Source organism: Mya arenaria, chromosome 6 (assembly GCF_026914265.1).
Source record: "Mya arenaria isolate MELC-2E11 chromosome 6, ASM2691426v1".
Lineage (NCBI taxonomy): Eukaryota > Metazoa > Mollusca > Bivalvia > Myida > Myidae > Mya > Mya arenaria.
In genome coordinates, this window is record NC_069127.1 from 69,534,041 (window position 1) to 69,597,597 (window position 63,557).

General features: G+C 37.1%; 3 protein-coding genes across 5 annotated transcripts; 2 read left to right on the forward strand and 1 right to left on the reverse strand.

The window, feature by feature from the left end:
- Nucleotides 1-5,193: 5,193 nt before the first annotated feature.
- On the reverse strand, nt 5,194-5,913 carry LOC128238005 (merozoite surface protein 9-like). The gene is made up of 2 exons (XM_052953577.1): nt 5,600-5,913; nt 5,194-5,494 (listed from the first exon to the last, which is right to left on the reverse strand). Exons 1-2 carry the CDS (start codon nt 5,911-5,913, stop codon nt 5,194-5,196), a joined length of 615 nt encoding a protein of 204 aa, XP_052809537.1.
- A 15,863-nt stretch (nt 5,914-21,776) lies between these two features.
- LOC128238941 (chemerin-like receptor 2) lies at nt 21,777-29,485 on the forward strand. Of its 3 annotated transcripts, none has more exons than XM_052955278.1 (2): nt 21,777-21,849; nt 27,876-29,485. In XM_052955278.1, the coding sequence occupies exon 2, from the start codon at nt 27,894-27,896 to the stop codon at nt 28,998-29,000; it is 1,107 nt and encodes a 368-aa protein (XP_052811238.1). In that variant the 5' UTR covers nt 21,777-21,849; nt 27,876-27,893; the 3' UTR covers nt 29,001-29,485. The 3 variants fall into 3 exon arrangements, with proteins under 3 accessions (XP_052811238.1, XP_052811239.1, XP_052811237.1); XM_052955279.1 differs by lacking the exon at nt 21,777-21,849 and adding an exon at nt 21,859-21,955; XM_052955277.1 differs by lacking the exon at nt 21,777-21,849 and adding an exon at nt 22,607-22,757.
- An 8,390-nt stretch (nt 29,486-37,875) lies between these two features.
- On the forward strand, nt 37,876-54,758 carry LOC128239251 (uncharacterized). The gene is made up of 3 exons (XM_052955813.1): nt 37,876-38,126; nt 41,470-41,632; nt 52,801-54,758. Exons 2-3 carry the CDS (start codon nt 41,480-41,482, stop codon nt 54,151-54,153), a joined length of 1,506 nt encoding a protein of 501 aa, XP_052811773.1. The 5' UTR covers nt 37,876-38,126; nt 41,470-41,479; the 3' UTR covers nt 54,154-54,758.
- Nucleotides 54,759-63,557: the final 8,799 nt, after the last annotated feature.

Genomic DNA, 63,557 nt, shown 5'->3' on the forward strand with positions numbered 1-63,557 from the left:
ACGTGCTGAATGTTGCCAAAGATTTTATGCATATAAGTAGCAAGGCGTAGATCTTTTGACTGAAATAATCGTTGAAGCTGATATGTTTTCAAAAAAAAAAGTTCAGGTATTGTGATGGACTGGATGTCATCATCCTCAGCATCACGCAAAAACTCTGAAATGAAAATGCTATTATTAGTGAAATAAAACATTTCAAATAAAACTGCACTGTGCTGTTTGTTATGTATTGTGCTGTTCTTCCATGTTTCTTGTTTGTGATTTTTTTGTTTTTGTGTTCTATGTCTTTGGCGTTTACCCAGTGCCATTAAACCGGTTTTATGTTGAAACGTTTTGTTACAGAGCTTGTTTCTGTAGTTTTTCACATAAGTATTGTTACAGATGTTGCCAGAGCAAATGTCCACATATATAACAAGGCCCATATTTCTTCATTTCTATAATTGTCCAGTTAAGCCCCGTGTTCGACAAAACAAATTAATTTGCAGTGCTTCTGTTCAAATTAATAAAAGCAAAGCATTTGGGCCTTCACTTAAGGTATATTCGTTTAGAAAAATCCTGTTTGCAATAACGAACTTAAAAAAAGGGCTGTGATTACTTGGTTGTGCTGTGAAAATGATCAAGCTAAAATTGAAACCAATCATTTCGGGGTAGTGATATAATTGTTTTTACAACAACACAAAACTCCACAAAAAACACAGTACATCTATATTATATAACACTAGAACCCCGCGAGTCGGATGTGTCGCCTGACGAATTATTTACTGTCGACATTATAGCTGTTAGATTGGCATTTTATTCATTTATAGACAATGATGTTGCCATTTAACTTCCATGCGTAGGTGGCATTTGAACTGAAGGTAACAACGTTAAGCCAGGAGCAAGCAATTGGTTATATAAGCAAAAATGAGTACAATAATTACTGAAGTCAATGACATTGAGAAATAATTTGGAGATAATGGATTAATACGTTTTCAGGTGTGAAATGAGCATCTCTGTCTTGCCTCTGTCTAAACTGCTATCCAGACCGGTTTATGATGGCTGAAGTAAGACTCCAATTCACCAACAGATTTGTAACTGTCAAAGTTCACAAATATCAAATCAATGGTTGTGTTATTGTTGGTAGTAACACGTTTTACGATTTGTGTGAACTGATATTTCATCATTATTGAACACAGCTGCTGGTAAGTTGTACTGTCTGTGTTGATGTCTCCTATGACAATTGACTTTGTGAACCACAGAATGATTTCAACTTTTGTTCAACAGCATGTTGAAATGGTTTCCATCTTTGATTTGGCGGTCGATATAGTCCCAAGATTGAGTGAGTGATTGGGTGAGGCTGCAAAACAGTTATAAAAGTCATTTCAATCACAGCAGCATTCATCCCTTCCACATGTACTTGGTGTTGTGGTTTGGTTATCACAATAGATCCATATGGTGTTCTCTGAACTGCAAAATCATTCCTATTTAGTGTGCGTCCAGGAATTTGAATGTTGTCTTTTGCACAGAGTTTGGACTCTGTGAGGATGAGAACATCAGCTCTTGAAAAGTTTTGTTCAGAAACAATATCTTCCAAATGAAGTTTTACAGACTGAGCATTGTGGAAACATATCACAATGTTGGCAAAGTATACAAAGGTGTGTAGCACAGTTGAATTTGACTGTTTGTTCGTAGTCGTTCCATTTCTAACTGTACATCTCCAGACACAGTTATCTTCGAAGGATCAAAGGGTAGGAGAATATGTAAGCGATTCATGGTAGTAACTCGACTCAAAGCTACATAGTGAACATGAGGACGTTTTTCTATAGGCAATTGCACTACTACATCTTGTAACGTGTCTCCTTGGCATTTGTGGATTGTCTTCGCACAAGTCAGATTTAGCGGGAATTGGTCACGCTGTATGCAAGCATTTTTGTACTTGCCTACTGGGAATTTTCTCTTAACTGGAGCAATTGATGTCCAATCCTTATGACTTTCTTTTCGGTAAAGGTGACCACTATTTCTTCTAAGTAGTAGGCCTGTTCTTGGGTCGTCAAAGTGAATCCAAACAAATTTTAGTCTCCCACTAATTGTTTTAGTAAAGTTACTGCAAAGTCCACCTGCCCCATTTACAAGACCATCCTCCACATCAAGATTTAAGGTCAGCTCATTGCGCAGGCCTACTGCTGACCTGTACATCATTGGCAGTCCCATTGAGTCTCCAGGTAGTATAGGTGCTTTTTCAAGGATTCTTGTCTGAACATCAGGAGGAATATCACCAATAACAATGTATATTGCTTTGTTGGTTACCTTTTCAGAAAGAGCCTGGTCAAATAATGCTGAGTTGTGGGACTGTACTGCCTTATTGTAGTAAAATATGTGAGTGGCACTGGTTGGGTAGTCATCAGTATGTGTTTCTGTAACAATTCTGGTGGAGAGAAGTTCAATATCTTGTTGTGTATGTAAGCCTTCTCTTATTTTGTTCAGCGTCTGAGCAAAGGACCTATCATTTGCTTGTCGCATAATTTCAGTTAGCTCAAATACTTTCATATTGTCTATCCATATGTTTGGAGCGTTATAGTCTGTTGGAGATAACTGAAAAATCCATCTGTCCATCACAGGATGAAGTTGAAATAAGTCACCAATACAGATTACACTGACCCCACCAAATGGTTTGGTTGTACGTTTCACTTCTTGAAGTCTGAGATTAATGAAGTTGAACATGTTTGCTCCACACATAGACACTTCATCAATAAATAATATCTTTATGTCACTCAACTTCATTCGCAGAGTATTAAGGCTACTGCTATTCAGAGGTTTGTGTTGGAGGTGTAGATTTGCAGGGATGCAGAATGTACTGTGTATGGTTGCACCACCAATAAGGTAGGCAGCTTTTCCTGTTGGAGCTGTGAGGACGACAGTTCTCCCTTCAGGATCTGACCCAATTCCAGTGTTGAAATGTCGTAGAAGACTTTGGTATAGATTCTTGGTGAGTTTTGTTTTTCCTACACCAGCACCACCAGTGATAAACAAAACGAATTGAAATTGGTATGTTTTGACTGTTTTAAGGACATGTAGAAACAGTTCATATTGCTTCTCATTTAGTGATCTGACATCTTGTCGGTATTCTTCATCTGTAACACGGTTTCTTATGGTATCTTCCATGGTTGTTGAAGATGAGATGCCTATGTCATTGCCAATGTCATAGTCAGTAAACAATTTTTCATTTGCATTCTCTGTTGCATTTACGTCATCATCTGCATCAATTTCCTTCTGATGCTGGGTAACTGGGGCAATGACTTGATCGCTGTCGTCATCTTGCAGTTGGAGCATTTCTTCTATATCATCTATTGCACTTAATAATGGGGCATATTCTTGAATTTTGTTTTCAATGGCTTCCATTGGTGATGTGTACTGCTGCGTCACTGGCTTGTACTTCATTCTCTGCACGCCACTATCACCAAAGAGAAGTCTGATCTGTGGTGTAACTTGTTTTAAGTGTTCTTGAGTCATCAAGGAGTCATATACATGTATTTCATTCAGGTGAGGGTGTTGGCAGGATGTCACCCAATGTCTGTTCAATGGATGGATATTAATTGAAAACTGGGCCATTGGTATCACAGGTTTAGCGACAAACTCATCCGGTAAGTTTTTCTGGAGCACTAACTCGGCCACAGTACAGTATTCAGTGTAGTCCTGATGAGCTGTTGGAGAGAATGTCTTCAGGAGGTTCATGGCCATTTGTATGACGTCATTCGGCAGGCTTGTACTGTCATCACCAATTAGAGCAGATACGCCATAGGGGTCCACTATTGTGCTTGAGACTGTTGCCTGAAAAAGACAATGAGAATACATTGTGGATGCATGAAATTTGTAAATGAGTGATAGTGAGCATAAAAGGGAATTTATTTGTATTTGCAATAATTGCGCATTCAAACAGACACTGAAATTTACTATGTATAAGTAAAAGTACAAGGTGTATGTATTGGTAAACAGCGTTCTATAATTATTAAACCAATAATCTAATAGTTTAAAACAGTTGAGATAAATATATGTGGAGAAATTCGCTTACATGTGGCTGATCTGTTTGTGGAATAGCCCTGGTTGATATGTCTGTTCTGTCAGGACAGTCTATCAGATTGTCTTCTGTTGACGGAGCAGACCTCATGTGTTGAACCTGAAGCAGAAATTAATGAAACTGTAAACAATAATGAAAGCTAATCAAGTTTGTAATGTAATGTAAAGATAATCTAATGATCAGGCCCATGTGAAATGGAACTATTAGATCTATAATGAGCAAAGGTAATTTATAGTAAGTTTTAACGTTTTAAAGTTTTTACGTTTGACTTCTGAGCTTGTCTCTGTATTTTTCATCGTATTATTAAGAATAACTAAGGTGCTTAGGGTTTAAATGAAAAGAATTTTAACTACCTTTAAATGTGCTATTTAATAACAGTTATAATTAGTAACCAACTTATGCTACCTTCACACTGGTTCCTTTGCATGGTGTAGATGTTGATAAAACTTCTTCAAGGTGTGTGTTAACAGGGCTTGAAGATGTTTGTGTGTGTAAAGATCTCTGCGCCTGCTTTCTTTTCCGCTCTTTCTGGCGATAATCTCAATTCATATTACCAACATCTGGCTACCTATTTTTTTATTTCAGTTAATAAACATAGATCAAACTAAGGGACTGTTTATAACTGGACAGTCTCCGAAAAGGCTGAAACAAGGCTCTAGAAAATATCAAATGTTATGGAAGTTATCAGCTTTTAGTATAGAATCTGGATTTTACAATGCAGAGCTATGTTCCACCTTTAACAAAAGCATATTAAACAAAGTGCAACATTCATTGATAAGAAAACAATCCAAAATTAATGGCAATCACAAGTACCACACAATGCACTGTAGTCATTAAAAACACTATCTTTCATAGTTATAAAGGGTCATTATTTCAACATTTACTTAATGTTAAATAAGCAAAATTATTAAACATAGAATAATTTTTAAATAACTAGTATGTGTTCAACATTTACATTATGTTAAAAAATTGAAATTATCTAAAACAATGGCATTCATATGCTTAAGTATAGTGTCTGAATATTCACTGATTGTAACATCAAAGTGAAAAACAGTTATAGGCACATATCATCTTTGGATAATTTATTTTATTCTGATGTGGTTCCTTGACCATGGTATGTGCCTTTCTTCTTTTCTTCTCTTCTATTCTTTCTTCTTTTCTTCCTTCTCTGTCTTCTTTTCTTCATTCTCTTTCTTCTTTTCTTCATTCTCTTTCTTTTTTTCTTCATTCTCTTTCTTCTTTCCTTCGTTCTCTTTCTTCTTTTCTTCCTTTTCTTCTTCAGTAGGTTTGTTGTCCTCAAAATCTTCATCGTTAAGCATGGCTAATTTAAATTCACAGCGCTCCAGTTTTATCCTGAGATCATTGTTCTCCTTATGGAGATGTTGGGTGTAAGCATTAAGTGTGCTATTTTTCTGAATGGTTGCCTTATAATTAAGGTCTTCTCTGTTTATAAGGGGAAGAGTTCCAACTATGAAAGATTTACTTTGCCCTTAAATGGTCTGTAGAATATGGGCAACAGATTTTGTGTCCCCAAGCGATAGGTCATACAGAGTGGCTTTGCATTTTGTCTGCAGTTGTTCATTGAAGTGGACAAAGTTCTCCTTGATCTCTCCATAGGAGGCTCTTCTTTTCGCTGGGCTTGGAGAGGACAGAACTTCAGATTTATCTAGCCACTGGCTCTTCTGGGGAGTGGAGGAAAACATAGTAAACCCTGTCCCAAAAGTTTCCTTAGACTGCATAAGTTGGGTAAATGTATCTTTGCTTTCTGTTTCTAAAACCCTCCTTGCTGCGCCTGATGATGCAAAACACTTCTGTGGATCTTGAGAGTCTTGAGATTTTTCTAGTCCCTGAGGACTGGACATGGTGAAATGTTATTAGATGCAGCTGCATGCATATGAATCAGCGAATGTAAAGAGGTAATTAGGACAAGAAAATAAGATATTTAGTCAAATTTGACTTGTGAGCATGATGAAATTTCTTAAGTTCTTTTATACCTTTTCTTGATGACTTTTATATATGGCCTATCATGACATCAGAGGATAAATATGCATGTTTTGATGCTTGAAAAACTATCATCAGGTCTTCATGATTAATATAACTGATGACTGAATTCTTACAGTTTAACAGGCTTTGTTATATTGATATAATACAGAATTATCTTTACAGCCCAATATATATGGTCCAAATTAATATAAACAGATTACTGTAAATTCAATATTTTATGATTTTGTCCAAATGTGATTGCGTTACATGTGTAATGGTTAATGGTGAAATAGATAGAAAACAACAAGTTTGGGTGATTTAGCCTACATGCGATATCCCTTTTTGTTAACTAGAAATGTGTCCGTAGGACACAGATGTCCTCGCATGGGCATTTTAAAATGCCTCAAGTACCTATATATATATCTTAAGCGAAAATATGCAAACTTCAAAAACTCTGGTGGTGACAAGAATTTTCCTTTTTATATTCAAAATAAGAAAAAAATAACTGTACTGTAAGTAAGTTTCATCAGTAACCATCCACCCGTATAGGTTGAGTTAACAATATTTTTTTCCTCTATAATCAATGTAAGGAAAAGTAACAAAGGGCCATAACTAATGCTGAAGGGGAGAAAACACAAAATTCAGCCTTTACACACAACTACATACTGAGGCAAATACTGTGAGTAAGTTTCTACAGTGAAATATACACACATAGAGGACTACAAAGCATGATGATAACCATTTTGGCAGGATCGAGGAGGTACACCCATGGTACAATGCAGTTGACTATATCTGTTCAAGATACCTATATTTTGTATTATTTTTTTTGAAAGGGCATATGTCTCCAAATCAAGGCACAATAGAACCCATTTTTGAGCTTTGACCTTGTAGCTAAGGACCTGGGTCTGATTCAGGACACATCATCCCATGATGGTCAACATGGTAAACATTGCAGTTTTCAAAAGGAAATATGCCGAAGGTAATGCTACTGAGCACTAAAAATATAAATAACTGTCAAACATATCAAACTTATCAGAAATTTATTAGGTTTCTCTTCCATTTCTGCAAAATTGATATATTTTCTTTTATTCAAAAAATGTAAATAAATGTCATTTCTGCTGCGCCCTTTCGTGTTAGTAGGAAACTTGAGTCATACAGATATACATGTAGCACATGCAAACTAACAGCTAAACTTAGACGTACCTACTTTTTCTTAAGTCAATAATCCAATACCGCTGAATATTCAGCTTCTTTTGAATCTGGAATAAATGTCTGACAAAAGTTTAGAAAACAAATCGAAATAAAGAAGCACTATGGGTTATTGTGATTTATTTTTATCTTCAAAAGCAGTGCTCTCTGCCTAATTTGTCATATTTAACACAAAAATTCTGGCATCAGGCAATACATCTGACTAGCAGAGTTCTAGTTATGCTCATATTTTACATAAACTATCCTGTATCAGGCGACACATCTGATTTGCAGAACCCTAACTCCGCGGACAAAAAAACTGCCCTACTGAAATCAATCAAAGGGAAATAATAACAAGAGGGCCATGATGGCCCTAAAACTCTCACCTAAGCAAAGGGCCACAACTATGTGATAAAGCATTAATAAAAATGTTGCAATTTAAACATATCTTTACTAATGACGATGTCTTGTTTTATATTTGTAAAGGGTCATGCAATAAGATGTTTTTTTAAAGCAAAACAGGAAGTTGGCCATTTTGTTGTTGTTGTTGATTAATCGTGACCCCTTGTTGTATTTTTTGTAGAGGGTCACCCAAGGAAGCTTCCTGTAAGGTTTCATTGAATTTGGAGTGGTAGTTTCAGAGGAGATGGGGGTTTTAAGCAAAACAGGAAGTCAGCCATTTTGTTGTTGTTGATCAATCATGACACCTTGTTGTATTTTTGTAGAGGGTCACCCAAGAAAGCTTCCTGTAAAGTTTCATTGAATTTGGACTGATAGTTTCAGAGATGTTTTTTTAAAGCAAAACATGAAGTCAGCCATTTTGTTGTTGTTGTTGTTAATCAATCGTAACCCCCTGTTGTATTTTTGTAGAGGAACACCCAAGGAAGCTTCCTGTCAAGTTTCATTGAATTTGGCCAGGTAGTTTCAGAGAATATGTTCTTTAAGCGGTTGTTGACGACGGACGACGGACAAAGAACGAACACAATAGCTCACCTTGAGAACTTCGTGCTCTGGTGAGCTAAAAAAGTGTGCAAGGTAAAGTTAAACATGAAAATTAACAAAGGGCAATAACTCTAATATGAAAGCAAGAGATACAGTTTTTGTGCACTGCGATCCCCTTAAATAAGATATATCTATCTATAAAGTTTAAGTTGATAACTCTTATAGTTTTCGAGAAATGCCCCGGACAAAATTTGAGCTTAAAAATTAACAAAGGGGAATAACTCTAAAATATGGCAACAAGAGTTACGGTTCTTGTGCACTGCACTTGCCCTCAATGAGATCTATCTAGCTATGAAGTTTCAAGTTGATACCCCTTATATTCTTCAAGATATGCCCCGGACAAAACTTTAAGCATGAAAATTAACAAAGGGCAATAACTTAAAACATATAGATGCAAGAGTTACGGTTTTTGTGCACTGCACTTTCCCTCAATCAGATATACCTACGGAATAAGTTTCAGGTTGATACCTCCTATAGTTTACGAGATATGCCACGGACAAACCCTAAGCAAGAAAATTAACAAAGGGCAATAACTCTAAAAATATGGCAGCAAGAGTAACGGTTCGTGTGCACTGCACTTGCCCTCAATGAGATCTATCTAGCTGTGAAGTTTCAAGTTGATACCTCTTATATTCTTCAAGATATGCCCCGGACAAAACTTTAAGCATGAAAATTAACAAAGGGCAATAACTTTAAATCTAAGTAAGCAAAAGTTACTGTTATTGTGCACTGCACTTGCCCTCCATGAGATCTATCTACATATGAAGTTTCAAGTTGATAACTCTTATATTCTACAAGATATGCCCCGGACAAACCTTTAAGCATGAAAAATAACAAAGGGCAATAACTCTAAAAATATCGAAGCAAGAGTAACAGTTCTTTTGCACTGCACTTGCCCTCAATTATATCTATATACATATGAAATTTCAAGTTGATACCACTAATAGTTTAGGAGATATACCCCGGACAAGCGAAAATGGGACGCGGACTACGCCGCCGACGCCGCCGACGCCGCCGCCGACAAAAGTAACTCCTATATGTCGTCTTTTCAGGCGACACAAAAACTAGAGGTGTTTATCAAGGATCGTCAGGTACCGCCTTGGAACGGTCAGGGAATTGTTAATTTACTGGGGGTTTAAACAAGTTTGTGTGTACAACTTCACACTTATCCCAACAATCCCGAATAAAGTAAAATCTTTGATTATGGTAAACCTTATCAAAGTATGCATTAACTTGGGGAAACTTTATAATAAAAACAAATAATAATAAACTATAAGGTAAACCTCAAGAACTTCAATGATTAGGGATCTCGACTCTTATCTGCAGACGAAGAAATACAATTCTGAGAACCTAATGCAATTTTTTTTCAAAGATATGATGCGGTTATTGTTTAAAATAATAAAAATCCAACACAGTCTGCCTTAGCAAATAAACGGTTTGAAACTGTGTTATCATACAGTGTTCTAATGATAGCATCATTGTACTGTAAAATGTGAACATACAAAGAAAACTAATTAATAATACAATATGTATTTGCTTAAATCTTCTTCCAAATGATTACCCTAAGTAAAATTTTGAAAGAAAGTAGCATTATTCGTTGACACATTAATAGCGAGCCAAAAACGGTTTTAAAGATTTAAATCAAAGGACTGAAAGATTTTTTATGTAAGGACGTCATATTCAACTTTATATTTTTTATGAGGAATTCAGCATCAATAAACCAGAAAGCAAGCACTCTTCAAAGTATTGCAATTATATCCACGGCTTAAATTAGATCCAAGCAAATCATTTAGACTATCTGCCCAACTAGCTGGAAACATTTTAATTCTACGAATTTCTTTAAATAAATAACTTCAAACTTCACATTATAGATTTAGCAGCTTTCTAACCCCAGAACAATTCACCGAAACTAAGGCCACTCAACGGTAGACAATAAAACGTGCAACGGTTTATGTTATGCAACGGCAGAGATATGGATGTAAAGACATAGTGACCTTGTTTAATTCATTGATCGTTTTCAACAACAGTTGCGTGCTGATATTGCAAACAGTGCGTAACCTAGTATTAGAAACTTGCATGACTGAATATCTGAATAGTTTGTGTGATGAAAATACCTGATGTATCAACACATGGGCGACATATTGAAACTTCTTGGTACGGAAAAAGACATGACAGAATAATAATAACATACAACGCACATGAATTTGAAAATGAAATGTTATTTTCAGATGTAGTTATTTCGTTGACCTCCGATCAATGTGACAATTTGTGTTTTTATATTTAAACATGGTATTTGTTGTAACAAACCATCTGTTAGAAATTTGTTTAACAGGCAAACGGTAGAGTAGAGGAAACCTGCTATCAATGAAATTGTTTAATTGTAATTGTAATGATCATTAAGTACCCGCATTACCATAATGTGTATTTAACTATTTATACATACTATTGATACTTTTATGTCTTGTATTTTTTACATTATTACCATAATGTATCCTCTTTATTCCATTACTATACTAGAGTTGTTATTTAGTATGTCACGATGATCCCATGTATGAATATTTAGTTTATGTTGCATATATTTGTATGACGAGATCCTTTATTGATACGAAGTCAAAATAAACTTCTGTTATGTTCATGAATGTTTTTCTTATTCCTTTTGTATGTTGACATTATTATTTCTTTATTTATATCTCATAATCACCAGTTCGATAAACTGATTATGTCGTTTGATTCTTCCAGTAAAAGGATTATTGAATACACTGAACAATGACATCGGCATAATAATAGGATAGTATGGCAGTGTGAAATAACAAGGTGCAATCGAACACAGTGGCTCGAACCCCCTTGGCTCGATTTCATCGTTGGCTCGAACTGGATCAAAAGGACCGATTTCTTGATACTGATTGTGAAAAATCCCGCTTGACTCGGACTCCCCGAGGCGCGAGGTATTTTCGCCGGTCCCTTAGAGTTCGAGCCAACAGGGTTCGACTTTTGTAACATTTATTAACCTATTTTTCTAGATTTTGACATGCTGATATCATTGTTCTTTACATACCACTTTACCAAAATAAAAACTAGAAGCGCCGCAATGCGACGAAACCAGGTTGTTGTTATGGGCAATCAGAAATTATACCCAATTAATTTGTTGTATGAGGAAGTTCAATCTGCAGCTTTATATAAGCTATATTCACACTTAGATTCATCACTATCCATCAATTCTAACTAAGTTGTTGGGCAGAAAAACATTTTTCTATTTTTAGGAAAGTGACCTTGACCCAACCTCCCAAGCTAGCTCTTCACATAAGCTACCTTCGCTCTAAGTTTCATCAATATCTATCAATGCTAACTAAAGTTATTGGGCAGAAACCATTTTTCTATTTTTAGTAACAGTGACCTTGACCCCACCCCCTCAAAAGAAATTCCAAGCTTGCTCTTCACATAAGCTACTAGTACCTACACACAAAATTTCGTCAATATCTATCAATCCTAATTTAAGTTATTGGGCAGAAACCATTTTTCTATTTTTAGTAACAGTGATCTTGACCTTAGCTCCACCCCCCTCAAAAGCAATTCCAAGCTAGCTCTGTACATAAGCTACCTACACACCAAGTTTTATCAATATCTATCAATGCTAACTAAAGTTATTGGGCGGAAACCATTTTTAAATTTTTAGTAACAGTGACCTTGACCTTAGCCCCAACCCCCTCAAAAGCAATCCCAAGCTAGCTCTTTACATAAGCTGCCTACACACTAAGTTTAATCAATATCTATCAATGCTATCAAAAGTAATTTGGCAAAAACAATTCTATTTCAAGTAACAGTGACATTGACCGTAGCCCCTCCACACTCAAAAGCAATTCCAAGCTAGCTCTTCACATAAGCTACCTACACACTAAGTTTCATCAATAGCTATCAATGCTAACTTTTGTTATTGGGCAAAAACCATTTTTCTATTTTTAGTAACAGGCGACCTTGACCTTAGCCGCACCCCCACCCCCTCAAAAGCAATCCCAAGCTAGCTCTGTACATAAGCTACCTACACACCAAGTTTCATCAATATCGGTCAATGCTAACTAAAGTTATTGGGCAGAAACCATTTTTCTATTTTAAGTAATAGTGACCTTGACCATTTTTCTATTTTAAGTAATAGTGACATTGACCTTAGCCCCTCCCCACTCAAAAGCAATCCCAAGCTAGCTCTTCACATAAGCAACTTACACACCAAGTTTCATCAATATCGGTCAATGCTAACTAAAGTTATTGGGCAGAAACCATTTTTCTATTTTCAGTAACAGTGACCTTGACCTTAGCCCCTCCCCCCTCAATAGCAATCCCAAGCTAGCTCTTATGTTCACATAAGCTACCTACACACCAACTTTCGTCAATATAAGAACATTAAAAATCGTAAAACATAATATAATAACGGCAATATCAGCAATACATTTATACTTTTATCCAATTTCAATATCCATCGATGATATGACACAATGTTTCACTTTTCCTAAAAAAATCACAGAAAATTATTTTTTATATCGATTTTAAAATGCCGTATAATTTTTGGTCATTATTCCATTGTTTATTCAGAATTTACTTAAATAAACATATTTAAAGCCATTGTTGGTCTGGGTGACCAGTTCTCTGAAAACGGACCAGCTTCTGGGGGTCCTCACCTACCCACGGATCCAGGTTAGTTCCATATACTCAACAAAGTTGAGTACATGACCCCAAGCTTTCACAGCTACGATCTTCAGCCTGTCGGCGGCCGACACGTTCTGCTCAACAGGTAAACAGGGCAGAGACACAAGTTTCCTCAAGAACTCGTACTTGTCACTCCTGGACTAGTACGCAGTCACTATACCCTCAGAGACTGTATCTTCCGGTAGATACGCTGTGTGAAGTGGAACACACAGCCCGTCACTACCGAGCCAGGAGAAACCTCTCTAATGGCTTGCTAGGTTGCTGAATTTATTATAAATACTGACTTTATTAAAATGATTATCTGCATAAACTTTGAAATTAAGATTTGTTTTTCGAAATACTCTTTAAAGCTAGTTGACTTGATATTGAGTGAAGTTGATTACTAACCGGCCTCATAGTCGATCAGGAACCTCGACTTGTTGTTCCGGAGGCAGGTCAGCACCTTGAAGTAGTCCTGTTTTGCTCGTCTTGACATAAGTATATAAACCAATGGTACCAGTTTTTCCATCACCCCCCTTCTTCACTAAGACGCTGAATGTCTTAAGTTGGTAGAAGGGTTTCCGGACGATATTGAACGTGCCGTCCAGGAACCACCTCTTCGCCTGTCGAAGTAGAGCCAGCTGCTGCTCTGTCCGTCCCGAACATTATGTGGTGGGCTCCATACATCTGGATATCATCCATGATGGTTTTTTCCCGACGAATTCCCTGTCAAATTATAGAATAGAAATCAAATAATATATTTATAAACTTTACATTAATAATGATTGCTATATGATAATTAGTAAAATATTCAATACAGAATTGTTTGTTTGCTTATTCATATAACCAATAATGTTTTATTTCCTTAAATGTCAAGTCGTTGGGTTCATCAGGCCGGAGACGGCGATGGTAGTCTGCAGCTCTCGCCAGATTGTTTGGTTTCGGAAGTCTAATGTCATCGGGAGTCACCATATTCCTTATGACCCGCTCCACGATGGCGGCGGCCGACTAGAACAGGCGCTCCTTCGCCACCTCCTTAACCTGAAATAATACAATAAGAGTAATATCATCACTAGTATTATTATTATTATTATTATTATTATTATTATTATTATTATTATTATTATTATTATTAATATTTTCACTAGCATTATCAATATTTATCACTATCATTAATATACAAAAGTTATTTCATAAGCACCTTTTTCGTTATCTTAACTATATTAGCTGCCCCCGGATCTGCTGGATGAACAAATGAGACAGCAACATTATTCTTTTAATCATGTAAACTATGTGTTATCGGTCTTACACTAGCATTTACAAGCCTAGGTTTGTTTTGAGAAATACTGTATTTGCCGATAATTGAACCATCTGGTACCTTGTCACTTAAATATAATGGTATAATAATGCTGAGTTATCTTAACGCCATGCTTGTTTGTTCATTGTTTATGGCAATATATCACTTGAATATTGACTTTGTTGTCAAACTAATGAATCGATTTTAAAATCGTTCGCTTAGATACTCAATTTATCGAAAAAATCAATAATTCAATCGACAAATCACCGCATAATAGATAAATGCACTGGTGAAACCAATCAATCAATATTTCGATTAAATCAAATATCAAATAAAAATATATATTTTTACAGCATTTCAACTTAACTTTAGGAACGAAATGCATATTGTATCGATCGAATTTAAAAGCATTCGCTCAGATACTTATCTAAAATCAATAATTCAATCGACAAATCATCGCATAATAGACACATGCACTGGTGAAATCAATCAATCAATATTTTGATTAAATAAAATTTCAAATTATTATTTTTTTTATATTTTTATAGTATTTTAAGTTGTCTTCGATATGTGAAAAGTATGCACGAATTTCGATAGGAACGAAATGCACATTGTATCGATCTATTCAAAAGTATACAATCAAGCTATATGTCATAAAATTCTCCCTGTGACTTTCTCATTTATCAGAGGTAAGATAATCATAAATCTTAATGTGTACGATTATGCCGTCACAGAGGAGAATGTAATAGTAAAGTAATGAAAAACACTATAATTGTGTTGATGCATTTTTTTAACAGGTAAGCAACGAATTAAAAACTATTTTTACAACAATACATCTTACACTAAATATGGTTACTGCAAGCTTGGAAATAATGTAATTGAAACGGGGACATTTAAGATGGATATAATTCAAATTCGTAACTTCAAAGCGGTTGTTAAACTGCAATTGGATACCATGTATTTTGATTTTTATGGTCGCAGCAGGGAGTACTTATGTTATTGGACCCTCGTCGAAAATTATATTTAGAAAACATTACTTACTCATTTATTGTCTTCATAATATTTACAACACATAATATTTACAACACTATTGTGACCCCTTTACGAATGTAATCAAGCACAGATGAAATGTCAAATTTCTTTCCAACAACTGCCCTCAATAACACATTGTTTTTGTCGAGTTTCACGCCTACACTCCGCCCACACCTTTTTCTCCTCTGATGGAATGCATGGGAATGCTCGCATCACCGCTGTACGTGACGCATCAATCTTCTCACTGAGAATACTCCCTTCTGTAGTTCATGGCTGACTTTCCCACTCACATTTTTCATACAAAAGTCTTCCAACTGACACAAACAAGCAAGCTTTTTTGCAATATAACTCCTCGAGTCGAGAATGTTTTGCATGGCATCGTTTTCTTACTTTTGTGGCAGAGTCACTCGTTTTAGAATCGATGTTTCCTCTGCCGTTTTCAAAACATCGCCCTCATTTTTGCCGAAGATGTCCGTCGGCGTCAATATTCGAAAACCCACATCCCTTATGATCGTCTTCAGCGGCTGCATCCTGGTTGGTGTACATGGAGTTCTGGGGTTTCTCGGTGCTAGGAGAAATGTACTCAAAAGTAAATACGTCCCCCACTGGAGGCTCCCTCCTGACTTGATGTGCAGACAATATTTCCATGATTTGTTGGTCACGCTCTTGCAGCTTTGTCTCCAGTTGATCAATTAGTGCGAGGAGCAATGCAAACATTGCAGTGGTTTGCCCAGGATGACGTCTTGGTTAATAACCAGGAAAGGCTCTGGTGTCTGCGACTCCGCTTCACGCAGTCCTCACTGGGCCAGTCTGAATGATAATACCACCTCCTCATCTAGGTGATACGTAGGCGGCTTAAATGTTGGCATAGCCAATGACATTATCTTTACAAAATCAAAAAAAAAGACACGCACTCGACACACTGTGTATAAGGCATGAAAGAGATGCTGAAAGGAAAACAAAAACAGCCTTTTCAAGTCCATGTCTGGTTTGGAATCTCAAGACGATGGGCAACATTTATTCATATCTTTACAGGTAAAATGGATTCCATATATCAATCCATTACAAAGGCATTATTGCCCTTTGCGGAAGAAGTGTATGCAGATGGATATAGACTTATGCAAGACAATGACCCCAAACATGTCAGTATTTCTACTAGGGCATATCTGGCTCTGGCATCCCCCTGCCGAGTCTCCGGATATGAATCCAATTGAAAATATATCGGCCGGCTTAAAGGACTACATCAAAAAGACCAACAAGCCACTCAAACTGTATACTAGGGATGCAAACGAATGGCAAAACCGATATTCGAATATTCGGTAATTCTTTCGATCGAATATTCGATAAAAATTGAATCTTTAAAAAGTTATAGTTATCTATTAATTTTAGTTATAAACCACGAGACCCTTTTCTTTATCTGTCGAATGTTTCCAGTGTTATCGTAATACAAGAAATCATTGCAGCGTGTCGAATATTTTCAACGTTATCGGATTCTAGAAGGGCACAATTAATGCTTACTTATACTACTTAATATGATAATATATAATGCTGATGATGTTTGAGATTTGAAAATAAAACATAAATACGTATGATTGCAACTTATCTATTGTACAACAATACAGGATATACATTTAAAATGCTATGACATTCATTTAAAAGTTTGAAACACGAACATTACATCGACATATGAAATACATATCTAGCACATATCAAGCACATATAATTCAATGAAATCACTCATCAATATCATCATCACATATGATGGCCTTGTTCTTATTCAGAAATATTATCTTATCAACAAGATCACATGACAGTCTGTTTCTAAGTTTGTTAACAATGAGTCCGGCGCAGGAAAAAAATCTTTCTGATGGCACAGATGTCGCAGGGATCCCAAGCAGTTGGCGAGCAACATGTGCAACGCGAGGAAAGCGTCCCTCGTTCTTTTTTACCATGCAAGTGGAGTGGCCTCCTCGTCGTATACACACATTTACGCAAACCACTCGGACTACAATAGCACACGCACTTCACTAGTAATCACACAATTGACTTTTTTTATTGTTTCTTCGTGTATGAATAATTTGCATTTACGAAGCGTCTCTCCTTCTTGATGAATATCTTAGTATCCTCCTGTGGTAGTAGTCGTTCAAACAATTCAACTTGTTGAGCAGCAATTCCAGTGTTTCGGTGTGAAGCGAGCATCTTTGAGCTGGTTCGCTCAACCCCCGCTGTGGTTATTAGCAATCGCTAAAAGAAGCATAACCAATGAAAATGATGCAATCAGACCCTTTTGTCGATGCTGTGGATCATGAAGAAGTCCAAGTATGTGCGTAACCTTATGCCAGTCAGGTTCTGTTGCCGTGAGCCAATATGCTAGAAGCTCGACGATGTCCATGCCGTTCTTAGTTGCGATGATCTCCATCTCCGATATTCCGTAAATTGCTGATAACTCGGGCAAGGCAGAACAAAGACAGTGTTTCTTTGACGTCAGTGTCGACAGATCTCCTGACGATATTGTTGACAACTGCGTCTAAGAAACGTGCCCGTGCTGTCTCAAAGATTTCCAGGCCATACGTAGAGGCGTCGATGTTCATCACCGTCATCGATTTTAGTGCCATGGCCAACCACGTGCATTCTGTCGTCTTCCTTCTTTGTGCAGCGTTGCGATTATCTTCTCTACACGTACCGGTGCTGAGGCAAGAATTGCATCATTTCCTTGCAAGTGCATGCTCAATGCAGCAGGGTGCGGTACGATGGCTGCGAGAAACAAGAGAATGAGAAGACTCAGCTGATTTGAAATGCCGTTTCCAAAAGGGTCGGCAGCTATCGCTTGGGTCTCCATGTCCACCCCAGACTACAATAGGCCCACACAACCGTGCAAGACTTGGAATGGCTAAGGGGGTGCTTCTTTGAGACGTGTCCCTGTTGTGTAAATTTTATTGATAATCACAATTGATTGATGATCAGTTCAGTACAGCAGAGACACGAGTTTCCTCAGAAACTCGTACTTGTCATCCCTGATACGCAAGTATTAGTCCTTCAGATCAGTTCAGGTAGATACGTTGGGTAAAGTGGAAGACACAGCACTTCACTACAGATCCAGAGAAGATATCTCTAATGACTTGCAGGGTTGATGAAAAGACGTTATAAAATGAGAATCTGCATGACAACTAAAGTTAAGATTTATATGAACAATTGTGTATTGAAAAAGTTTTTAAAGATATTTTATTTGATATTAAAAGCTATCAGCCTCATAGTCGAGCATGGCATGAACCTATCGACTTGTGGTAAGCCAAGATGCTTCCAGGGGCTTGTCAGCATCTTGACGTAGTCGTGTTTTGCTCTTCTTGACATTAAAATGTACGTCAATGGAACTAGTTTCTCATGGCGGTCTCCATCCATCTTGATATTCTCCACAACTTTCACTGACGAATTCTCTGTCAAGATGTAGAATAGAATACAAAACATCGTAAACGGCGACAGGTGTTTGCGGCCTTTCGCCAGATTGTCTGGTTTCGGGATGTTGATGTCTTCGAGAGTCATCATATCCCGCATGACTCGCTCCACGTCGGCCACCGCGGCCAACTCGAACAGACGCTCCTTCGCCACCTCCTTAACCAGAAATAATACAATTAGAGATATAGTCAAAACCCATGTTAATTCAGTGTGTGTATTTTCAGGTACGTAGGCTAGTGAACTGTTCCATTCGTGTTGCCGTGTACATTTTCATATCGGTTCATAACATAAATGAAAAAAAATATTAGGGATGCAAACGAATATTCGAATATTCGATAAAACGTTTGGTATTCGAATGTCAAAATCGGTATTCGAATATTCGAAAAAAAAGAGTAATTATACTAATTCTCAATAAAGAGAATAAAGAACCTTTTTGCCTACAACACTGTTGTTGTTTATAAAGTTCGTTTGTTTTGTTTTTACAACGACTGGCCCCTAATGCCAGAGGTGTGAATGTGATGACAATACACTAAACACGTGTTATATGTCATTTAGGGACATATCGTCGGGTACTGTTAAAAGTCTCCCTACTGTTACAAGATCTGTAATGTCACTAATGTTTTGTCTTGGCTGGAAATTAAGCTGTGCAACATAGCTCAAATTGCCGTGATAATACGAATGCCATGTGCTACAATACTGTTGTTACATATATGTGCTTTAAACTGTTTTCCATGTTTCGATACAATGTTCGTGCTTTGAAATGTAAACATATAGTATAGCGTTTAATAGGATAATTTTTCTCTATTGTTGTTCAATAGATGAGTCAAATCCAGATATGTTTTCGTTTTATTATTTTACTACTTCCCGAGTTGGTTTGAGTTTTCCAAAGTTATATTTCGTCAATTTAGAGGTCAATCTCAGAACGAGGCCGCTTGTCCTACGGAAAGACCCTCCATTGGCGTAATACGCTATTTGACTAGGAATGCATCTTATTTCACATTGTTTACAAATATAAAGGCAGCGGAATTGAAATTATTTGATTTTGTTGTTTGTCTGTTTTTAATGTACTGTTTTTTATGGGGGGTTTTTTCCTGAAAATATCGAATTTCAAAGGCTCATTTAGGGGAAATCACGGTCCACCGCGCGACAAAGTAGGGTTAAATTGCCTGTGCTTTTACTTAAGCGAATAATAATAGTAGTTTACTACATCTTCCAAAATATGTTTTTCGGTGATCGAATATTCGTTCGAAAGAATTACCGAATATTCGAATATAAATTTTGCCATTCGTTTGCATCCCTATAAAATATAATAAATCATTAAATGAAATATAATATTTCCATCTAGACGCCCATCTTAACCAGTCTTATCAACACGTTGTAGTTGTAATCATTACGAAGATTATTTTTCTTTACAAATATGAAGAAAACGATGTTGGATGCCAAAACACTCTGAATCAGCCAAAAAACGTTTTAAAAATAGCATGTATTAGCAAAAGTTTCATAAAATCAAAGAACTTAACGCTTAGTTATGTAAGGACCTTCAATGAGTGTTTGCTTATTCTTTTAGAGAAGTTATGATGTATTTTCAAAGAAAACTTCATGAGTTCTTGAATCCATAGAGCTGATCACATATAACATTGAAAATGATTACTTCATGTCATTTTAACTTGTAATGTTTATATTAATATACTGATATCGTGGTACGTGAATATAATCGCTGGTTTTATAACTTGGCCTATTCTATCTATGTCAATAAGCATGTACATTGTTTTATCACAAGATAATGCTGAAGAGTGATTGTATCATTTTGAACGTGCTTTCTTAGTTCATTGTGTCTTGGATGTATGATTATGTGCCATGTAATCTTGAATCCATAGAGCTGATCAGATATATATATTAATTGAAACCGTTATTTCATGTAATTTTAATTGTTATGTTTCAATTAAAGATACACTATTACTCCCACGTAAGATGTACCACCATCAGTTACTTTATATGTGTGCCTTTTCGGCTATTAAATTCTCAGTAGCAATATTGTTATCAGTATTTAAAGATGCACTTTTACTCCCAAATAAGATTAATCATATCTAATACAATTCTTTTAATAAACCAAAAAGGATGTACAAATGTCGAAAACAATGCTGCTTATGAACGTCACCCAGTTTAATTGAAAGGAAATGTGCATAAAACACGGTATTGCTACCTAATGAGACCATAGTAGATCGCAGTAAATATTTTAGCAATCACCAATCATTTAATAGTTTTGCGTTTTAGCTGTTAAAAACACGGTTACAATATTGATTATAGTAATAAATATTTTCCATAACTGCATTATTTAGTTAGTAGCTGAGGGTGTATCACTCAAAAATTATGTTTGTTTTACATGTGTATGTATTGATTTTGAATAAGAGTGTTACTTTAATAGTTTCATAAATGCATTATTTAGTTAGTAGTTAAAGGAATAAGTTAAAGGTTTTACACCCAAAATGAAAACATATGTTTGTTATTCATGTTTATGTATTGATTTTAAATACGTGCTTCACATTAATAAACTGTGGAAGGTGCAGTTTCATTGTGAGACAAAATACGTGTATTTGATCGCTGGCTTAATAGCCTGTCCCATCATTGCCAGTCAATGAGCATGTACACTGTTTGCTGAAGAGTGAACGTGCTCACTTATTTCAATGTGCTTTCGATGTATGATGTGTTATTTTACTTATTTATTAACTTGGCTTTTTAGTAACATTTACCTAGCTTTAAATTTACATATTACATAATTTGTAACGAACAGTTCATAAAAACAATTATAAACAACATGTATAATTGTTAACAGGAATAACATGCCTTATTAATAAAGTAATTATAAAACGTTCATATGATGTTGCGCTTCAGATATTATGATTAGAAAATAACTCTCTTACTGAAGCTTTGCGTGAGTAATCATCGTCTAAGGTGGTTTAAGGATAGTGTGCCTGAATCATCGAATTCATTTGAAGATCATTCAGTGTATGTCCGGTATGAGATAACATTCTGGAAAACAATCTGAATTTGTTAAGACATTGCTCAAATGCACTTGATAAAATACCGAGAGGGCGGTTTGTTACGTGGTCTAGTGCTTAAAGTGAAGTCGCACTTCACTGAATTGGTAGTTTGTAACATAGTTAATGTGAGTATCTTACAACTTAAGCTATAAATGTTGATGAAATCTACATTTTTAATATTAATGAAGATTTAACAATTGTTTGCGTGGACATATATGTGACCTACTCCTTGTGAGAATATTTTTGGATTAAACACAATATATCAGATAATCAGCTATTTCAAAGGATTATTAATTAATGTTAAAACTATTCACCTTCAGGAAATTATATATGCTTTCACCTTTTTTGACAAAATATGACATCACAAACATGCTCGAAGAAAGTTCGTTTAAAATTTCTATATATATTTGAAACAAACGTGAATCACATTTCAGCAGTTAAAGATAAATTGAATACGTTGCTATGGTTTTAATAACCATCTATATATAAGTATAAATATTTAAATGTTTGTGACTTCAAATAAGAATATAAATGTATTTGACGTGTTTGCAATATGATTAAAATATCGGGTTTAAGTGCTCGTGCGGAAGGCACTAACGAGGATTACCTGAAAATTGTGTTTCGTCGTTGTAAATGAGTTTTTATATACTTCAACAAATATCGGTAATGAGACCTTGCACTTAAAAAGACACCCGAGTGTTCAAGGTGTTGAGTCGATGTTAATATCAGAAGTATGTACTATGTCAACTTAAGGTTACGTTTCGCGTGTTTTCTTCAGTGTGTGTATACCACGTGATAAATTACGCCATAAATGCTACGTCGGAAAGCAATATTTTGCTTCGAATGAAGACTTGAAACAAGAATAACTTCACTATTTCTTCACCATTTGCGATGAAACATAGCGCAGTCTACGCCTCTTAAGGAGCCCCGCCTTTGGCCGTTACCAGAGTTTAGTTTCTTCACACACTACGACAAACCTTTTCACAATACGGCCGTCTGACGGAGCACTGTCAAAACATTATTTTGAAAACAGGTTTGTCGAAGTGTTTGATTAAACTGTTTACCTTATCAAACTTCGGTAATAAAACGAAAGCGGGGCTCTTTAACCGGCATAGACTGCCCTTTATTTTATTTAAAATGGTGTAGTAAAAGAAAAGTTATCTTTGATTTAAGTCTTCATTTTAAGCAAAATATTGCCTTCCGACGTAGCAAATATGACGCATTCATGTGTACACAACGTAAACATTTTATTGTTAAAAATATCATGATAACATTTTTCAGCATTTAAGTTAAACAACAACGCAAACACGTGAAATGTACTTTAATTGTTAAACAATAACATGTATTATATGTTTTCACGTGATTTAAAATATCAATTTGATATATTTCCCTGTTTTGAAATTTAAGCCCGCTCTTGGTTACAAATCTAACGTCAGCACACAAAAGGCCGGGACACAATTTCATCGACGTCATTTCCGAGATGACGTTCCGTGCGCATACAATTTGAATTGGCACATTTTATTAAACAAATGTAATTAAATAACTGTTTATTCCAATTTTAGGCATATGATAAAAAAAATGTGTATATTTAGTGTGAGGTAGCGATATATTTCACCTTGTGAACACCAAAAGTGAATATTTCACCCGTGTCCACGTCACTCGTCAAATATACATTTTTGTGAAATTTATTACGATCTTACACTGAAACAAACAAGTATCCTCTATTCATACGTCAGTTTCTGATATACTATTAGTTTAAAACAACTACTTAATGACACTAAAACGGACTTGATGTCTCATGGTACGGGTCATTTTTACACATTTGATAACTCAGTTTAAAGTACAAACATACGCTTTGTAGGTAAAGAAATACTCTTTCTTAATTAAATATTTTCAGTTTAGTTTCGAGTTGTGGTGCATCATGTTATTGTCTTCTTTGAGCTGAAATGAACTTGGATTGAAGATAAAACTATAAATCAAGATACTAGCTCCTTACCGTATGAAAGGTCTATAGTTCAAGGAGTGTCGTATGCATCCACTATTTATTATGTCCCTCTTCGAAGAAGAGGGGTATATTGCTTTGCACATGTCGGTCGGTAGGTCGGTCGGTCGGTCCGTCGGTAGACCAAAGCTTGTCCGACTGATAACTCAACAATTCCTGGACATATGGTCATCAAACTTGACATGAAAGTTGGGCCTAACCAGTAGATGACCCCTATTGATTTTAGGCCTCATATGGTCAAAGGTCAAGGTCACAGTGACCTTTAATGGCATTTTTTTAAAGCTTGTCCGAGTGATAACTCAACAATGCCTAGACCTATGATCATCAAACTTAATATGGAAGTTGGGCCTGACCAGTAGATGACCCCTATTGTTTTGGGGATCATCGGGCCAAAGGTCAAGGTCACAGTGACCTTAAATGGTCAAAAGGTGGGTGCAGGCATTGTCCGAGTGATAACTTGACAATGCCTACACCCATGGCCCTCAAACCTGACTTGGAGATTGGGCCTGACTAGTAGATGGCCCCTGTTGATTTAAGGGATCATTGGTCCAAAGGTCAAGGTCACAGTGACCTTGAATGGTAAAAGGTTGTGCGAGTGATAACTCGAAATTGCCTGCACCCATGGCCCTCAAACTTGACTTGACTTAGAGGTTGGGCCTGACCAGTAGATGACCTCTATTGATATTAGGGGTCAAAGGTCAAGGTAACAATGATCTTGAAAGCAAACTCGACAATTCCTGGACCTATGGTCATCAAACTTGACATGAAGGTTGGGCATGACCAGTAGATGACCCCTCTTGAAATTGGGGTTCATCGGGCAAAGGTCAAGGTCACAGTAACCTTTAATGCAAAAAGTTAACAAATCTTCTCCCAGTGATATCTCAACAATGACTGAACATATGATTATCAAACTTGATATGTAAGTTTGGCCTGACCAGGAAATGACCATTCTTGATTTTAGGAGTCATTTGGTCTAAGGTCAAGTTCACAGTGACCTTAAACGCGAAAAGGTTTCGAGTGATAACTCGACAATGCCTGTACCCATTGCCCTCAAACCTGACTTGGAGTTGTGTCTTACCTGTAGATGACCCCTTTTGATTTTAGGGGTCATTGGATCACAGTGACCTTGAATGAATAAAGATTGTCTGTGTGATAACTTGTCAATGCCTGCACCCATGGGCCTCAAACTTGACATTTATATTTTTGGTGACCAGCTGATGACTCCTGTGGATTTTGAGGTCATAGAGTCAAAGGTTATGGTCATAACACACTCTATCCTCACACTTTGAATGGTCATAATTGTTTAACAAACATCTCTTGTTGCTCTTATGTCACCATATGTTCGGCTAATGGCCAATTGGGGCTGTTAGGCTGACACTTAACAAATACCATAGACTCACCTTTATACATTCATGAAAGGAATGAAATACATATAGAATGAAAAACATGCATTATTCTGTATAAACATACACTATAAAAGTTTTTAGATACTATTTAAATTGGAAATATTATACAAAAAATAAACAAAAAAACATACTAGGATGAAATATTAAACATTTGCATATATAACAAAAACATGATAGTATGCATGTTAAACATCGTTTGAACAGATGTTTGTTACAAGAAGATTAAAAGAGTTCTCACTTATTATACCGGCGAACACGGCATTTATTTGATACAGATTTTAAAGATGCACTCATAATCTCAAATACGATTTATCACAATTGAATGCAATTAATATACTAAAAAAGATAAATAAAGGTCGGAAAAAATGGTTCTAATGAAGGATACCGAGTTAAATTTGAAAAAAAAGATGCGGAAAACATGGTATTTCTACCTTATGAGACTAAAGTAGATCACAGTAAATCGTTTAGCACTTTAACATTTAAACAAATATACATGTGTACCGATGCCAAAAGGAAAAAACCGTTGTTCCCTTTTTAGCTTACCTAAACCGTAGGCTGAGGGTGAGCTATGAGGATCGATGATTGTCCGTCGTCTGTCGTCTGTCGCCTGCCCACACTTAGTTTGCTAACATTCCAGTGGTCACATATTTGCCTCAGTTGTCACAAAACTTGGTCAGGATGTTTGTCTCAGTACAAAGTCGGACGAGTTCGAATATGGATAATCTGGAGTCAAAAACTAGGTCACAAAGTCCAAATATGGAAAAACCTTGTAAATACTCTAGAGGTAACATTTTCAGCCCAAATATCCTGGAAAATTGTCGGAAGGGTTATTTGCGTGATTTCTAGCTCAAGTTCGAATATGGGTCATCTGGGGTCAAAAACAAGGTCACAGATCTCAAATATGTAAAAAAAAACTTGTTAACACTCTAGAGGTAACAGTTTCAGCCCAAATATCCTGTAAATTTGTCAGAAAGATTGTTTCGATGATTTTTAGCTCAAGTTTGATTATGGATCATCTGGGGTCAAGAACAAGATCACAAAACCCAAACATAGAAAAACCTTGCTAACACTCTTGAGGTAACATTTTCAACCCAAATATCTTTTGAAATTTGTCAGAAACGTTGTTTCGATAATTTCACGAATATGGATCATCTTAACTTAAAAACTAGGTCACAGGGCCCAAATACGGAAAAACCTTTTAACACTATAGAGGTAACATTTTTGCCCAAATATTCTTTGAAATTTGTCAGAAAGGTTATTTCGATGAATTCAAGCTCAAGTTTGAATATGGGTCATCTGGGGTCAAAAACTAGGTCACAGGGTCCAAATATGGAAAAAACTTGTTAACACTCCAGAGGTAACATTTTCAGCCCTAATATTCTGGATATATGTCAGAAAAGTGTTTTGATGATATTTAGCTCAAGTTCGAATATGGATCATCTTGGGTCAAAAACTAGGACACAAAGCACAAATATGGAAACACCTTGTTAACACTCTAGGGATACATTTTCAGCCAAAATATCCCGGAAATTTGTCAGAAAGGTTGTTTTGATAAATTTTAAGTAAAGTTCGAATATGGGTCAATGTATTTTTATTGGTTTTTTATTGCTTTAAAATCATTGAAGGTACCAACTTCAAACTTCATGAACTTGTTCACAGTAAATTGTGATTTTTTGTGACGAATTATTTAAATCCAACCTAAAATTGTAAGAGTTATTGCCCTTTGTATTTTTTCAAACAAATACATATTTGTCATGTGTTTAAAACACTAGACATATAATAGTTCCACCGTGGTGTATAGAAGGTCAGACGGGCACCATCCAGTATGTAGTCCGATCAATTACTTTTGAACCCTTGGTCATGACCAAATTTTGTCAGAATGTGTATAAATGTGTTTAATAATTAGCAAAATTGCTGTAGTTACCCGAGGGTTATTGCGCTTTAATCATAGAAATTACCTAAAATTGCTCCTATAATTAACTTTTAAAGCATTTGTCATCACAAAATTTGGTGAGGATGTGAATGGGCAAAAACATCAGAGAAGCCAAATCTCTGTAATTGCCCTTTAATTATTAACAAGTCTATAGCACAAAGTTTTACTGAGGTGAGCGATATCGGACCATCTTGGCCTTCTTGTTTAAAGGTACTTGAGCCTTTGGCTCACCCGATATATTCCTCCGTCTTGCCAAATAATCTTCCTCTATCCACGGCATTAACCTAATATTCTCTATTCATCTGTCATTTCATTTGTCGGATAAAAATAGAATGGCAGTGGATGCATACTCTATAAAAGCACCGATATTTTCTTAATATACATCGTTATCTTGTAGTAAGTGTTGCACCCATACATATAGATACAATGCATATGGATGCATATGATAATATACGGTTGCACATATAAATAATGGGCACAAAGCAAATGCATTCATGGCTCCAAGGATATATTAAGGGCACTACGTTAATCAATTTATGGTTGCATCAATGAATGATGAGCGCACAGTACATTTGGGATTTTTAGACCCGTTCGTTCACTATATTTAACATTTCACATTGGATAAAGGTACAATTAGAGTCCGCCGGTTTGTGGTACGAATACTTTAGACTAGAGCATGCGTAGCGTGTATTAAAAATAACATCGTCAGCACAGACGATGCTTTTATATCCATGAAGAAATACCATTTCAGTCCAAACGATATTGTTCCAATAAATATCTATGCAATCATAATACTGTCTTGATTTTCAGCATCACACATTTTGAAGAATGGACGACACACGTGACTTACCAGCTGTCTGGTGGCTAGAGATGGTGTGCACGCCCATCATCACTGTGGTTGGTATAACAGGAAACATCCTGACGCTCCTTGTGTTGGCGCGGCGTTCAGCTCCCACAGACCTTCCACCAGCATCCATGCGCTTCTTCCTTATGGCCCTCACAATCACGGACTCTCTCATACTGTTGTTGCCTTGCTTCACATCATGGATAATTTACGCCATTTCCGGTTTAGTTGTATACAACATGTCTGAAACATCGTGCAGGCTGGGGATTTTCATGGTTTACTTTCTTCTTCAATTGTCACCATGGATACTAAGTTTTATAACTATAGAACGTGTTTTAGTGATTGTGTTTCCAGTGTATTTTTTTAGAAATCCATTTACATTGAAACGTGCAATCTTATTATTCTCTTTTACTGTTTTATTGTTAACGATGTTGAATGCTCACTTATTGTTTGGTATGCACCTGAAATCGGTTAACTTGATACCGATAAATGTAACAAATGAAAGTTGGCCTAATATTACGGTGCAAGTCATATGCGATTCCAATGAAAAACATTTTGTTTTCATGTACAAAGTTTGGAGCTGGATTGACTTTGCCTTTGCATTTGGCCTGCCGTTTCTTACGCTAGTCATTGGAAATAGCCTTATTATTAAAACATTGATTAGTCATGAGAGTTTTAGGCGTACCCGCTCTCGTCGTACCGAGGAGACGGGCCGTCGGACGAGCCAAAGTAAACAATGGACAAAGGTCAGTGTGTTTCTTGGTCTGGCCTTTGTCATACTGGCAATGCCTATTGGGGTGTACCAGATTGGCGTACCATTTTGGTTTCCAAAACAGCCAGACATGGCCACACGAAACATCCTGAAGTTGATCCGGGCCATCTTACATCTACTACTGTACACAAACAGTGCCATTAACTTCGCCTTGTATCTGCTGTGTGGATCTTCAAAACTTCGGAAGGAGTTTATGAAACCTATTCGAAAGTGTGTATTTACGTTTTGCAAATGTGCACGAAATGACATTCACAAAAGTCTAGATATGGCAGAAACTCATGACACCCTAATCCAAGAACCTCGAACAGAACTTCAATAAGTTGTTTCCTAGACATTGCATAATTTATTAGTTGTTCTAGATTTTATCAAAATATATTGTTCTCGTGAAGCCATTGTTTTTTTCCTCTTCCAATTTGTGTTACAGTTTAGCAGTTTTGTAATGACAACATTCAGCAGCCACGTGGATTTCACGTTGATTTCACCTCAACTTCCATTCCGAAAATGAACGGCGAATATTTTCCGATGAACGTATTTTCGGATATAATGGGTGAGAAAGAATAACTTGTAACGTTAGTTTATCAATAAATGAAAATAAGTATTTTTTAACAAATCTGGAATAAGTATTGAACTATTGGTGTTGAAATAAGAACTGCAGTGCGTGATTGATGTCATTTTCGGAGTATGAACGCAGTTGGGCTGGTTAAAGTGGGGGGAGTCCGAATATTTTGCATATGTTTACTCATGTGTCTTTATTGATCAAATTATTGATCAAAACAAAATATTCATATCATTTGTAAAAAGATAAAAAAGAACTATGTTGGCGCCTTTTAACTGGTGAATGAGAGCAATGCAATAAAATTAAAAACAAATGTATGGCATCAACCTATATAACCCAAACCATAACAACGTTGATGGTGTAGATAGACTAAAAAATGAAAACTATAGCTGTAAAAAGCTACATAGAGTCAATGGAAGAGTTTTGCATCCTGTCCTTATCTGGTCGCACCCAACTGCCCTCATGGACACCAGCATGGGTACCCTTCTGCCTTTACAAATTTAGATTCGTTTGACTGTGAGCTTCAATCTTTTAGCAGGCACGTTTGACGCGCTTGGGCTAATCGTGTCCTATTGGGTGTTCTGTTAGGAGTTTAAGAGGAGTCTCTTTTTCTTCACTGAGAATCTAACTTCTTTGAGATTTGTCAGCACGCCAGCGCGTTTTTTTCATCGGCGACAGGCTCCCGTTTTCTGTTCTTGTATAGACTGATATCGTTGTCACTGCGGCCTTGTGTGATTTTCTGTGTAACGTGAGGCTCGTTTGCCTTCTATATAGGGCACTGGTGAAGTTCATGTCCGTTCCTGAAGTGAAAAAGTCGTTGACTTCAAATTATGATACACATCCCATACTAATTTGAAAGACTCGTGATCATTCTCAGGCAAAAGTTGGTACATGAATTGGTACTTTTCATTCTAAATCCGCCATTTTGTGTGCCATGAAAGATTTTTCTCACTTAGTGTTTGCATGAAATGAAATAACGCCCTCCCTCTTGTATTAGCCATATGAAACACAATCTTTGGACCGTCTAGGATTTTTCTGAACGATGGAATGGCGTTGTATAATGTACATTTTATGACACAGAGTTAATAGCAGTAAGGTTTCATCTGTCGTTGAAATTTCGTCTCGGTTGTAGGTTTTTATAACGATTCAACGTTGTGTATCCACATAGAGCCTCGGAGGTATTCACTGTTCGTGTTGTTACTGTTTCTGATGTGGTAATGTACATATGTTTTCGTCTAATTGATGACGCTTTCATATTATCTGCCATTCTACTTAAAGATCATCATGGTTTTCACTCTCGAAATCAGATTTATTTCGAACTAAACGATTTGATAGAGATGCTGTTTCAAGTTTTGATTTCGATCGCGTTCATTATAATTGTCTTTAATGTGTATATTATAAACACACTATTCATCAGTAAACCTTGCTTTACCAGTGTGCGTAGTTGACGTGGGCGGTCCAGTCCGTTACTATAAACGTCGTTATTGTTTGCATAATTTTCACTGTTACCTTATTACTCCGACAAATATAGTCTTCGTCGGGAGGAAATTATTGTTCGGACGGGGGAAAACCGGCTTAATCACTATATGATACCCGTTATTTGTGAATATATCCAGAACTGAAACGCGGCTAATAATTTTTACGTATATGTTCTTGGCGGAACTCTATTTAGAAAATACTTTTTGGAGCTAATTCATTTTCTCATTCCATGTTTCTTGCGAAGACCTATCATAGAGCTTGCTGTGCCGATTTCTATGTGGTCTGTGGGCAGAATATTTCTTCATGGCTGCTACATTGTTGAAGGTGCACTTGGTGGTGTAATTCATACAGGAAATAATATTTACAAGAACACCGGTTTCCTCTACAGTTTATATTAGGACTTTAAAAAGTATATGTCTGGCATTTTTATTGTTCAAATTTTAGGAAAGAGATAGGATGCTGAGCCCCTGACTAAATACATTATGTGGTAGTTTGCGCGTACGTATTACACTTAATTGTATAAGTAACATATTTAACCTGTGTTTTATTCTGTGTGGGAACGGACACCGGATATAGCTCAAAAAGTGATCAATCGATAAGCGTTTGGTTTTGACACATGGACAGTTTTCTATCATTTTTTTTGTATTTTTATGGTGATATATTTAACAAAATCGAAGAGTTTTTAATTACTTTGATACTGTGCAATATACGACTATGATGGAAATGTGTCTCCTCTTTTGTATAATAGCCCAATTATCGCCGAAAGTTGCATGATTGCTCACAAATGTTCATTTATGTGGTACGATTTCAAACATAAATCAACAAATTGAAAGTAAGAACAAAAACTGTATCGAGCGATTTCATTGTAATTACATAATCTAGTAATGTGTAAAATATCAATATGATATATTTTGTTGTTACGGAGATATTCATACATTTTTTATGCCCTGGCAGTGTACAGGGGATAGATGAAGCAAATAAATAACTGCACAGGGGATAGCTATTAAGTGGACTGAGGATAGTAACGATGTATTTAGAAAAACGAGACTGTGATAATGATTACGGCTATTTATCTATACGCGAGCTCGAGGGAAATTGTTCGATGTTGTCCATATCGAGGGATGAGAGCAAAAACATGTTGTTGTTCTTTGTATCTGTATGCACTTAAAACTGTTTCATTCATACATATTAGTCAACCATGTTTTTCACATCTATCAATATCTAAATATTTGAAATACGCCGGTAATCTGATTTATTGAGAAACACAAAACATATGGCCGTATAATTTATGTGGTGTTTGCTATTCATATATATAATATTGCCTTGTAAATCAAGTAGGTACGTTTTTGCAAACAGAAAGTCACCAGTAGGGACATTGTGATCAAATTTGGAACACGTAAAGCTTTGTTCTAAGCTTGGGTCGATGTTGGTATTATTTAGAAAAGAATAATGGTCTCTGCTCGTTCACTTCAGTCAGAAAGAATGTATTGTGACCAACCCTGCTATTTACGCAGCTTGCATATATACGTTCATTTAGAAGAGGACGGATCAAACTCATTGTTAACTAAAGTTTGCTCAATAATTTCTTATCAAATTGTACACTCACTTTTTGCAGATTATTTGAAAGTTTCAAATACACATATACATGTATAGTGTATATTAACGGTTTTACTATAAATTTTTCATGTTATCACCAGGACACACATTTCTCAACTTTGAAACTATCCCCAGTACATAATAAGGCTATCCCCAGTACAGAACTGTGGGCATATCTTTAACAGTTTAAAAGTTACATTGCCATTTCTTACAATAAAAATAGTTGAGCTTATTCTTGTGAAATCCTTCGATTCAGATTTTTTTTATTTATTCGATATATTTCCTAAAAATAACAATACTTAAAATTCAGTAAATTTTGAGGTGATCATCTCTGATTTGAAGAAACCTTTTACGAGGTCTGCTAAATCGTAAGCACTTTAAAGTATACCATAGGCCAAATTAAGCATTCAGCTATTAGTTCAAACACTTGCTTCATTTGTGGATACGGTAGATATGCGTTAACACAGCAAGATCTTACCTCTGGTAAAAAATAACGCCTGTTTATTTAATTTTGAAGCATTGTGAGGTGCAGTCGGACATCGGAGAATAAATGTGTTCACTTGACTCTTCGACAAACCTTTTGTTACAAATACCACATTGTAATGCATTTACGCAAAATAATAAGGTGTATGAAAGCATTGTTTCCGGATACATGTGTTGTATCGGTGTTGTTGTGTTTTCTTTTGCATTGTGCTGGTCTTTGCTACTTGTCGTCATATGGAGGCTATTCGTTGCCAAAAATCCAGACGTGTAATTCCCACAATGTGCTTCTTAATCGTACTAAATATCTCTTACATTTGTCAATGTAGACGTGCTATTTGTTGTTTCTATTCGTCAGTTTTTCCGTATTGATTTGTCATTTGTCATTATAGTAGTCAAAATGTATATTTGTCAGATCGACCCTGTATAAACTCAATAAAACAAAGATCGTATAACTTGCCTTTAACAATATGATATAATGTAATTTAGAAAGCCGAATCATGCATATGTAAAACTGCAATCCTACAGTCGACACTCGCATTCGTAAAATGAACATTTGCAGTCCAACAAGTCCAGGTTTACAAAAGTCAATTGACAAGTTCAGAATTACAAGGATAGACGATTTCGCCTATACCTTATATGGTAAATGTCACCGAAAGAAACGAAGGTGAATGGTTGGAGCTAACGAATCAGATTTTCTTTCGTTTATTTCCGTCGAATCAAGCAAGGGAGATAACATCTTCGCCTACCTCCTGTAAATTCCCGGTTGTAAGTCCGAGTACTCTCTCTTTATTTCACAATAAAAACTAAAATTAACTTCATCTTTTACTTTATTTTGACGATCAATGTTCCTAAATGGGTTATCTGAGCTGGGCTCACGGACCCAGATTTATACTGCCACTGTCAGTTGTTTTTTTACTTATATACCCAAGCAAGCAAAACATGTTCATTTATTTTATTTACAAGTGGACCATGGGCGGCTCATTCAGTGGGGGGGCTGTAGGGCCTGTGCCCCCCCCCCCAATTGGCCCGCAAGTAAACTTAAAGGTTATTTTTTTGTCAATATTTATCAGAAAAAAATACTTAATTACGCCATAATGCACCAATTCAGACTAAACATATTTAAAATATTCTAGGGGGAGTACCCCTAAACCCCACTTCCCACATTTTAAACATATTAATGTTATGCCCACTCGAGGGATCATGTCCAAAAAGTTGTGCCTCTAAGTAACGCCCCTCTAACGCAAGTCCCTGTTCAAAACCTGCTCCAGCAAACCCACGAAACTTTTGATGGACATCATAATGATATCCACCTAGTTTTGTCTGATGTTATACATTTATTATCTTAATAAGCATGTATGGTGCAAACGTGTAATTTCAATACATCATTGAAACAAAATATCCATGTGGATGAAAGAACAGCCCTCCAACCCACTTGTGTCCCCCAGTTATGAATTACGGGATCTGCCACTGTGAACCATAACAATCAAGTGGGGGATTTCAAGAACATGAAAAATAGATATTGTGAGTCTTAGATTAAAAAAACAAACGCGCGATTTTTTCCCTATAAAAGGGCTAGGTCCGCTTCACCTAAATGTGAAAAAAGCCCTGACTGTTGAGTGTGGGTTGGGTATAAAAGGTAGCAGCAAGTAATAATTGTTTATTAGCAATAAATTGACTTCATCATTAAAATACTTTATTAATTACCTATAAAATAATATTCGTTACAGTATAATGTACGAGTTATATGAAGTTGTAATCTAAGTGTATTTTATCCATACAGTTCCAGCTACCAGGCAAGAAACCTCCGGGGCATCTTAGTGAATAATTTCAACTTAATGAAAATTTAGATTTTTTTCTTCGTAAATTTTAAATTATCTAATATTACTTGCAATCTTAAACATTGCAAAAAGGCAAGAAAGTGTCGTCTAATGGTAGAATTTAAAATAGTGTTTATAGTAATTTAAAGCTGCACTCTCACAGATTGACAGTTTTGACAACCTTTTTTTGTCCCAGACTCGGCTGATTTTGGCGGCAATGCTTTCTATACAAATAATAAGATTACCCACAATAAAATAGATCTAAATTGTTTGGAAAACTGCCGACATTTTTCATTTTTCTTAAAACGTTATTGTAGTATCACTTTTAGCCATAAAACATCAATTTGCGAACGTAAAACTGAAAAACTGTATCTGATCTTTTGTCAGCAGTCTTATACCACTGGTATCCAGATATTTACGCAAAAATTGGCTAATTCCAAAACAAAAAAATAAAAATAGTTGTCAACACGGTCAATCTGTGAGAGTGCAACTTTAAAAGAAAAATAAGACAATGGGACTTTTCATTCTTGAAGTATAATTTAATGCTAATGACTTACATTTTGTTGTGTTTTTATATAGACAAAAACAAGTTGTAATATCATATATTATTTTATTCGACATGAAATAATTTATATTCCATCCTGTTTCCAAATCATAGTCCATAATGTCATAATATAGATGATTCATAATGTCCATAATAACGTTCGCAATGTATATGGTCCATGGTCCAAAGAATCCATAATTGGTTTAAATAGAGCCGAGTGATAGCAGAAATTTCCGAAAGACGTTAGGAGGAGTTAAGACATGGTTAAGTCGAAGTTAAGACAAGGTGAAGGCGGAGCTATCTATATATAAAATTAAATTCATCTCGTAAACATGTTGAACTGTGAATGAAAAGTCACCACCATACAATGTACTTTGTAGAACTACGAACTGAAATTTGTCTTCTACACACCGCAATGTAAAACCCGGCATGTGACTTTCACAGAATGACGTGTGTTTAACATACACAACTTTATAAACACGACTGAATCGTCTGTTGAATAGATGCAACGAGAATAAAACTCCAATTGGTACAATGAAAAATGAAAATGTGCAGTGTAAAATGTAAACATACAACAGATGAGTTGGCGGTTGTAAAATGTAAATTGGTAAATCATCAATGTTACAAACCTAAAATACACACATACACGTCTGGACTTTTGGCAACGAATAGCCTCCATATCGTCATACATTGTCATCATATATTCGTATAGGCTATTGTATCACGTGTGATCAATAATAGTGTGTACACGTATACCACGTGATGAATTGCGTCATGCTAAGTCGGAAGGAAATATTTTGCTCTCAATAAGGACTTTAAACAAAGATAACTATTACTATTTAATGAAACATGGCACAGTCTACGCCACTAACATAGCCATGCATTCTGTCTTACTAGAATTTAATTGAGATTTTGTTTCTTAAAACACTTCGACAAACCTTTTCACAAAACCGCCGCCTGATTGAGCACTGTCAAAACAATATTTTGAAAACAGGTTTGTCCTAGAATTTGAGAAAACTAATCCCTGATCAAACCCCAGTAATAAAACAAAGGCGGGGCTCTTAACGCGGTACTGACTGTCATTTCTTTCATTTAAATTGGTTTAGAAAAAGAGAAGTTATCTTTGTTTTATGTATTCAATTTAAGCAACATATTGCCTTCCGACGTAGCATATTTGACGTAATTTATCACGTGGTATACACAAACTTTATAACTGCTAAATAAAATTACTACGCGATCTACTTGCAGCGGACTTAAACGTACTTCTTTTTGAGTATGTAAACCGTCCAAATACATCCGATGTTGTTTTCGATAGAAATGGCCGAGGAGTTCCGAATGCCTCTGACCGTATATTCTACCCTGTACCATATAGTTCACAAGGCACCGCATAGATTATCGCCGACCGTATTCTCTACTCCCGATCGTATAGTATACCCCCGACCGTATATTCTACATCAACCTCCTTTTCTACCCAATACCGTATATTTTCTATTGCTGTTATTACAATCCCAAATATGATTTTTTTTATATATTTCCCGACCTCTACAGACATGACTTTCTAATACCTGCCACTTGAAGAATCACGATGGTTTGAAAATACTATTTAAGTGAGTATGCTTACATCATTCTCGTCCACCAGAGTGCTGATGCTATGCGTACCACATTATCATTATCAAACCTCTGATGAATGAGAATGGTTTATATACGTTGCCATGGTTACCAAAGTTCTTGAAGATATATGCTATTTAGGACACAAAATGACTACCCAACAATCGTTCCTGTGAAGTTTGTAACATGATCCTTGTTTTATGTATCATAGTGTGATTAAGAGCCATACAAAATGTTTTTAGTTCATGGTCAAGACGGTTAATTCAACAATACTCTACGCAGCAGAGGCCACAGACAACTAGTGGAAGTGAACTAGGGGCAGCTATAGGATTCTTTAACAACCTAAATTTGATGTACAGCCGTTTTGTTTTGTGTTTCCCTAAAATACCAGAAAGTCTTGTTTAAAAAGTGGAAAGAAGAAAAAACTTATTTTTACTAAAATTATTAGTATTTATATAATTTCAAAATTATAACTCGTTTCCGATCGGTTATATAATTTCCCATTCGGATTCTCCAAATTATATCAAGAAACCATTTTGTTACACACACAAAATAAATGGTATAAAGAGGTGAAAGAAGAAAAAACTTGGAGGGGTGTAACTTAAGTGCGTAACTTTTTTACATTCACCCAGAACCGAAAAATATATAGTTTAGGTGCTGGCAGGTGGGTTTGGGGGTACTCCCCAAGAAAATTGTGTAGGTCAAAATGGTGCATTTTGGGGATATTTTATTCCTTTTTCTCTCCTATATCGGAATTTAAAGTAAATTTGGATGATTTTAGGGGAGAGGGTGCCGGGTGCGCCCCAACCCTGGATCTGCTAGTGTTATGGAACTTGTTTGTTTTTGCCCTTCTACGTAAAAAATGGGTTATAGAGGACTTGGCCTACAATGAACCTTAATTAAATAACAACTCTGAGAATAATCTTTCAGACATTGATATGTACCCGGAATCGTGACACGGACAACACCTATGTGCTATTATCGACTGAGAAGCCACAATAATAAGTTATGTCGCTGAAGAGTGAATCCAATATCCAGCACAACGAAGTCACATGATCATATTGTCCTCAGTTCTTGTTCAATATGGCAGCGATTTAAACAGCACCAAGGCACACGCATAAACAGCGGAATATCATTATTTATATCACTTACATGATCAAGATATTGTGGAATCTATCTAGTTGGTTTCAACATGAATTGGAGAACTTAAGTTAACGTTAAAATAATAATATATACCTGTAATTAAAGTCAAAACTGCCTTGATAGTGGACTTCTGTGGAAATGCGCTTCACCCCAAGTGATTGTATAACATAGCACACATCGTCCGTGATAGCCGAGGAAACAAAATATTGGTAACCAAAGGTGGGGGTATTTTTTTATATATCATATTTTATTACCGTTATAGTAGCAGCTGCACACAGCAACAGCGACTGCAGCAATAGCTGAAGTACATGTATGTGTATTGGTGGTCGTGATGATGTGGTGGTGGTGGTGGTGGTTGTAGTCGTCGTCGTCGTAGTAGTTGTACATGTAGTAGACAGGTAGAGCTAATGATGGTGGTTATACTGGTAGTGGTGGTTTAATTGTAATTATGTTAGTAGCAGTTGAAGTTTAAATTGTATTTTGTATGTGGCGGTAGTGATGATGATAATGGTGGTGGTTATATCAAGTGTATAGGTGGCGGTTTAAATTTAAGAGCAAATATGTTTTCTGATCTTCACAACATCGAAGAAATTATCGAATATCAAGTTGAACATGATGATGATGATGATGATGATGATGATGATGATGATGATGATGATGATGACGACGACGACGATGATGATGGTGATGGTGATTGTAGTGGTGATGGTGATTGTAGTGGTGGTGGTGATGGTAGTAGTGGTGGTGGAGCTGTTGTTATTGTTGTTGGTGGTGGTGTTTACAGTGGTGATTGTGGTTGTTGTGGTGTTGTGGGTTGCAAATGATGCTTTACAATTACGGTGAAACGTGCGGACACGGTTGTTGTTTTTTTGTATGATCTTTGATAATATACAATTACAAAACTATATTTCAAAATAGTTTTGCAATTAATGGATGCGTCTTCGTTGTGTTGTTTGATCGTGTCAATATGGTAATTGATGGTGATTATTTGTCGCAGTTCCGATGCCTGAAGCTAATAATTTATATGAGATGACGGAAAAAATGAGATAACATCTCGTGTGTTAGAACTATGTCACCTTCGAATTATTGACGTCTAAAGTAGGATACTATAAAACTTCAACCCCGACAGTACTAAATACTTAGGTCAAATCTTGGTATTCATGTTGCCCGAGACTAGTAAAGCACTGTCCATAACTCTGTCAAAAATAAATGTGTATTTCAGGCGCTTGATCAACCAAAAAAGTCAGACGAGCGTTGGCGCTCTCTAGCTCTCTGTTGTAAAAGCTTGGCATGACAGGCTTTTTCTTGTAAATGCCATTTTACAATAGTGTTGCACTCGTCTTATTATTTCACCTGTGTTTGATTTGTATTAAATATCTTACTTGTGCTTGTATAATATCTTTCTAATTCTATGGCGCTGAAGTCCGCACTTATTTCAATACTAATGCAGAGTAAATAACTTCACTGCCTTTGGCTCGCAGAATTGTTACCTGCTATTGATTCCGTATAAAGATCGAAATTCTGCCTGATAATAATTTGTTTATATAAATGGTTTCCACGGTAACGTACACACTACCTGTGGAAATAGGTAAATGGCCTGGTTAGCGCGGCTAAAAGATAATATCGATGAATAGCTTAACTAGAGGCTGCGTTCAATCGAAATCAACTCTGTGTGATGGGGACAATTCTAAATTGAAATCTGTCTTCGAGATGATTATCATTCACCTTAAAGCGATCGGGTATATAATGTGATGCCGATTGTAAATTATCATCATTCGAACCCTCTTCTTCATGATACACACTATGCACTGATCCTGGTCATTGGAGCCCGCCTCCTTCATGATAATCCTCACACTGGCCATGGTCACTCGAACCAGCTTCTATATGATAGACCTCACACTGGTCCTGGTCATTCGAATCCGTTTTCTGCATGATAGACCACACACTGGTTCTGGGCACTCAAACCCACCTCCTTCATGATAATCCCCAAATTTGTTCTGCGCACTCGAATCAGCCTCCACTTCATGATATACCTCACATTTGTTCTGGGCACTCGAATCCGCCTCCTTCATGATTGACCATACATTTGTTCTGGGCACTCTCATCTGCATCCTTCGTGATAGACCACACACTTATTCTGGGCATTCGAACGCGCCTCCTTCATTATAGATCCCGCACTTGTTCTGGGCACTCGAATCCGCCTCCTTCATGATAGATCCAACACTTGTTCTGGGCACTCGAATCCGCCTCCTTCATGATAGACCACACACTTATTCTGGGCACTCGAATCCGCCTCCTTCATGATAGACCTCACACTTGTTCAGTGCACTCGAATCCGCCTCCTTTATGATAGACCCAACACTAGCCCTGGTCACTCGAATCCGCCTCGTTCATGATAAACCCCTCACTTGTTCTGTGCACTCGAATCCGCCTCCTTCATGATAGACCATACACTTGTTCCGGGCAATCGAATCCGCCTCTTTCATGATAGACCCCACACTTATTCTGGGCATTCGGACGCGCCTCCTTCATGATAGACCATACACTTGCTCTGGGCACTCGAATCTGCATCCTTCATGATAGACCACACACTTATTCTGGACATTCGAACACGCCTCCTTCATTATAGACCCCACACTTGTTCTGGGCACTGGAATCCGCATCCTTCATGATAGACTTCACACTTGTTCTGGGCACTCGAACGCGCCTCCTTCATGATAGACCATACACTTGTTCTGGGCACTCGAATCTGCATCCTTCATTATAGACTATACACATATTCTGGGCGTTCGAACGCCCCTTCTTCATGATAGACCATAATATTGTTCTGGGCGCTCGAATCTGCATCCTTCATGATAGACCACACACTTATTCTGGGCATTCGAACGCGCCTCCTTCATGATAGGCCATACTCTTGTTCTGGGTACTCGAATCCGCCTCCTTAAAATAAAAAACTCCTTCACACATTAATATTAATATTTGATAAACTACTAGACAGTACAATTATTATATGTACATTGATAAAAAAATGCATAAAAGAATAAAAGCAATTTTTAAAATAAATATCTTTAAAACAAACTCGGCGACGATGAATGGTTGTTATTTTATCTGACTCTTGATCAAGCCGATCATTAGCAGGAATGGTAAATAATAACCGTTTGTTGTTGTTGTTTTTTAAATCACATGTGACATATTTTGGTTGTCTGGTTAGCGCAGCGGTCAGAGCTCTCGCTTCTCACCTATGCGCCCCGGGTTCGAATCCCGGCTTGGGCGCTTGTGAGTTTGGTATGTGGTCACCAAGTTTGACAAGTGGGGTTTCTCCGGTCTCCCCCACAACACAAGACCACACTGTCGAGTAAAATCGTGCCAACGAGAGTGATTAATATAATGTTGTAATAACTTGTTTCACAATCGTTGTAAAATAAATATGTCTAAACTAAATATATTTTAAATCCGAACAAATATGCTAATATTAGTGTGTTGCTCTAAAAAGCTTTGTCAGAGTGAGGAAGATTTTTTGATAGTAGCGACGTAAAAAAACATTGACTTTACCTTTCAACAGATGATCGAATATGTCAAGTGCGAAGCAAGGCGAGTCCCTTCCCAGACCCTGTGACGGCCCTTACTATAGCCGCTACACGGAGCATAAAGTCGTCCTGAACTTCCGGCCCCTTTCATCTAGCACCGCAACGTCCACTCCGAGGGCTCGCAACGCTGAAAACTACGTAAGTAGTATGGGAATGGGGACGGGGGGGGGCAGAACAGGGATTATTATTATTGTATTAGCTAATTTATAATCTTGTTGATATCGATTATACTCGTTTGTTCATTGTAAAAATGGATTGCCGAGTGAGTATCAAAAGTTATACATGTATTTAGTCCCGAGTGGAAAATTTAGTTTAATATGATGTTGACGAGATAAAATATACTTAAGTCTTTCACTGAAATTTTATACACATTTTCTTTTATTTCGTGCTTATTATTCATAAAATTTGACGAAAATGGCATCATTGACCTTTCTCCCTAGCGCTGTACGTTTTTATGTGTTGTGTTGTTTCTATTTAAGTTTTGTTTTCACACAAAATAAGAGAAAGAATGAACTTATATTTCTATAAATTCACTGTTCAAACGGTATAATTAGCCTTTGTTTTGCGGTAAACGACCGAAAACTATGAACTAAAACTTGTTGCTTTGAAATTGATGTTTATGATTATTCAGTTTAAAATCTTTTACATTTAAACACCGTTAATACGAACAGCGTTTATCCAAAATTATCGTTATTTCAAATGAATTTTGGGTCCCGATTTTATTTCTTCTTTGATTCCTTTTTTTTTCATAAATCATCCGAAATCACTTTTTCGAAATTATCGCTGTTTCGAAGTCAAAATTAAGGTCCCGATTATGTATTTCACACCTGTAGTTTCACACCTCAACATCAATGATTTGCTTTTCTGCAATTGCGAATATTTCCCGATGAACACAACATCTTCGGATATGCTCGGATCGCGAATCAGCGCTTATTAATATACATGTAAATTGAAAAATGTTGACCTTGTTATTGCAGGCCACGAAAACTTAAATCACCATGTTGGAAAGCGTTAATTGATGATATGTTAAATGAATTGCTGTCAATTTCATTTAAATGTTACGTTTAAAAGTAATTTGTATTTTCCAGCGTTTTCGTGACGTAATATGATAAACTGCTTTCGGTTACGGTCGGCTCGTTTTATTTACAGCATGGATGAGAGAAAATACCTGTACTGATTTAATTTAGTACTTTTTAAACAATTCTGGAAAGGAATAATGAACTATTGGTGTAAAAATAAGGAATGAACAGCGTGACTGATGTCAGTATTATGGATATGGACGCAGTTGGGCTGGTTAAAGTACGCACACACTTTAACAGCACAACTGCGTTCATACCCCGATAATAACATCAATCACGCAATTCATTCCTTGTCTCAAAGTTTTCCGATCATGCTGCTATAGCACGCTGGCATCGGCTTGTGATGACAATGAAGCACATTAAATGCAAGCCACTTATGTAGAAAACTATCAATAAAACGTTATTTAAAAACTGGAGCATATGTTTTTCCCTATAATTCCCGGAATTAACCCAGACTTATAAAAATCCATTCTCCTAAATTAAACATTTACGTCCTTCCTCGCTTTAATCAACGGATTAACGGTATAAAATAGTAAAATATTATTAGACTGGTGTACTTTGAACCTATATTTAATAATTAGCACGTATCTGTTAATATAAAAAGGATAGCGCCCAAATTCTCCGTAAACAGCCACTGTGCATGTGCTTTGCTTAACTCGTAAAAGCGATTTGCAAAATTTAAGGTGTATCCTTTCTATGTATTTTGAGTTTGAAACCCCCCAAACTGAACTCGCATAAATGAGGATCGACCCTACGAATGAGTTAAACAATCGAAGCGCAATTTTCGGAGGTTTGTTCATATGTTTCGTTTATACATTTATAGTTTTTAGAGCCTTACCGACTGCATATTGATTATTTAAAACAAAATTGCCGGTATAGTTGAGTACAATGCATAGACAGTTAAAGTTGTCGACTTCTTCAAATGGTACGTTACTATAGACCCAAGTTTTAATAACTCTAACTGGGCCTCTTTTACGGAATACTACAACATTGGTTTTGTCTATATTAACCTCTAAGCTCCACGTATTTATCGTAAAGATGGTTTAAACCTCTTTGTAAATCGTATGCTGAGTTTCCAATTATTACCATATCGTCTGCAAAAAGCACTATCATAATACATAAAGTTTACAAGCTAATCCCAAAGTCAACGTTCTGTTGTAGCAACAGTTATAGGTATTCTAGGTCTAGTGCGAACACTTCAGGTGAATTATTTTGTTCTTGACGTCAACCAATAGAAATATCAAAGAAATCGGACACGGAAATGCAATGGTTGACACACGATTCTTCCACAGAGTAGATTGCTTTAAAAAAAGTTATATTAAAAGAAGTTTCCCATCCAGCCCCATTTTGAAAAACTTGTACCACAGAACATTTCTATATGCAGAATCAAATGCCTTTTTGTTGTCTACAAATGCACATGGTAATCGTAACTTATAAAAATGGTATATTCAATAATATTATGTAGAACAAAAAAAAGTTGAGCTAGTTTCCTTTTGAAAACCAAACTGGGCATCAGACAGCAAGTTATTTTCATCGATTCCTTTATTGACCACACGCGTAAATATGGCCTGTTTACACAATCGAAATATCATTTGAAATATCTATCTCAACAGCTGCCGAACAATATTACGAATACATGTATTTATTGTCATTTTGTTTTACACGCATAACGTTGTTTGATGATATGTATAATAACATTTATTAAACAATTGTTCAGCATGCATGCATACTGAACAATGCATCATGTAGGTAAAGTACAGCGGGCTTGCAAGATCCGTGAATACATATTTAACGTCACCAATAATTCGCGTACACTGTCATTTATGATTTATGGTCACAGACTACTAAAAAAAATTCCTTTATAATTTATGGAAAATTTTCCAATTCGCACTCGAAACAACACTGATTTCTAGTGTTTCACGACCCCAAACACCATAATTGTTATATGGAGTGAAAGTTCCACATGTGTACTTAACATTACGCAACGTTAGACAAAAGTTACGTTTCTAATAAGAAAAATGAAATTAGTTGAACGTTACCACTGTGTATTCGATAAAGTGACCACATCCGGTGTAGAGTGACCACATCCGGTGTAGATGTACAAACAATGCGGTGAAAATGTAAACAAAAAAGTAGATCAAGTAGATCATGCATGTTCAACCTGTTTTCGAAATCAAAAACAGTTTAGCTTGAAAACCTATTAAGTTTGTTTATTATAGTGTCACCCCTCTTAGTTAAGTGCCAGCCCGTTGGGCGTATGAGACACCTACATTCGTAAACATCTTTACCCCGATTCCTAATCCCAAATGCCAGGCGCCTGGCAGGAAGGCAATCGGTACCCCTCGATTTAACTAGCTGCTGGGTCGGCAACCGGCCATGTCAGAACAAGCCCCTTGTGAGACTCGAACCTTCAACCTCCCGCTCCGTAGGCGGACGCCTTAACCACAAGGCCACGGAGACGGTGTATAAATATGGGAAGCAGCCAAATGTTTGAGATGCTTTGATTCATTGCCATGTGTTATCTAAAAGAAATAAGGCATGTACCAATGAGTAGACGCCTCCGATTTGGTGTGATTTGCCCTTCATAATCATGTTAATCCGAAGTATCGTTTCTCCGTTTTATGGGATTAACGGTGTTTGAATGTATCAATGACTAATGCAGACTTTGTGGGATGTTTATTGCTTTAAACAGTAGCTGAACCAAATCTTAAAACAATTACTCAGAATCGTATTCCTTCGTCTGCAAATGATGTTCGGTTCCCTAAACATAGATGTACTTCGGGAGTACCTTTTATTTTTATTATGATTTATTTCTTTCTAAAGTTTACTCAAGTTAATGGATACTTGGATAATATTTACCATTTACGTTTTACTTACTTCGGGGCTTGTTGGGAGAAATATAAGGTTGTGCACAAACTAGTATAACCCCCAGAAAACAACAACATTTGGCTGACCGTTCCAAGGCTATGATACCCTAACAATCCTTGATAAAAAACCTTATGTTATAGATTCTAAATTCTTTAATGTTATTTATGGATATGTGTGCGTTGTTGTTCTGTATTTCTTGCTTTGGCCCTGTGTCATTAACTGGAATGTATTTTTTCATATAAATATTGATACTAATTAAAAATGTGTATCGTGATTTGCGTTTTTAATTAAATATCAATTATTTGATAAAGCAAGCCATGGAATTAATCAATGTCAGCAATCTGATAACAAGTATTTTCTAGTTTCCTCAGGATTCGCCACCCCAACATGGGAGAATGTCTATTTTATTTCCTCGAAGAATAACGACTGTTTTGATGTAATCGAACATAGCACATTCCTGAAAGAAAAATATCAAGATGGTGAATAAAGATACGAACTTATTTGTATTTCACGGTAAAATAAATTTTGGAAAATTAGAAAATCACATACGAAAATAACATACCTCATATCGCCGCTGCTAGAGTATAAGACAGGTACTCTGTGTCTGCAGTCAGGAGTCAAACCCAGGTTCTCTATGTCTGCAGTCAGGAGTCGAACCCAGGTTCTCTATGTCTGCAGTCAGGAGTCGAACCCAGGTTCTCTTTGTCTGCTGTCAGGAGTCGAACCCAGGTTCTCTTTGTCTGCTGTCAGGAGTCGAACCCAGGTTCTCTATGTCTGCAGTCAGGAGTCGAACCCAGGTTCTCTTTGTCTGCTGTCAGGAGTCGAACTCAGGTTCTCTTTGTCTGCTGTCAGGAGTCGAACCCAGGTTCTCTTTGTCTGCTGTCAGGAGTCGAACCCAGGTTCTCTTTGTCTGCAGTCAGGAGTCGAACCCAGGTTCTCTTTGTCTGATGTCAGGAGTCGAACCCAGGTTCTCTTTGTCTGCTGTCAGGAGTCGAACTCAGGTTCTCTTTTTCTGCAGTCAGGAGTCGAACCCAGGTTCTCTTTGTCTGCTGTCAGGAGTCGAACCCAGGTTCTCTTTGTCTGCTGTCAGGAGTCGAACTCAGGTTCTCTTTGTCTGCAGTCAGGAGTCGAACCCAGGTTCTCTTTGTCTGCTGTCAGGAGTCGAACCCAAGGTTCTCTTTTTCTGCTGTCAGGAGTCGAACCCAGGTTCTCTATGTCTGCAGTCAGGAGTCGAACCTAAGGTTCTCTATGTCTGCAGTCAGGAGTCGAACCCAGGTTCTCTTTGTCTGCTGTCAGGAGTCGAACCCAAGGTTCTCTATGTCTGCAGTCAGGAGTCGAACCCAGGTTCTCTATGTCTGCAGTCAGGAGTCGAACCCAGGTTCTCTTTGTCTGCTGTCAGGAGTCGAACCCAAGGTTCTCTTTGTCTGCTGTCAGGAGTCGAACCCAGGTTCTCTATGTCTGCAGTCAGGAGTCGAACCCAGGTTCTCTATGTCTGCAGTCAGGAGTCGAACCCAGGTTCTCTATGTCTGCAGTCAGGAGTCGAACCCAGGTTCTCTTTGTCTGCTGTCAGGAGTCGAACCCAGAAACTCTATGACTGCAGACAGGAGTCGAACCCAGGTTCTCTATGTCTACAGTCAGGAGTCGAACCCAGAAACTCTATGTCTGCAGTCAGGAGTCGAACCCAGGTTCTCTTTGTCTGCAGTCAGGAGTCAAACCCAGAAACTCTATGACTGCAGACAGGAGTCGAACCTAGAAACTCTATGACTGCAGACAGGAGTCGAACCCAGGTTCTCTATGTCTACAGTCAGGAGTCAAACCCAGGTACCTTATGTCTGCAGTCAAGAGTCAAACCCGGGTTCTCTATGTCTGCAGGCAGGAGTCGAACCCAGGTTCTCTATGTCTGCAGTCAGGAGTCGAACCCAAGGTTCTCTATGTCTGAAGTCAGGAGTCGAACCCAGAATCTCTATGTCTGCAGTCAGGAGTCGAACCCAGGTTCTCTATGTCTGCAGTCAGGAGTCGAACCCAGGTTCTCTTTGTCTGCTGTCAGGAGTCGAATCCAGAAACTCTATGACTGCAGACAGGAGACTGCAGACAGGAGTCGAACACAGGTACTCTATGTCTGCATTCAGGAGTCGAACTCAGGTACTCTATGTCTGCAGTCAGGAGTCGAACTCAGGTACTCTATGTCTGCAGTCAGGAGTCGAACTCAGGTACTCTATGTCTGCAGTCAGGAGTCGAACTCAGGTACTCTATGTATCCATATACATTATACCACTGTAAACGTATAAAAGTTGAGGAGGTATGTTACATGTAAACAAAATGTAAAATTGTCAAATTTGGAGTATTTTGCCAATATTGAAAACAATTTGTTAATAATTGAATGTATTTTGTTATTTTTTAGAGTTAAATTGACCTATAATTGATTTTTTGTTCCCATTCTATGATATCAGGTAGTAGGGGTAATAAAATATTTTGAGGGACATTATTTATCCCGTTATTTAATGAGTATACTGGCTAGCAAAGAAATCGCTGCTTTAACTAGTAAGGAATCGACTATACCCGAGTAAACCAGCATTCATATTATGTTGGAAGACATGGTAGTTACATTTTATATACTAGTAATCAATCTGGGTAGTTTAGCTAATATGAACGTCTTACCGTGATTGTGATAAAAATAATTGCCAATGTTCGTCTGCTAGGATCGAGTAATAATCCAAGCCTTAGTCTTTGAAAGGCGAAGACATTCTTCCCGCATAATTATCTCAGAGCTATTGACTTCTCAGGTAAAGTGTGTTTTTTCCCTAGTGGAACACACCTATTTTTATATAGAGAGTTTTATAGAGTTTATTTGAAATACATTAGGCAAAATGCCCATGCGAACACAAGCAGTTAAACATATGTGAGTGTGTATAGTCAAAAGTCATACAATATCAAGTTACATAATAAGAATTTAACCATTTAAACTTGATAATATCAAATTATACATAAAAAAGCGTGATGATATATAATTATATATGTATATGTATAGGTAAATGAATCATTTAAATGCCTTTGTTCATTTATGAAACGGGCCGATTACTCAGAACATTGTTAAAGTTAACGATCTTGTTACGACCATCATGGTTAACTTCAAATCTGTAGGGCCATTTTTTTATTAATTGGTTAACGGATTTTTTTGAAAAAATGTTGGATTGTTGGTGCGAAAAAAAAAGGATTTCATACTAACTCATACTATTTTTTTTTTCAATACTGACATGTTTTTTTCATAGCGTTTGTGGCGAAACCCAAAACCAAAAGACCAAGATAGCAACAAACAACGCAGACATGTTCATAGATACATATGAATGACCAAGATAACAACAAACAACGCAGACATGTTCATAGATACATATGAATGACATTTGAAATGCTTTAGTATGATTTGATTTCTATGCAACACAATGTCTGCAATGCCTCAATATGTTAATGAATATTGATATGTTCAACTGCTCACTTTATCATACACATATGTTTGGCTTTACAGTCCAGTGTTCTCTCCTATCAATTTTAAATTTAAATTAATGTAATTATCATATAAGCATTTTTTACACTTCCACCTAAAATTAATGTCGCATTAAAAGTCAATATTATGACAAACTTTCAGTTTAAGTGTCACTTTTTGTTGATGATTTTTGAAGCACATCCTGACTGCAAGAGTTTTCCTATTTGCAACACTATTTCCATACCATATACATGCACATGTACATGGTATACCGCCTAATACCGGCCTTACAATTAATATGCCTGTGTCTCCTCATTGCTGGGCACTTCTTCTTCTCAACAGAAAAAGCACACTGAAGCAATTTTCACTGACTCAATTATTTTTTTAAATGAAATGAGGAAATGTAAATAATAAAACTGATTTTATATTCAGTAATGCATTCTTTGAAGTTAAGATATTTCTCTGCAGCTTAAACAAAATTTAAGTTACCAAAGATTTTGATTACTTGAATAGTTGTCTCCATATAATGCACTAGTCAATTGTAACCACGCCCCCCCCCCCAGGTCCGGAGAATAGCGGGGACTTTGGCTTTCGGTCCAGCCAACCCCGGCTAAAATCCCCGCCCTACGGGGACGAACAGATGGTCAAATCTCCGCCAAATGCCCCCGCAACCTAGGGACCCTAGGTAAGGCCCATTCACCGCTATATTTAAAGCGAAGACAAAACCACCGAATTCACCCGGCACTGCAGGGCCACCTGAAAGGTAAAAACACGGCCAATTTCCCCGGCTATCCCCGGAATATCCCCGGACCTGGAGGGCCGTGGTTACAATTGACTGGTGCATAATTTGTTGAACAATTAATGCCCCCTGGGACAAACACAGGACAATATATTTTATCAATAACTCTGGTTTAAATGTGATTTGTTAACATTGATACAGACTTCAGCCTTGATGTCAGTTATTACCAATTTTTTTTTTATTTAAATGCAGATGGTATATTGAAAATGAGAATATATTTGTTTGTATGATCTCAGCTCAATAATGAGGCCGCCGTTTTGAAAACAATTTTTAAAGCAAAATTGCACCAGATGATCAATTTGCAAGAAAAAAAGAAAATTGTTGTAGACTGACATAAACTTGTTATTAATGTGTACAATGCATTGAAACTTACTAACTTTAAGTACCACATTGTTTACAATTTAATTAAGTTTAGCAGTTATTTTGTATTTTTCCATTAAAAAGGATTACTTGGTATGTCTACCAGGTAGAATTCATTCCTTAAAAGACTTATGCACATTTTTTTTTACATTTAGGTACTTTTTTTTACAATCATGATATCAAAGAGTAACATATTATATTTTATTAAATAATTGTCCTGAGATTTGTTACAGAAAAAAAATGTTGGTGCCAAACTGGTGTACAGTCCCTTTAAAACTGCATCCCTATGTTGCAAAGGAACAGGCAAGAGGTCTTACATCATTTCATGTGTGCAGAAAAAAAATCTGACTTTTTTCAATATTTAAAAAAAAAAAAAAAATACCAAAAAAAATGTTTTTCATTTTTTTTTTCATTTTTTTTTTTTTTTTTTGAGTTTTCGAAATAATTGGGCGGCGGATCTGTTAACCAATTTATTAAAAAAAAGGCCTAAGGCACTAAAAGTGTCATGTTCACACAAGTGATCTGATGTTCACAAATACTGAGGCTGCTAATTCAGCTATGCTTGTTTTACTAATATAAATCAGCAGATCAAAAATGTTTCACCTTTAAAAATAAACAACGATTATGTTAACAACTTTGTTAACTTTAAAAAAGTTCTTAACAATTTGTACAGTATCAATATTTAGTGGGGTTTTCCTCGATTTGTTATTTACATGTATTTATATTTTGATCAAGGGCCTTTGTTATAAACAAGTGATCTGGTTTTGGCGACTTAAAATTCTTACATTTAATTATGTTTCATTAAGTTTCGAGGTTCAATCAGTTAAAATGTACATCCTCAATCCTTTGCCGCATACTTTGATAGACTATTCTTTTGTAAAAATTGCGCATGCATCTACACCAAAGATATGACAACCTACCGATTGAGTTCGAACCAAAATGTCTTTGGACAATATGAATATGATTTATTGCCAAAATGTTCCAAACAAACAATGCCATGTGGCTTCGTGATGATTGTGTTGTTAATAAAACGATATCATAACAGTTATCAACTTAATATGTGTGACTATCTTTCTTAATTTAAGGTTCTCGCTCATCTTTTTGGACCGAACATTAGTTTTCCGGTTATGCACCTGAAAACACTTATTTTATCATATTTTACCCAATGAAATCAAAATTGCAGTAATTTGGTTATAGTGGGGCGCAAACTACGCCGGTCAAGTCAAGAAACAACTAGACAACGGACACCTAAATAACAAGGCCACTCTAACAAAAGTGGTGGACATTTTCACCTTTTAACAATAAATTGGTAACATCACGCGATAATGTAGATGAACCATCACGCAACAACAAATTCGTTATTAATTTTAACGCTAATTCGTGGCCTTCAAAGGCAATATTTGAGCAAATATCAATTTTTGCTGAAGGGTTCAAGCTTTTGGTATCTTAGTTTTAGCACTCCTAATGATTTGCCTCTCTTTATTTCGACATACAGAAAAAAATGCATCTTACAAAGACAAGTGTGTTCGTAATAAAATAAATCACTACAAAGCTACAAATCAAGGTTGTTTGATAGTGAGCAACAATGAAACACCTTTAACTTATTCTTGTAAAGCTCCTGCGTTTGAATGTAAATATTTTTTGAGTATAATTCTGTTAAAATCTTTTTCGTGAAATTTGCAATTTTTATCGAAACAGTTGAACATGTATGACAGAATGTATTTAGTATGCTTGCTTAATATTGATCCTTAAAAAGACATAAAACATGAGTTTATAAAGTCTTTAAACCGTAAAACCCGTTTGTATTCAAACCCAAAACGCTGAAACAGTTCGTGTTTATGAACCTAAATGGTTTTAAACTCTGCATAACTATAAGTGTGCCTTTTGTGTGATTTTTTTATATTATTGTTTTTATGACATGAAACATACTGCAAAAAATCGTGACCTTTCCACTTGCACCATCAATAGCATCTAGGAATGAGCATAACTCGAATTATTTAAGCCAACCTGAGTAATGGGCTCTGCTTTATACGAGCAATGGCCACGTTTGCCAGCTCGTTTTTAATTGAAAAGGGGGATAACTGATTAATTATTCAGGACATGATTATGGGCAGTGTTGAACTATTGTATAGCAACATGTGCATCTAGTTTTATTGAATATCTTAAACTATATATATATATATATATACAAAAAAGACCAATGTTTGAGTGTTTGCACTCCGACGACAGCGACATGAATAACTCGACATTATTTTTCCGTAAACTAACACGAGCTAAAACATTAATGCGTGGATAATTACAGGCAATTGTACACAAAAGTAATTTCTCACAGTTTTTCTGAATGTTAAAAGCAACACAATATATTATGTATATATGACCTATATAATATGATTTTTCTCTTTTTTATATATTGTGATTTTTTAATAGATTTCTTGTTCTCTTGTGAATGTATCAATTTAGATGTATATGTATAATCATGGACATGATGTCTATATGTTTGGTAATCAACTGTAAACCGTATACACTATACATATAGGTAAATTGAACAATTATCGTTGCGCACTCCTCGTATTAGGATTAAAATCGATTTTAAATAAATTCTAATATCGTCACACTTAAAGTTGCTCACTCTTCTAGAATACTGAACCAGGTTTTAAAACTGAATTTATAATTCGGCTTACAAATTCGTATTAACAATTATAATTCCCCTCCATTTCAGTCTCCCATCTCCCGCTACAGCTCTACGGACTCCGCCCTACCGCCACAGGACAAACGCCGCCTGTCCGTCACCGGTGAGACAGTGTTTGACTTCGTACTTCCGGCCGATAAGAACGAGTCATCCGACGGCCCCTCGTCCCCTTTTCCAAACAGCCCATCCGACTTTCGGGCCATATCACCAAAATTCAACATTTACAGTTCACCATTGTCGACTTTCAGAAGCGGCTCACTGGAGAGTACCCACTCACAAAGCTCAGTGGCTTCCGAGTCGGCAAAAGACAAACGGTCTGCTTTCAGTGAGAAAAACTCGTACATCAATAACTCAAAACCGAGGGGGAAATTGGGAAAATTTGCCAGTGCCGTTCAAAAACATTCGATAACTATATTCACCGCAGCGGCCTTCAAATTAGCACACGAAAACTCTAGGACGCAGAAGTTAACTGTGTCTTGCCCCGAACTCTTGCCATCAAGAACGTCCGAGGTAACCAAGAAGGTTGGAACTGAGAGTTGTGCTGAACTTGCCTCCCTTGAGCGCACAAACTCTGAGAAAATTGCGGTGGTTAAACATAAACTAACTGTTCCGGACATCTTTACCACGTCTTTCACTCACTCAAAAGACTCTTGTTCAAAGGGACTCATTTTAAAATCGTGCTCTAGTCAACAAGACGTTCCTAGTGTAGCTAAAATACCAGAAAAGGCTCCCATACGCCGTGCGATATCTTTAACCAAGAATCTCCCCCAAGACTACGATAAAACAAACCGCCTACTATCCCCGACAATGTATAAGGACGAACAGCTAGCCCAGGTAACCGAATATCTGTTCATCGGGAGCATAGAGTCTGCGTACAATGATCGGCGCCTTTGTCGACTTGAGATAGAATCCTTGGTGGACATCAGTAACCTGAGTGAAATGCAGGTCCCCGCACAGAAGAAGCTACAGTGCCCGTGCCTCTGTCAAACCGAGTCCAAGCACTTTCGGTCAAAATTAATCATAGCCGTCCCCGATGAAGAAAATGACGGTATCGACCAATATTTCGAAGAAGTAAACAAATTTATAGAAGGTGCTCGTAGATGTACTAAGAAAGTGTTAATCTACAGTCTAGAGGGCAAATCGAGGGCGGCTTTGTTCGCTATCCAGTACCTTATTGAATACGAGGGTCTTTTGCTTCGTCAGGCTTACAGCATGGTCAAGAAGCAGCGACCCCAAGTCTCCCTGAATCCATCCTTCCAGCGAGCGTTAGAAAAGCTGGAGAAGTCCTTGTACCCGGATGAACGGCATTCCGTAAATATCTGCAACGAGTATCTGAATGTCGCGGACCCGCAGGCTATCAAGTGCGCTTGGATTGACTGTTGATCTTCTCTTTACAAAGTCTATTCGTGGACAACATATATATACATGTGCGTAAACCCCAGGGTGCTTGTTATGGATTAAGATGAGCCTGTAAGTTGGAAAAGCTGAACTAATTAACATGTTGATTAATAGGGTGAAATAACTTTATCTGGTCAATGGACGTGTTTCGAAGTATTATGCTTATTAATTAACTGAGTAGAGCTTGTTTCTAATAGCGACGCCAACGACATGACTTATTTTGCCACTTACTAAATATTGGTATCCATTTTTTAATCACAACAACTGTTGAAAGCGCTTTCTTTTTATACTGTTTATGTGTTAAACTCGCACACAAACGCGCTAAATTAACTTTGGTCAGATCTTGAATAATATAACAAGATGTAGCAAAAACCATTTCAAGCAAAACTCGAAAAATCATAAGGTGTGTAATTATGATACTTCGAGTATTTCGAAACCAACTTTCTGTAAATACTTTTCCTACGTCCATTCAGAATTTGATGTTTTTTTCGCTTTGTAAATAAACATAGAAATCGGCTTGATTAAATGTGAAGAAATGAGCTATATCTAGCCATTAATTACAATGCCGTTTTGGTTTGATGGCAGGGGAAGAGACAGCTAAGGGGAACTGCAAACCACGTGTTTTTCAGCTTTGTATTATTGGCCGTAGGTCGTGGACAACTTGGTTTTCTTAATAAAAACACATTTGAAAATATGCATTTATAATCGTTTCGGAATGTGAGACAAATGCTGGCTCCGAAGGCATGTGGTTGAACAGCAGATATGCTCCGGTTTTGGGCCGAAGCCTTGGAATTAATATACATATAGGCTGACTTTTAAACAACTTGAGACAATATTTTCACAATCAACTTTACTATAATCTGCTAAATGATATAACTTAACTATACCAAAACACTTGAAATATTTTTATATATTTCTCTTACCCAGCTTTTCGTCCGAAAAGTTTAATCCTCATTTTACTTACGTGTATTCATCCTCTCACGGACCGGTGACGTTTACGTGTACAATACAATACCGAAATCTGAGTCATAACGCCTTTTACAAATGCAATGAAGGACAAATATATTTTTTCTATTACGACGTCTACTTTAAATAACCAATTTCGAAGGAAGTTATACATTTATAATGGAGCAGGAACATCTCAAATAGTTGTTTACTATGTGCTTTTAAAATCGATAAAGTTTTATGATAATAACACTACAGTACGATGATGATAACGCTACAGTACGATAATGACAACGCGATAATACGATGATAATAACGCTACGGTACGATGATGATAACGCGATAGTACGATGATAATATTGCGATAGTACGATGATAATAACGCGCTAGTACAATTATAATAACGCGATCGTACGATGATGATAACGTGCCAGTACGATGATAATAACGCGCCAGTACGATTATAATAACGCTACAGTAAGATGATGATGACGCGATCGTACGATGATGATAACGTGCCAGTACGATAATAATAACGCTACAGTACGATGATAATAACGCTACAGTAAGATGATAATAACGCGCCAGTACAATTATAATAACGCGATCGTACGATGATGATAACGTGCCAGTACGATGATAATAACGCGCCGGTACGATTATAATAACGCTACAGTAAGATGATGATGACGCGATCGTACGATGATGATAACGTGTCAGTACGATGATAATAACGCTACAGTACGATGATAATAACGCTACAGTAAGATGATGATAACGCAATAGTACGATGATGATAACGCGCCAGTACGATGATAATATTACGATAGTACGATGATAATAACGCACCAGTAAGATTATAATAACGCGATCGTACGATGATGATAACGTGCCAGTACGATGATAATAACGCGATAGTACGATGATAATAACACTACAATAAGATGATAAAACGAGATCGTACGATGATGATAACGCGATAGTACGATGATAATAACGCTACAGTACGATGATGATAACGTGATAGTACGATGATGATAACGCGACAGTATGAAAAAAACGCTTTATCACGATAATACGTTGGTGTTATAATCGTGTTTTAGTTATCGTACTGTCCCGTTCCCATCATCGTACTTTCACGTTTTCGTTTTCGTAGTTTCGATATTTTTCGCATTTTCACCATCGTAGTACCGCGTTTCAGTTCAACGCATTCACAGGCGATGGATCTAACGGAATTCCGATCCGGAGTAAACTAAGTGAGGCAATATAAACCATTTCTAAGTACCTATTGGCATTTCAATAATACCAAATTTCTATGTCGGGTAAAAAGACCCATAAGATTGTGTTCGTAGGTCAACATAGGGCACATTGCGCTTAGGTCAACAAAGGGCACTATGCACTTAGGTCAACAAAGGGCACTTTGCACTAATGTTAACATAGGGCACTATGCACTTAGGTCAACATATGGCTATTTGCACTAAGGTTAACATAGGGCACGTTGTGCTTAGGTCAACATAGGGCACTTTGCGCTTAGGTCACCAAAGGGCACTATGCACTTAGGTCAACAAAGGGGACTTTGCACTTAGGTTAACATAGGGCACTATGCACTTAGGTCAACATAGGGCTATTTGCACTAAGGTTAACATAGGGCACGTTGTGCTTAGGTCAACATAGGGCACTTTCTGCTTAGGTCAACATAGGGCACTTTGTGTTAAGATCAACATAGGGCTCTTTGTGCTTAGGTTAGCATAGGGCACTTTGCGCTTAGGTCAACATAGGGCACTTTGTGCTAAGGTCAACATGGGGCCCTTTCCGCTTAAGTCAACATAGGGCACTTTGCGTTTAGGTCAACATAGGGCTCTTTGCGCTTAGGTCAACATAGGACATTATGCGGTTAGGTTAACATAGGGCACTTTGCGCTTAGGTCAACATATGGCTCTTTGTGCTAAGGCCAACAAAGGGCACTTTGCGTTTAGGTTAACATAGGGCATTTTGTGTTTAGGAAAACATTGGGCTCTTTTCGTTAGGTAAACATAAGGCACTTTGTGCTTAGGACAACATAGGGCACTTTGCGCTTAGGTTAGCATAGGGCACTTTGCGCTTAGGTCAACATAGGGCACTTTGCGTTTAGGTAAACATAGGGCATTTTGTGTTTAGGAAAACATTGGGCTCTTTTCGTTAGGTAAACATAAGGCACTTTGCGCTTAGGACAACATAGGGCACTTTGCGCTTAGGTTAACAATGGGCTCTTTGCGCATAGGTCAACATAGGGCTTTTTGTGCTTAGGTCAACATAGGGCATTTTGCGTTTAGGTAAACAAAGGGCACTTTGCGCTTAGGTCAAAATAGGGCACTTTGCGCTTAGGTCAACATAGGGCACTTTGCGCTTAGGTCAAGATAGGGCTGTTTGTGCTAAGGCCAGCATAGGGCACTTTGCGTTTAGGTTAACATAGGTCAGTTTGTGTTTAGGAAAACATAGGGCTCTTTGCGTAAGGTAAACATAGGGCACTTTGCGCTTAGGACAACATAGGGCACTTTGCGCTAAGGTTAACATAGGGCGCTTTGCGCAAAGGTCAACATAGGGCTCTTGTGCTTAGGTCAACATAGAGCACTTTGCGTTTAGGTAAACATAGGGCATTTTGCGCTTACGTCAACAAAGGATACTTTGCGCTTAGGTAAACATAGGGATCTTTGTGCTAAGGCCAACATAGGGCACATTGCGTTTAGGTTAACATAGGGCACTTTGCACTAAGGTTAACATAGGGGCAATTTGTGTTTAGGTCAACATATGGCACTTTGCGCTTAGGTCAACATAGGGCTCTTTCTGCTAAGGTCAGCATAGGGCTATTTGCGCTTAGGTCAAGATAGGGCTCTTTCTGCTTAGGTCAACATAGGGCACTTTGTGCTAAGACCAACGTAGGGCACTTTGTGTTTAGGCTAACAAAGGGCTCTTTGCGCTTAGGTTAACATAGGGCTCTTTCTGCTTAGGTCAACATAGGGCACTTTGTGTTTAGGCTAACAAAGGGCTCTTTGCGCTTAGGTCAACATAGGGCTCTTTGCACTTAGGTCAACATAGGGCTCTTTCTGCTTAGGTCAACAAATGGCTCTCTGCGCTTAGGTCAACATAGGGCTCTTTCTGCATAGGTCAACATAGGGCACTTTGTGTTTAGGCTAACAAAGGGCTCTTTGCGCTTAGGTCAACATAGGGCACTTTGTGTTTAGGCTAACATAGGGCTCTTTCTGCTTAGGTCAACAAAGGGCTCTTTGCGCTTAGGTCAACATAGGGCTCTTTCTGCATAGGTCAACATAGGGCACTTTCTGCTTAGGTCAACATAGGGCTCTTTCTGCTTAGGTCAACAAAGGGCACTTTGCGCTTAGGTCAACATAGGGCTCTTTCTGCTTAGGTCAACAAAGGGCTCTTTGCGCTTAGGTCAACATAGGGCTCTTTCTGCTTAGGTCAACATAGGGCACTTTTTGTTTAGGCTAACAAAGGGCTCTTTGCGCTTAGGTCAACATAGGGCACTTTGTGTTTAGGCTAACAAAGGGCTCTTTGCGCTTAGGTCAACATAGGGCTCTTTGCGCTTAGGTCAACATAGGGCTCTTTCTGCTTAGGTCAACATAGGGCTCTTTCTGCTTAGGTCAACAAAGGGCTCTTTGCGCTTAGGTCAACATAGGGCTCTTTGCGCTTAGGTCAACATAGGGCACTTTGTGTTTAGGCAAACAAAGGGCTCTTTGCGCTTAGGTCAACATAGGGCTCTTTCTGCTTAGGTCAACATAGGGCACTTTGTGTTTAGGCTAACAAAGGGCTTTTTCTGCTTAGGTACACATAGGGCACTTTGTGTTTAGGCTAACAAAGGGCTCTTTGCGCTTAGGTCAACATAGGGCACTTTGCGCTTAAGTCAGCATAGGGCACTTTGCGCATAGGTCAACATATGGCACTTTGGGCTTAGGTCAACATAGGGCACTTTGTACTTAGGTTTACATAGGGCACTTTGTGCTCAGGTCAACAAAGGGCTTTTTGCGCTTAGATCATCATAGGGCCCTTAGCACTTAGGTCAACATGGGCACTTTGCGCTTAAGTCACCATAGGGCACTTTGCGTTAAGGTCAACATAGGGCGCTTTCCGCTTAGGTCAACATAGGGCTCTTTGCGTTTAGGTCAACATAGGGCACTTAGCGCTTAGGTTAACATAGGGCTCTTTGCGCTTGTCTGTTTCCTACCTTGGCAATTTTTTTTTAATTTTTAGGATAAAATTCACAGAACGATTATTGTGGTAAAACAGGTCCAATTCTATGTGTTCAAGCCTGATTTTCAAGCGATGGGAATAGAACGCAATAAATTGTAAGTCTTCATTGCAGCAAATGTCCGGAAGGAATTAATTGTAAACTGAATAAATGCTCTGTCAGACTTTTAACTCTATAATAAGCAATTTTAATGTCTAGCCATTCACACGTTTAGGGCCTTGATATTGCGTGATAGGTTATTTCTTATACAGAAGAAACACAGCATGGACTTTGAAGGTCTGAATCCAATTCTGCAAGTAATTGGAATGGTTATAAAATTGCATAAGATGAGAAATTATATCAGGTTTCTATTTGTGAAGCACGTGTTTGATCTTCTTATGGACAAACTTAGTAGGTGCCAATTATTAACCAAATGTTTCACAAAAATCCAGGTAAGGCGATTCTGATGTGTGTTTTTCACGAACATTATTAATTCTATGTTTTAATTGAAACTGATATGGTATTCCGTAAGAATATTTTATTGGAGTTATTTTTCCATGCAAAATAAAACAAAGGTGGCATTATCTGCCAGAGATGATGATGAAATGATGTTGATATTATTCTATACGCAATAATAAGGTATCTAAGACTCTGCTTTCACCCATTGTCCAGAAAATTGATAAAACAAAATTAATTATGACAAAACTGCACTTCCCTTAAATATGTTGGATGCACAAACACTCCTTATGCTACCTTTACACTATGTTCCCGGTGGCCACGGCAACCCCGTTTGCCCCAAACGTATTGCGCCGTGTGATTTTGGCCATTTTTGTCTCCATAAACAAGTTTTGTTAGGTTGTGCTAATTTTCCTCACGTTTTATCAAGATAACCGTGACAAGCCGTAGGGGCGGAAAAGTGGTTCGTCCAAGGCGCACTAAGGTCCGGGCGCGGTCTACCAGGGATGCATGTACGTTGCGTCCCGGTCCGATACGTTCTGATAGGATCCCTCACGTTCTTCACGTCTTCATCCAGGTCTGATGCGTTTTCCACGTTTTGTCAAGGCTTCGTATGCATCGAACGTGAACACCGCAGAACTTTGGATTACGTTTGTGTCCACGGTATAAATAAAATCCCCCAAACAACAGCAATCACTGTATCACTGTATCAGAATACTTCGACAAGTAAACATAACATGAACTCCCAAGATGAATAAGATTTTGTGTTTTCACCGCAAATGAAACGTAACGAAACGGCTATCGTTCACCCTAGCTTGCCGTGACAAAACGAAACACAACGTGACAAAACTGGAAAGGAACTTCAGATGCCGGGGATTACATATGATTCCCGCCCCCCTACGGACGATTTATAAGTTGTGTAACGGCCTATTACGTACTGTCACGTACTGTCATGTACTGTCACGTGTCATTACTTTTACCCCGTTTTTCTACCACCTACTACGTGTATCATCCACACCGTGGCTGCCGTGGCAACTTTTTTGACAGTTTAAAATTCTGGCCCGGCATGCACGGCAATAACGGTCTGTCACGTTTGCATATCTCGTTCCCCCGCGCTGTCTCGCGTTTATCCCGTTTTCTCCACGGTGGTCTGAAACGGGGCTGCCGTGGCCACCGGGAACATAGTGTAAACGTAGCATTAAATTTGATGGATGCACAAACACTCCTTAAATATGTTGGATGCGCAAACACTCCTTAAATATGTTGCTTAAATATGTTGGATGCACAAACACTCCTTAAATATGTTCGATGCACAAACACTCCTTAAATATGTTCGATGCACAAACACTCCTTAAATATGTTGCTTAAATATGTTGGATGCACAAACACTCCTTAAATATGTTGCTTAAATATGTTGGATGCACAAACACTCCTTAAATATGTTGCTTAAATATGTTGGATGCACAAACATTCCTTAATAAACTTGGATGCACAAACACTACTTAAATATGTTGGATGCACAAACACTCCCTAAATATGTTGGATGCACAAACACTCCTTAAATATGTTGCTTAAATATGTTGGATGCACAAACACTACTTAAATATGTTGGATGCACAAACACTCCTTAAATATGTTCGATGCACAAACACTCCTTAAATATGTTGCTTAAATATGTTGGATGCACAAACACTCCTTAAATATGTTGGATGCACAAACACTCCTTAAATATGTTGGATGCACAAACACTCCTTAAATATGTTGGATGCACAAACACTCCCGAAGACGTGTTTACATTCAAAAAACAGTTTCGAGAAAACCAACAGTATTCCATTGTTTCTGGTTATTTTATCTTCCATCCTAAGTACAAGTACAAACAATGCGCTGAAAATGTAAACGACAAAAGTAGATCAAGTTCATCATGCATGTTCAGCCTTTTTTAAATCACAAACCATTTAGCTTTAAAGCCTATAAATATTTTAGTGCCCAATCATGCTAATGGTCATAGATGGTAAAAACATGCATTGATTCACTGTCATATGTTAACAAAAATAAACTAGAAGTTTACGTGGTCATAGGACAAGAGGGCAAGGATGCTTTTAAGTAGAATAAGTAGTAACTGTTCGGTTACTTTACTATTTCATCCGAAACTTATTGAGAACGCTGTGTGACACAGGAAATGTTCACACAGGTTCTAACTTATTTTCAACCAAAATGAAAGTCTTTCCATAGAACTTTGTTCGGTATATTTGCAAACACAATGCTAACGATTGTCTTACCTCAATTATTTTCTCTACTGCTATAGTCTTTCAAAAACAATCCCCTAAGGTTTCAAGACTCAAGGTCAAAAATGTCAATTTATGGTAATTGAAGGGTCATAACTCTCCCCTTACTATGAGCATCTGCAAATGAAACCCCTTCGTCATCTCAACAACATTCCCCTAAAGTTTCAAGACTCTAGGTCAAACAGTTTTAGAGTTTTGGATGACAAAAGTTCCTATAATTCTTACGAGCGGAATCACGGCCGAACGCACGGACGGACATGGCAAATCTTTTAGTTTGTGTGGTTATAAAAGGCAGGTAAAACACGTGTGTTGAATAAGACTTTTATATCTATTTGTTGAAATTCCGTTAAAAAGGTTTTAGCATTTTGGATTTAATTTAATGCAAAAATATTCTAAATAACCCAATCAATAATGTCTTGTGGTTTTGGTGGTATCTATTCAAATATTAAATAAATAAAAACAAAAACATCTGTGCTTAAATTGACTTCCTGGTAACAAAAATGTGAATATGTACCTGAAACTATTCATATTCTTGTAAAACATTTTCAGAGGCATATCTTAGATTTAAGGTTAGAGGGGGTGTAACTTATGGGCGGCACCTTTTGTCTTGCGCCCCTCTCTCGGATCCATAATTTACTAAGTTAAAATTGTTATAATAAGGTTATAATTTTACCAATTTATAGTCCAAAATGGTGCATTTAAAATCCTCTCTATATTTGTTTCTAAACACATGATTATGAGTAGTAGACACATGAGTGCATTATGTTTGTTAACGATTGAACCTTAAAAATGCATTACTGTTTTAAATGTATTTGTGTAAGAAAGACCTTCAAACACACTAAAGCATTGAAGCGATTCCTTTATTTGACAGACAAACATTTCTATCAAGTTTCATGAATATTGAATAAGTTGAGAATGATGTCTGGTGTTAACGAAGTGTTTCGAATATTTGAATTAGTGACATAATATTTAAGCCGACATGACAAATAATTGAACTTAAACTATAAAAATAAGCAAACATCCTGACCAAGATTCATGGAGAGTTTAAAGATCAAGTTTTAATATATTCACGTGGTCATACATGTAGTTACACCTCTTTAACACTTTACAAGCCACACTTTTGGCCAAACACCGATAACATTTGGTCAGTACATTTGATTTCTGAATATTTCGTTAAAGTTTGATTGTGGGTGATGTGGGGGTTCAAAACTAGTTAACTTGGTCAACTCATAGAAACATAGTTATCGCTATAGAGGCCACAACTGTGGTCCCCAATCAACAGTCAATTGTTAAGAATTTGTCTTCATAAAATTTAGATCAAGTTTGGCACAGGGTCATTCCGGTCAAAAAGTCAAGTTCGGCACAGGGTCATTCCGGTCAAAAAGTCAAGTTCGGCACAGGGTCATTCCGGTCAAAAAGTCAAGTGCGGCACAGGGTCATTCCGGTCAAAAAGTCAAGTTCGGCACAGGGTCATTCCGGTC

Coding starts and splice junctions, on each gene's coding strand:
- LOC128239251 (XM_052955813.1), top strand. CDS start 41,480: ATGTCAAGTGCGAAGCAAGGCGAGTCCCTTCCCAGACCCTGTGACGGC. Junction 41,633..52,800: donor CTCGCAACGCTGAAAACTAC/GTAAGTAGTATG, acceptor CCTCCATTTCAG/TCTCCCATCTCCCGCTACAG.
- LOC128238005 (XM_052953577.1), bottom strand. CDS start 5,913: ATGTCCAGTCCTCAGGGACTAGAAAAATCTCAAGACTCTCAAGATCCA. Junction 5,495..5,599: donor ACAAAATGCAAAGCCACTCT/GTATGACCTATC, acceptor CCTTATAAACAG/AGAAGACCTTAATTATAAGG.
- LOC128238941 (XM_052955278.1), top strand. CDS start 27,894: ATGGACGACACACGTGACTTACCAGCTGTCTGGTGGCTAGAGATGGTG.